This window comes from Coenobita brevimanus, chromosome 11 (assembly GCF_032717465.1).
Source record: "Coenobita brevimanus isolate Jiangsu-jjx chromosome 11, ASM3271746v2, whole genome shotgun sequence".
NCBI classification, from domain to species: domain Eukaryota; kingdom Metazoa; phylum Arthropoda; class Malacostraca; order Decapoda; family Coenobitidae; genus Coenobita; species Coenobita brevimanus.
The window spans coordinates 2,662,619-2,734,707 of NC_136964.1; the positions used below are offsets into that span (position 1 = coordinate 2,662,619).

Here is a 72,089-nt window from a genome sequence, read left to right on the forward strand (position 1 = left end):
CTTAATCTTGTTCATTCCCCTTACATCCAATTAAATATATATTCTGCCTAAAGATGAAATACGGGTATCACTACATATAGCTATAATAATAGCATAAGTGTACATGCATTATACTGTGTGTGAAGTGTAACTGTGCATTGTGGTGTCAAAGGCTAACTCTGTGTTCCTGTCTCCTGTATATCAAATATCACTCTGTGTTATATTGTAACGGTGTAGAATTAAGGCAATAGATGTGTTAAGGTATACTGCCTGTTTTTTTTTTATGTCCTGTTCCTTTGTGGGTGCTTTACTTCCGGTCCGGGAAGAGGACCCCGCTCAGTCGCTGGTGTTCTTAGGACGAGAAGTCGACCTAAAAACACTCAGCATAACACGTAATAATATTCCTCGAATATAATTTATCATCAAAATATTGTCTTGAGGCGTGAACACCGCTGCGGTGTTGGCCAGAATGGCATTTATGACTGAATACAAACCAACAGTATAGATGTGGTGGCGACCTCCCACATCTCAAATGTGCTGTGCTTTCATTATCCAGCACGAGATATGCGTGTTTTGATGTATTAGTTTATAAATTTAACGCTCTTCTATATCAAATAACAGCAAGATTGGTCATTTTAGTTTAACGGGCGACGCTGCTCCCCTTTCTCCCGCCCGTAGCGAGTTACGGGACCGCAACTGCGTTAGAGCATGGATACACTGAACATTTTTCCTTCCCTTCCAAGGAAATCTTTAAGCATATTGAAGGGAAAGAAAAATCATTCAAAGGGAAGGAAAAGTTTAGGGAAGGAATTATTTTTAAGAATATGGCTGGTGACGAAGATGCGCGGAGACGCCGGAGGCAAAACGATTTTCTCACGCGACCTCGGCCCGATTAACGCTCGGGTGTTTCCACCCGAGTGTTCTAATAATGGCCCGGTCACAGGCCTCAGAAACACCACGAAGAAAACCAAATCATTCTCGGGAACTATCACACAACCTCGGGTGTGCAGTCCGAGGCGACTGAGAGAAGGGCAACATAGACAGCATTTGTATGTCCTAAGGGGCAACATTCCTGATATGAAGCAATATTGTCGCCCTCTTTCTGAACGGATTTATTATTATAAAGTAATGGGTATCGGTTTTTTTTAAATTAAAATATTAATATATTTAATTATACGTTCAAAATTATTACCAGGGCGTTTAGGAATAAGCAGAACTTGCCAGGTACTGATATCTCATTTTTAAATTAGTGGACGGAGTAGAAAGATGGCGGAGTCAGCATCAGTGATATGTGGCTGTTGTCAGTAGTGTGGCGTCAGCTGTCTGCAAGCGTCATATCATTGGTGAGGTGTATCAAGGCCTAAAGAATAATCTTTAGGCCTTGAGGTGTACCGTGTAACTACATCAGTTCCCTGAGAGGTCGATCGTGTGGAGGGGGCGTAACGCTCATATTCAAGGAAAGACGGATACCACTAGTAAGTTACTGTTATGGATGTCAGATATGCTGAATTAGAAATATTTACAGTATTAGAATCAGGTTTGTTTTAATATTCCATTCCCTTTCAATGAGTTTTTGAGCTATTGTCAGTTATTGTGTGTGTTTTAGTAATTATCCAAAACGGCTTTTCATTGTTATGAGGAGAGCAGAAACTGTTGGAATCAATTTGGAAACTATTTTACAATGTGGATTATGAAAAGCTCATTTTTTTTTTTTTTTTACACAATCGTCATGAGTACTATCCCAGCACACAGACTTCATGAGTACCAGTACATCACTATACAAACTTCGGTAAATTTTTACAAGTTGCCAATACACCCCTTAGGTTGTTTTCTGGTTTTTTTTTTGTGGGATTTGAGTGATTTTGACTTTGTTTTGTTGGAAATGCTTCATTTTGCCTCTTTTTCCAATTATCAACTTTGACTGGATAAGGAGGTGAAGTGAAGCATTTTCGATAGGAAATCTATCTATCTATCTATTGCCAGACACCATAATCAGGCAAAAACCACTGAAATTGCATCAGAAACCACCAGAAAATTATACTGCACAACCAGGTTACCTAACCAAACAGACCTAACCTAACTGACAGAAAACAAAGGCAAATATCTCTCAAATTATATAAAAAGAAAACAAAGGCAAAAATCTCCCAAATTACATAAAAAACCACCAGAAAAATATAGTACACAACCAGTTAACCTAACCAAACATATCTAACCCAACCTAACCTAACCGACAGAAAACGAAGGCAAATATCATGCATTGCATCAAAAACCACCAGAAATATATACTGCACAACCAGTTAACGTAACCAAACAGAGGTAACCTAACCGACAGAAAATGAAGGCAAAAATCACTCAAATTGCATAAAAAACCAGTTGAAAAATATACTGCACAACTGGTTAACTTAACCAAACAGACCTAACCTACCTAACCTAACCTGCTGCAGGGGAATGCTTACGTTAGAGATACGATGGTCCAGGCTGTGCAGTATATATTTCTGGTAGTTTTTGATGAGATTTGGATGATTTTGACCTCCATTTTTGTCGGAAATGCTTAATTCTGACTTTTTTCCAATCATGAACTTTGACTGGATGAGAAGCTGAAATGAAGCATTTTTTACAGAAAACGAAGGGAAAAATCACACAAATCACTTCAAGAACCACCGTCTGGAAATGCTTAATAATGTGTAAATAATCAGTAGCACACCTGGTGCACAGATCACATCCTACTTCGTTGGAAGCCATAACGAGAAGGATTTGAATTTTCTGCCCTGAATGAATCAAAGTGCGGTTCAAATTGATTGGTAGAATACCATCACGTGACCAAAAGTATGCCTATGAGTGGCAGAAACAGACCTAGAAGACGCATGGGAAGTAGATGGAAGGAGACACACACGTATGAATGCACGCATTATTTTTACATGGACTGGCAGTCAAGATCCAAGGTATGGTGTTTTGGGACATTTTTATTAAATTCAATGTCTGCATAATTATTGATTTGTGAATGGGGTTATGGGGGTTTATTAGCATTCCGAGGTATTATACTATGCGTTTATGGTGGTAATATACCTGAATTGCATATTGGCAACTTGTAATATAATACCCAAACTTCATCAGTATATTAGTAATATGTGCAAATTCATTATAAAGCACAAAGATGAAAGTAAAGGAATCCACATATTTTCAAAATCTGGCAAATCAAGTTGGCTTTTCAGGAAGTAAAATGAAAGGAAATTGTATGTTTTATAATTATAAAGGTTATTTGTCCTCTCCAAATAGGTTTGGCTTGTATTATACCCATAAATGACAAGTTTTTTTTTTTTTTTTTTTTTTTTTTAGAAAATACTTTACCCTTGTTTCTATTTTTTGTTAATGGTTCAAATGAGATTTCCATTTCAATTTTTTTAATGGTGCTTTTAATTGGAAATACCTTGCCATTTTCAACCCCCTCCCCTCTCCCACAGCAAAAAAACAAAAATGGATTTCTGACTAAGATGACAATTTAAAAAGTGATCAAAAGGAAACTCACAAGAAAAAAAGAAAAAAAAAGAGAGAGAAAAAGAGCTTAAAAGAAGGCCATAGCAAAACCAGGTACCGGTACCTGACAGGGGGAGACAACGCCCTTCAGACTCCCTCGTGACATTAACCATCCAGTCTGCCATTAACCCTAACCTTGAAAGCCATTTAAGCTACCCACCTCCCTTAGAAAGCCACATCTATATCTGAGTATTCTTCCTATTTGTCTTCATCAGATTCGGCAGGGATAGGGACACCTGCATCCTGGCATGCACATGGTTTTGGGGATTATTGCACCACTGATATGTCCAGCCGGCATCATACCAACACATTGTATCATTCATAGAATGCTTCAGTTCACTAGTTATAGCCCTGCGATTGTGAAAAATCTTGAGTCTTGTCACATCATTTCAATAACACTGCCAGACTATGTTTCATTGCATAGGTGCACAGTCTCAACACAGCAGTGACATACAGGTACCGGTATTTTAAAAGACACGCTTGCCATCACAGGCAAAGGGAGTTGCACCCAGCTTGCCTGAGAGGTGGGGGGACAGGGTGGCTCAGTGGTAGAGTGCCTGACTCAAGACCGAAGAGAGTTCGCACCCAACCAGGGTGGCTGCTCTGCAGGGAGAGGTAGCACGTTCCTGTCACCTAGCAGGGCTATATATTTGATCTATGACGGGTCTAGCTCGGGGAATTCATTTTCCCATACAAAAAATTAAGAAAATAATTCGCCAAGGGAGAGTCAGATCATCACTGATTGGCTACAGAATTAGTCATGCTTCTCTCATTGGTTCATTCAGGAATGACTGATCTATGTTATGGTAGGAAATACCATAGCTATCTGTCTATCTGTATACCTAGGCTGCTTCCCCCGAGGAAAGGGAGGTAGCCAAGTCAGGACGACACACTCTCAATTTACTCATTCACTTAAACACGTTCATTTGCATCTTAGCCCCAAGAGGGAGAAGGGACAGATCCTCACCGCACCACACTGCACAAGGGTCAACTGCACAGTGCAATCAGTGACCTCCACAGCAGGGCCTGACAGCAGAACTGGTTTACCCCTACCACATCATAATGGACCCATCCCTGTACCCGCACCTGAACTGATCAGCTGATCAGACAAAATGCTGGAGAATATCCCCCAGGGCTGCATCATCACCTGTTCATTCACAACTTTTCTCCATTACTATCACGCACAGCCACTCTTCCTTGCTCAACAGACATCCCTCTCGCATCCAACGCTCTCTTCACATTGTCCATCCATCCTATTATTAGTCTTCCTCTCAGCCATACACCTCTTACCTCAGACCTAGTTATCTTTTTCACCAGTCGCTCATCCATTCTCTCCATATGCCCAAACCATTGCAACACCCTCTGCTCAGCTCGATCAGCCATCTCCTGAACAACTTCAGTTCTCCTTTGCACTTCATCATTTCTCATTTGATTCATATGCATCACTCCACACATACTCCTCAGACACCTCATCTCCATTACATTCAAACTTTTCCCCTGTGCTACACCCATATTCCATGTTTCAGCCCCATACAACGCAGTTGGTACCACAACACCCTCATACAGCCTTCTCTTTACATCCATTCTAAACGAATGACGTCTAAACACTTTTTCCATTCTTCCCACCACCTTTCCTACTTCGTTCATTCTAAACTTCACTTCTGCATCTATTCTTCCATCCACAGCAACATGTGACCCTAAATATTTTAAACACTCTACCTCCTCAAGCAACTCACCATTCAAAACTATATTCATCCTCCTACCATCTACCAACCTCGTACGCTTCATCACTCTATTCTTATTCTCATTTACTTTCAATTTCCTCCTTTCACACACTCTCCCAAACTCCTCTACCAACTGCCTCAGTCTCTCCTCTGAATCAGCCACCAGTGCAGTATCATCCGCAAACAGCAGCTGCTTCAGATTCCACTCTCTACTATCAACATTCACCAGACTCAGACCTCTACCTAACACTCTTGCATTCACCTCCCTTACAGCACTATCCATATAAATATTAAACAACCAAGGTGACATCACACATCCCTGCTGCAGCCCCACCATCACGGGAAACCAGTCACTCACAGTGTTTCCAGCTGTTACACATGCTCTGCTATTTACATAAAAACTTTTCACTTCTTTTATTAACTTACCATCAAGTCTATACAATCTTAAAAGAGTCCATAAAGCCTCCCTATCATTTCTATCATATGCTTTCTCAAAATCCCTGAACACCCAAAACACATCCTTACCTTTCACTAAATACTTTTCACACACCTGTCTGACAGCAAACACCTGATCTATGCATCCCCTCCCTCTCCTAAAGCCACGCTACTCATCACCAACCACTCCCTCTGTATCCTCTCTTACTCTCTTAATTAACACTCTGCCATACACCTTACAACACTCAACAAACTTATACCTCTAAAGCTAGTGCTTTCGTACCTATCACCCTTACCTTTATACATCGGAACCACACAAGCACTTGCCCAGTCAACTGGCACCATACCCTGCACAAAGCACACATTCAACAATCTTACTAATCAGTCAACAATAGTTGCTTCACCACCTTTCAGGCATTCCACAGCACATCCATCCATACCTGCAGCTTTCCCTGTTTTCATCTCCTTTACTGCCTCTTGCATTTCCTCCATCGTGATCAAAAAATCATTCAGCTCTCCCAACACATTTATTCCGTGCACCCTTCCATCTGCCACAATCTCAGCCCCCCTTTCTTCCACTACATTTAACAGTCTTTCAAAATACTCCATCCATCTCTTCCGTACTGATCCATCTCAGTTAACGTCCTTCTATCCTCTGCTTTTACTTGCTCTTCCTTCCCAGACTCTCCCTTTCGTACTCTTTTCACCACCTTCCAAAACATTCTTATTCTGTTGAAAATTCTGTGAACCGCTTACCCCACCTTTCATCTGCTGCCACTTTAGCATCACACACAGCCCTTCTCGCCCTATTCCTCTTTTCCTTATACCTCTCATATGACACCTCATCCTTCCTCTGCAGCCACACTTCATATGCACATCTCAGCCACAGCCATACTCACTTCCTCACACCATCATTCACTTCCCTTTCTTACACCACCACACACCTCTTCTGCATGCCCCACCACAGCACTCTTAACTCCTTAACCGCGGGGCATCACTTTCGTGACGCTTGGGAGCAAGGGATCATACCGCGGGGCGTCGCTTTTGTGATTCTGTGTTATTTTGAATTCACCCGGGCTTCCAAGTGGGGGCTTGTATCATCTATCAGTACTGCCAATGCCCAACACTAGTCAGCACTCCTAATCTCATCTGTACTCCCATCCATTGTTGACAATTTAGCCATTTCTCCCCGTTCTTGACTCCCCTCCCTACCCCCCCTCCATTACCCTATCCTCTCGCCTGCCTGGCCGTGCTACGCTAAGTAAATCTTCCCTGGAATTTTTCACTGATTTCATCCATTGAAATAAGCCCTATGCCCTATTGTTATACCAAATAATATAACAAGAAAGAAATAAGGTAAGTGAGAGTGCCATACACCGGGAATTGGCTAATTATCACCTGACAACACTTCACGTGCACTCGTTCGCTAATTTTCGCTATTTCCCCTTGAAATATGCCGTATAATCTATTTTCGTAATAAATATACATATAAGGAGGGAAGGGAGAAGCCTAAGTGATATTTACATTCACCTGGAACTACCTAATTTATAATGTATTGTCTAGATTTCCTGCCAATTATTTCATTGCTATAAATAGCCGTGTCAAGAGGCTAAACGTTGGCAGTGCTGATTTCCCTAGGTAGGTCTCCACCCCAGCCCACCCTTATCAGTTCACTCTCATCTTCCAGTGTGGGGGTACGTCTGTTCGCTCTTGCTAGCTTCAGGGCCTTTCCACTCCCATGCAAAGGGCCCTGTGACCTTTACCCCCTACTAAACCTCGTGTAGAAAGAGGTAAAGGGCTGACAATTGATAAAAGAGTGACTACGATCTTTCTATTGAGTAAAACAGTGCAAGTGGAATTGTAAATAATGTGTAAATAAAGTGTAAACAGCAAGTGAAAGTAATGAATGTAAATATACGTGAACAGTGGAAAATAGTTTTATAAGTTACTTCAAGTGACAGTGCATAACACAGTGTAAATAAAATAGGAATGTAAATAACGTAAATAAAATAGAGAACGTAAATAGAAATGTAAATGAGTAGTATTATAAGAATACGAGTATATACCCCAGGAGTAATGAAAGTGAAAGTTTCACGCTAGCATGTCTGAATACTATGAGTTATGAGAGGGAAATTGAAAGTGACATTCACTCTCAATGCTAGTATACAGGACGAGAAAGTGAATGCTACGTATTTTACTGAAAGAAATTGAATCCCTACAGTGACAATAAACTAATACTACTGAAGGAAACTTATGGATAAAGACTGTAGATATATATAAGTGTTATATAGTAATAGAAATATAAAGTGTGAGGGGTTTTATGAATAATAAATGACAGAGTACCAAGAGCGAACTAGCGCAAGTGCGACGGTCAGACGCGCTCATAATTTTCATTGCTTTCACAGTTGTTGTTTTTTTGGAGTATGGATCCCAAACTACTTGAAAATCATAGAGTAGTGTTTATAGTGTTAATATCTGGCTGTGGTAATCATATTACGGGTTGTTGGGAAGGGTAAAGTGGAGACTTCGTTACCTAACTTCAGAGGTCTCCACAAGTTTTACGGTAACCGACGAAGGCTCAGCAAACATTCCGGAAGAAAGCTGAAGGTATGTGCCATAAGCATATATAATTTTAATATTCTAGGACTAATAACTGATTTTTGGCAAAAATTTTTTGAGAGTGTGTCAGAGCCCGAATAACCCCGCGGCACACGCAAAACATTGGTAAACATGCCCGCGGTGTAGGGGTTAAACAACTGCCATTCCTCCTCCACAATGTCATTCTCCTGATCTTTCACTGTGTTCCACTTATCTTTCAATTTGTCCTGATACTCTATCATTTTCTCTCTTTTATCCAACTCACTCACTTTCAAAACCTCCTTGCCACACCTAACTCTCCTAGCTCTCACCGATCTCTTACCTACTCTCAACTTTCCCTCCACCAGGTAGTGGTCAGACATACCTCCACCCTCCCCTCTCATAACTCTTGCATCCAGCAATCTTCGTATTACATTCCTGGACACAACCACATAGTCCATCAATGTTCTGTCAGCAACCTTTCCACCCTCCTGTCTCACCCATGTACAGTATGCTTATAAATATCTTTCTTCTCAAACAAGGTACTCCAGTCATCATCTCTTGCTCAGCACACATCCCTGTCATTCATTCTCCTTTTTCATTTCTTCCAGGCACACCCTGCATAACAACTACACCTTCGATTGCTACATTTCCCACTCTAGCATTCAGATCTCCCATCATTACCACATTCACATTCACTCCAAAACTCTGCATACACTCATCAACATCATTCCAGGAAGACTCCCTCTCTTCTTCATCCCCTTCACTACCAGGCCTATAGGCACTCACAAATATCCACAACTCACATTCAAATTTCGCTTTCTCCCACATCACTCGCGATGACATCTCCTTCCATTAAATCACACACTGCTGTACTTCCAGGATCACTAACAAGGCCACACCTCTTGCCCTTCCCCTACCAACACCTGACAGTCTTCCATTCACAGTTCCAAACTTAGACTCACCTTTCCCTTTCATCTTTGTTTCACTCTGAGCTAACACATCCAACTTTCTTCTCACAAACTTTCTCTCAGTGTCCTCCCTTGTAGCATCAATTGTACTAGATTCATGCACATTCATAGACCCAATCATCAGGGTACTGGGATAACTCAGTCTCCCATCCCTTTCTATGGCCTTTCTTTTTTTTGGGAAAAAAAAGCCAAGAATATTGGTAGTTGGCATCATGTTCACAAATCACTCTACCTCTTGCAAGATACAGATTCCTGTGCCATAGTTGTACATGGCAAGGAATTTATTTCACTATGAGGGACTTTCAGATTGCCGTCTGCTACCTAGCTGGTGAGCCCTACCTCATTCCTTGACTTGGAAAAGTAACATAACTGTTGTGACTATTCTGTTTGCCTGGATAAACAAACGAGGGTTAGCAGAGCCATAGACCATCAACCCCTAGGCACCAGGCATGGGTAGATCTATCCACGTCCCAGAACCGGGTTATATTCAGGAAAATCGATTTTCACCCAAATATTCTTCTTTCATTACAAATCAATCACAAATGACAAAAACACATAGAAAGCACGTACTTACCCACTGTTGGTGATTTGGAGATGGTGGTGTGGTGTGAGGGAGCTGGTGTGTGTCGGCTGGGCTGAGTGTGTTCAAGGTGGCGGTGGTGGTGAAGGGATGAGGGATTATTACGCGCCAAAATAAGTGTTGAGTGTGTCTTTGTTTCTCTCACTAATTCACAATGCCGTATGAACACAACATCACAACTAAAATATCAAAAAAACACAAGAAAGTAACTAATAAATATCGGTTTATTTATGTTTTCCATGAAATTTATTTTCTAACAAACTTATGTTCAGGTATTCACAATTATTTACACACTATTTACACATTATTTCACTGTTTTTAGTACTTCTTGACAGTGTGATACTCCCTGAAGGCCCGCTATGGTCAGTACAAGTGTACTCAAGCACCCATACACTCTCCCCCACACCCCTTAGGGGCCCAGGGCCCCCTAGTAGCCCTCCCCACCACCCCACCCAACCCCACCCCACCCCTCCTGACCCCTACTCCTACCCCGAACCAATATCAGCTGGTTCCAAGGCCACACTCTCCCTATGCTGGCCTCCCACCACCCTCCACCACAGCCCTCCTCCCTGCTGGGCTGCCCTCCCACCCCTCCCCCTCCCCCGGCCAGCCAGCATGACCCTGCACACCAGTCATGCCAGGACAATACTCTAAGTCCATATGGTGTGCTGCAGAGTACAAACATGCCCGTGAAAAATTAAAACGTCATATGACATGGACTGTAGGCCCCTACTAACATGTCATATGATGTGGGGTTAATGTCACTAAAATACTCATTGAAAAAAATATATCACACCCACGAATGTAATACGTTTGACTGGTTATTTTGCATATGCATACAGTGGGCTTCCATCCGGCAGTCCCTTACGCAGAGTCATTTCATTATATGACTAATGAGTTCACTGGAATTGGCTCTCATATCTACATTCGTATTGTCTTTTTGAGTAAGAATAATGCTTTCTTGAAGCTTGTCATTGCCTTCGTTTTCTGATATTTAATATTTGCCAAGTACCACCGCTTGGCATTTGTTTCCTCACGCCATAGGCGACCGTCCCTATGTCGAGATGAAACATAACTTTCTTTTCGCTTGTTCTCGGTGCAGGCTGATTTGCTTACTGTTCAGTTACTAGACCATTGTGGCAATCAACCAAGGTTTTGAAGTCTAATATTTGTTTGATTCATATGATGCTCCATGAGTTATACAGTGAGGGGGAAAAAAAGACTTTTACAAGTAGCCTAGAGCATGTACTGCCAAATGAGCTTGATTAAACTACAGTGGAAGCTCGATTATCCAGGCTCGGATTATCCAGCTTTCGGTATATCCGGGCCGTGACCCAATGGTTCAGTGGTATAGTAATTCATAGAATTATCCGTACGATAGCTCCGGTTTAAACAGGAAGCATCCAGTTTCTGGGGAGAGAGGCATGGATAAACCAGAGAGAGTCTTGCTCACCCTGCCCCCACCCACACCTCCTGCTCACAACTCGATCACAAGGGTGGTAGGATGGAGTTTGGTGAGGCAACTGTTACTCCTGACGTAGCCTAACCTTGCTTAACTACTTAATAATTTAACCTAACCTGACCTAACCTGGGCTCCAGTTGGGAAATTGGGAAACTAAATCCACTTTTGTGTACGATGAGTTTCATCCATTATGCCCGAAGCAATCGTAGGTACGGCTTAAAGAACGTGATAAAAGAGAAAATCTTTCAGCAAGAGAAGGTAATTTACTACCCTCAAAATAGAAAAACACAGAAAACAAACTGGAGGAATATGAAGTGAATTGGTGAGGTCTTTAGGCTGTATGCTTAGACGAAAAGTAACGGGTTTCCTAGTTTTAGGGAACGAAATGAAACAAGAATGTCTGCTAATCAGAAAAAAAAAAAAATATATTTATCATGTGTTCTCGTAAGTTAGCATTGAGTTCTGCATTTTTCGTTAGGTATCGCGCCTCCCAACACATTTCGGACCAACAGAGCATTGTTATTTCTTCCTCTTACATTTACTCTTCACTCTTTTGTTCGTTCTTAAGTGTACTGTATGTGTGAAAGAGAGAATTAATACAAACAATAATGCATTCCATTAACCCCATCATAGCTGTCAGCCTCGAACAATGCTTTACTGTACCGGTGTCAGGGATGTTGGGTTAGGGAGAGCTATAAAAAACTGCGAACAATTATGGGAAGGGAACGAAGGTCACTGGTATGTTTTCACGACCCTCCTCTACCATCTCAATCAGTCAGGCGGCCTGCCACTTCATCTCAGATGTTTTCGCCGATATATTTAAATGCTAATGTAACATGCACCTTAATTATGAGTAAGTTTCTTCCAATATGCCGGAAACAAACGTAGGTAAGGCTTAAGGAACGTTATGATAATAAGAAAACAAACTAGAAAAATACAAAAACAAACTAGAGAATATGAATTGAATTGGTAAGGTTATTACGCTGTATGCTTGGACGAAAATTTAAGAGTTTCACAATTATAGGGGACGAAATGGAACAATTATGTTTACTAATAAAAAAAATACTTTCATCTCACGTGTTCTCGTAAGGTGGCATTCAGTTCCACATTCATTGTTCGATGTCGCTTCCCAACACATTTCGGACCGACAGAGCATACAGTTATTTCTGCTCCTTACAGTTAAGTGTACATTTATTGCACATTCTTTTGTTCGTTCGTGTATGTGTGAAAGAGAGAGTATTGATACAAACAATAATGTATTCCATTAACCCCTTATGGCTGTTAGCCTTGAACAATGCTTTACTGTACCGGTGTCAGTAACGTTAAGTTAGGGAGAGCCATAAAAACTGCGAACAATTATGGGAAGGGAACCAAGGTCACTGGTATGTTTTTACGACCCTACTCTACAATCCCAAACAGCTCGGCGGTCCTTTCATCCCAGATGTTTTCGCCGATATGTTTAAATGCTAAAGTAACATGCACCCTAACTTTATGTTTAAATTCTAATGTAACATGCCCCCTAATTTTCTTTCACGAATCATAACAAATCACAAGATGGGTTTAGGGAGGAGGGGAAAAAGCCAGGTGTACCAGACGAGTCTTTTCACATCTGTAAGAAAAAGAAACTGACTTCATAACTTTGAAAAAATGGTTTCAAGGTCTGCCACGGGAGTACACAAATTTCTGAACTCACGAACATTGAGTATTTGAGGGGGGTAAACATATGCTTTGCTGTAAGCAGTAAAAGCACCTTACCAAATCAGTTCATCCTGATAGTCTGTTATATTTTTCTGATTATTTCTGGGTTGGTAAATAAACATTTCTTGTTAAATCTTTCCCCGCTGTTTTTATCTGTTCTGGTGTGACGACTCTTTGATTCGTTAACGTAATGGCAGAAGACACTGTTCTAATCTAAGTGTTTAAACCTGGCCTAACCTAGCTTAACTGCACCTAATAATGTAACCTAACCTAATCTTCAGTTGGGAAGTTGGGAAACCAAGTCCACATTTGAGTACGATGAGTTTCGTCCATTGTGCTGGACACAATCGTAGGTACAGCTTTAGAACGTGACGATACTAACAGGGAGGAAATCTTTCAGTAAGAAAACGTGATTTACCGAACTGAATATAGTCTGAAAAATACTGAAACAAGCTGGAGGAATATACATTGAACTGGAAAGGTCTTTCTGGTACTTAAGTGTACATTTACCGGTAAATAAATCAGTCTAACAGTACAGTACTTGTGTTTCCGCCGGATTAATCGTGCTTTCGGATTAATCAGGCACCCCTTAACACCATATAGCCCGGATAATCGGGCTATCTCTGTACTTCCTTCACACTGAGGATGTAAGTCGTTTTATTCTTCTTTTCGACGATTTTGTTCAACTCTGAGTAGGCTGAACTGGATGATGATATAGCCTCCATTAACCTCCTTCAGTATGAGAGTGTTCTAAATGGTAAAGTCATCTGGTAGCAAAAATAAAACTAGTCATATCGTCAGACTGAAAAAGGCTTCTGGAACGAGGCTTACACAGAGGCTTACCTGATCTTCATTTGGTACATGTTTTATATTTATTTTACTGTCCCTTCCAAAAGTTCAAGGAACATACATGATTCTAAGTGGCACTGGAACTTCTTACGACTTCTGTCTATACATACATTAATATCCTCTTGTACAGTAATCCCTCCAATGTCCAATGTAATAGAGCCAAAGGTATGTCCGGATAGTGATCCTGTCCGGATATTGGGCCCCAGCCTCCTGGACTTGTACTTATGGACCCTAACTCAGAAAAACACCTATACAACTCCCTCTGGACATGCATTGCACCTATTTAAGATCCAAATCACACCAATAAGGGACATAAAAGACTTAAATAAATGCAAAAGAACCATAAAATGAGGTTTTAGAGGTGAGTTTATACAATATTAAACATTCTGGATACTTACAGTACAACAAGTCCCTGGCTCCTGGACTGGTAGTTATGGACCCTAACCTAGCCTAACTCAGAAAAACACCTCCCTACTGCACATACGGTACATAGCACCTAAGACACTATTCACACCAATAAGGGACATAAAAGAGTGAAATGAGGTGTTAGAGGTAAGTATGGAAAATACAGTACAATATGAAACATTCTGGGTACCTACAGCAAGTCCCTGGCCATATCGATGAATAACCCGCCTCCTCTCAGACTCTGACAGTAAGAAGGAGTTCCTGAAGCACTTGCAGTACACTTTTCATGAAGTCTTCCACAGAACTTAGTAATTTGCACTCAGAATCCCATTCTCTTAACACTGCGCACTCTTGTCTTACTTGTGCTTCATTATATCGTAATGAAATAAGTGTTGCACTCTGCACTTAAAGTCTTTCCACTCATAAAACCATTTTCTAAACATAACATACTCTAGTTAATTTACATTACATTGACAGTCAATTAAATCTTTGTCTTTTCACTCAGAACTCAAATTCCTTAACACTATGCACTTTTTTTTTTTCACTGCACAACACTGTAAATTCCCGTTTGGTCTAGTGGAGAAGTTCTTGGTGTCAAATCACTGTCAGAGTCTGAGAGTAGCACATGCAAGTGACCTAGGGGCGAGTCGCTGCAGACGACTCTGAAGAGAGGCGCAAACTCATGTCGAGTGGTGACTCCACTGTGCCTGATGTGCTGGGCTGTGGCTCAGAGCATGAGGACCTGTCTTGGGGAGGCAATGGAGTGGAGCCAGTGCTGGGCACAGTGGGGGTCATGGGCCTGAAAAAGCTGTCAATGGTTGATTGATGCAAGGAACGACGATTTTGACAATTAAGGATGCGCTGCCTGAAAGCGCAAACTTCCTCCACAAGTCCCAAGGGCCCCATCTCCCTGTCGCAGTTCGGGTGCTCCAGGTAGTCCAGAACGAACTCTAGGTGTTCCCGGAGTGCACTCAGCTTGGGGATGGCTGGAGTAGTGTCACGCTGAGAGGAGTCTGCATCATCGTTGCCGTCCTTGTCGGAATCTTCAAGCCGGGTACTGACACCTGCAACTGAAGATGCAATCTCGATATCAGACAATGTCTGATACCCAGGATCGCCCTCGTCGTCATCCAACCACTAACGCACTTCGTCCACATCAACATCGTCCCCATGCGCACGTAGACGTGCATGGAAGTCATCCACATCAAAACCTAGGAAATTGTGCTCCACATCCGTTCCGAGAAGCAGACGAGACCAACCATTTTCTGTAGTCTTGACAGGGATTTCCTTCCATGCACTGGCCCAGTTGTAGATGGCAGACTTGATGTTGTAGCAGCGAAGGTTTTCCAAAGTCCGCTGGCCTCTCGTGTCCCGTCCCTCCCTGCGCTCGTCCTTGTCCTCGAGAACAACCATCACCTTGTTCAAGAACTTCTGTCGGTACAGCCTCTTCGTCGCCATGATCACTCCTTGGTCCATTGGTTGGATGAGAGCAGTAGTATTAGGTGGCAGAAACATGCACCTAATGCGCCTATTCTCAGCCACCAACTCCTTGTCGCACGGGTGGGCAGGTGCATTGTCGAGGAAAAGGAGGGCCTTTACCTGGTCGCGTGGGATTCCCAGTTTCTCCGTCTGGTAATGGATGACTTCCTTGACGAAATGGCGGTGGAACCAGTCTTTGAAAATCTGGGCTGTGAACCATGCCTTCAAGGAATGGTACCAGATGACAGGAAGGACATCCATAACTCCACGAAGACACCGAGGCTGCTTTGCACGGCTAACAATAACGGGCTTGAGCCGGTGCATGCCGTTAGCATTGGCACAACACAAAGCAGATATCCGTTGCTTGCAAAGCTTTTTTTTTTTTTTTTTTTTTTTTTTTATATGTCCGACTCTGGGCAAAGGCTTCAGGGCCTATATCTTGGGGGCAGTAGCCTATCCCAAGGCCCAGCAGTCCTCCTACACCTCCACATGTCACCACTTCGGCGCTAACACCCACCGTCCATACTGAATACATGCTAGGGCTGTCTCATACAGGACTGGTGTATTGGTATTAGCGGGGGTATTTTTACGACATGTCGGCGGGTCATCTGGTAGATCAGGAAAGTCTGCTTTTTATGAAATTCAAATCCTTAAACTATCCCCTGCCCCAGCCAGGATTCGAACCTGGGTCCATCAGGACTGCAAGCCGCCTCTCTACCGATTCAGCCACCGCCTCCCCCCAGGTACATGCTTCTCTGTCTCCCCAGGTACATGCTTCTCTGTCTCCTCGGCTAGAGTGTTTGTAGACAAAGAGCCATAGAATAAGCCAGTTTTGTCAGCGTTGTAGACTTGACCGACAGTGAGGCCCTCCCTGTCGATCAAGCCCTTCACCTTGTGCCGAAACTCCACTACTCCATTCTCGTTGGTGTCCAAAGCTTCGCCATGAGACTTACAGTTGGTAAGGCCATGTCGTAACTTGAACGCAAAGAGCCAACCTTCAGATGCCTTGAAGTCTAGGGTGTCGTGAAGCCTTGCAAACTTCTCATCAGCAGCCTTCAGCTCCGTGTCACGCACCATCACACCAGCAGCATGTTGCTGTCGATACCAAATCAACGTGGAGCGGTCAACTTCTGCATACTTGGGAGTATACATCACCTTCCTCTCCACGTTGCGTTTGCTTTTCGATGAGAAGTCAGCCGTGTACTGCATGAGTTTGTCGCGGGATCTCTTGATATCAAACATAGTAGATCGGGCCAGGTTGAATTCACGGAGGATGCGTGAGGTAGACCATCCCGCATCCACCTTGTCCAATATCTCCCTCTTCTTCTCCAGAGTCAAAACCACTCTCTTCCTTTTCTCAGGCGACGGGGCCATCATCACACACACGAAGGAGAGGCATGAGAGCAGCAGGAAAGCCTGCAGCAGGTAAGGCACCACCACAAAAGCAAGCACATGGGCAGCCATGACGACGAGCATACACACACAACAAGTGACGGGCAGTAAGTGGGAAGGATGCAGGGGCGCTCTAGTGGACGTCGGCGGAACAACGCACCAGAACACAGCTGGCCCGCATTGCGCGCTAACTTCAAATTACGGGCGGGAAATGTTGGATTTTTTTTTTATTTTTTGCGGTTTTTGGCCCATTTGGGGAATATTGGATCCTGGGATGAAAATGTCCGGTTATTGGGGATGTCCGGAAAATGGGCGTCTGGATATTACAGGGATTACTGTACATTAAATGATGCAAACTGTCGAAATTAAAATGTACATACATTTTGTTCCTTCAGTTTTCATATTTTAAACATTAAGGTGGCACCTTTTTGCAAAAGTTGGCCAGGTAACGTAATTTTGTCATAAATACAAATCCAGAGGTTGTGGCGAAGTTATAGCAATAGCTAAAGAAATAACTAGGTATTTCATTTTTCTTTTTTGTGCAGCAGTGCAAGCCATTAATTATCGCATTTAATCCCTTTAACCCTCCCGTGCATGATGATGTGATTCGCGTCCCATGGGTGTTTCTTGGCAAACGCACATTGATGCAAATCGTGTGAAAAAGCAGGAAAAAATTTGCCCAAAATTAAGTTTTCGGCCAATTTACATCAAATTTTGGTGCGTTCTAGTAGGCCAGTCTCGCATCCAAAGTAGTTACTTGGCAACACTGTGACTGCTCAGATGAGACAATGCGCAGCAGTAAACCTCAGTACCTCACGACCAGACGGGCTAAAGGGTAGCGCTGTGCCAATCGTCCCTTTAAATCCTCCATTTTCCCCCTGCTGCCCGAGGCAGAAGCCATAATTGAAAAATTGTGATTGTATAGTGTTTTTGACTATACTGTGAAGTGATTGTGTCTATGGAACATATTGTTCGTAATGCATTGGGGCCTGTTATCAGCCATTAGGCCTAGAGGCAGGAGTTGGCTTTGCTATAGCAGGGTTTGCAACTCTGCTTCATCCTGCCCATAAATGATGTGAGTATTTTACCTTTATAGTGAAGCCAATACTTGTATGAAACATATAGTGCCTGGATTAGTGAAATAACTGACCTACCTTAGCAGGCATTATGCACACCATAGAGATATGCCATTGTTGCAAAGGGAACAGGCGGTCACGTATACCATAGAGTCGGGAAGGGAATAATAGAAGAGGTTGGGATGGAATCATTGTGATAGTGTTTTATATTGCGTATGGTTTATTGTGAAATATATGTATAAAATAGTGCAACGAGTGTTCGTTGAGAAATATTGTATGCATTGCCTGACTTAGTGCAAACCTAGCGCAAGGATCAGTGACAACAAATACGCCACACAACCACAGACTTCAGTGAAAAGGTATTGTACTTGTCTCAGACAGTGCTATATTGCATATGGTTTAGTGTGAAATATACGTATAAAATAGTGCAGCGAGTGTTCACCAAGAAATATTGCATGCATTGACTGACTCAGCCCAAACCTAGCGCAAGGATCAGAGGCAACAAATACGCCACACAACCACATATATATACGTATGTCGTGCAGTGAGTGTTCGTGGAGAAATCTGTTGTGTGCATCGCATGTGTTACGCAAACGTAGCGCGAGGAGGAGAGAACATATATGCCACACACACACACACACACACACACACACATACACGGCATCGTCGGAGGAAGACGTCCTTTACCGGCGCTCCATACCAGCTCAACACGGCCAGAGGCATTACCTAAATAAGTATCTTTGAATGAGTCAAGCTCTGTACCAGGTTAGACTAAATGATTTTTCATTATTAAAAGGAAAAGAAATAATAAGTTTAAATAAGACTTGTTCAAACAACAAAGAACCACGATGCGTTGAGTCAGCTGGGTTTGTTTATACTACGGCAACACGCGGAAAGTGTAAGTACATACTCTTCATTTAGTATTACAAAATGGATACATACTTCAGTAAAACAAATTTGGAAAAGAAAAGGGATAAAAGTAAAAAGCAAAATGATGATTTCTACCAAGAACTAGTTGAAGTGGAGACTCACAATAGACTGGTTGAACGTGTACACAAACTAGAAATGGCTTTCAAAAATGAAATTGATGAAATAAAGAAGCAAATGCACTTGCAAAAGGAAGAGATAGAAAAACTGGGAAGGGAGGCCAATAAGAAAGACACAACCATCAGTGAACTAACAGTGGAATTGAATTCGCTTAGGAAGAAAGTGAGTGAAATGGGAAGTACAGTAGTTAATCACAAGAGTGTTATGGAAGAGTTAAAAATGACACAGAGACAATGAGACAAGCAAGCAGTCTTATGGACCAGAGCAGTGATATTGAGGAGAAGATAACACAGGTGAATGAAGCTGTGCAAAGCTACAAAAATGATGTAGAAACCACGTATGGTGAAATGGTGAAAGTAAAGAAAGACTTAGAAACAAGGGTGGAGGAAAAAAACATTAAAAAGGAAGTGAAAAGAATAATCCAAAACAATCCAAAGTTAGTCAGAGATTCAGTAGAAATAAATAAATCAATAGTAATCACTGGTATAGAAGAGGAAGAAATTAAAAACAAAATCACTAGAGACAAAAAGGAGATGGCAAATGTAATGAGCTTACTGAAAGAAGTATCAGAGGATATCTGTAGTAAAGACATAGAGGAACACAAAAGGTCAGGGAAATACGAGAAAAGCAAGACAAGACCCCCAAAGGTGACTTTCCAGAGTGTAAACACTGTGGAAGAGATACTAAAAAATGCAAAGAATCTTATGGAAAAAGAGGAGTTCAAAAATGTATGGATAAAAAGATGCCTAACACAAGAGGAACTGGAATTACTGAAAGAGAAAAGGGAGGAAGCAAAAACAAAAAATGAGGGAAGATCAGAAGAGGACAAGAAGAAATTTTTTTTTACAAAGTAATAGGATTGCAGGTACGAAAGTGGTACACAAACAGGATGGAAGAAAAAGGAGGAAGTTAGTAGAACCATGTCATGACAAGTATATAAACAAGATGATAAAGTTGGTGTACTCAAATGTGGATGGAATAATATCTAAATTACTAGAGATGAACGATTATGTCAGAGAAAATGAACCACAAATAATATGCCTAACTGAGACAAAATTAACACCAAGGATATCCAATGACATACTAAACTTAGAGGAATACAATATATGGAGAAGAGACAGAAACTTAAAAAAGGGAGGAGGAATTATAATATTAACTAAGAAAAATCTGAAAGTCAAGGAAATAAACCTAGATATACCATCACAAGTAGAACTGATTGCAGTAGAGATCGACACATCTGAAGGTAAAGTAATTGTAGCCAATTTGTATATGCCACCCAGATCAAACACATGGGAAAGAGACGAATATGAGGACCTGGCAGAGAGTACAATTCAGAGTATAAGATCCTTGCTACATAAAATGGAAGAGAAATCGGAAAGAATTATACTAACTGGGGATTTCAATACAAATATAAATTGGAATACCCTTGATATAAATAGCCAAGAAAGCTGTTGGGACCAAAAGCTCCTGGATCTCGTACAAGAGTTTTTCTTAACGCAACATGTGAGGGAAACCACTAGAAAAAGAGGACTTGACGTACCTTCAGTGCTAGATCTAATATTTACTAGGCAAGAAAATGACATTGATAGTTTAATATATCACCCTCCACTCGGCAAAAGCGATCATGCAGTACTAAATTATAACTTCAGGATAGCATATGACATAATAAACAGCAATGACAGTTACAAAAAGAGACTAAACTATAAAAAGGGAAATTATCAAGACCTAAAGAAGTATTTCTTAGAAGTTGATTGGGAAAATGAGCTTAGAGGACAAGATTTAAATGCTGTATATAAAAAACTTTGTGAATTTTATGAAATAGGAGTCCAGAAGTACATCCCACAGCACAAAGAAGCAGATAAGAAAATACAGAAATGGTTCAATACAGAATGTAAAAAATCAAAAGAAAGAAGAGATTTGTTGTGGAATAGATACAGAAGACACAATAGTGAAAGGGCGTATAATAATTACAAACAGGCAAGAAACGACTATACAAGAATAAGGAGGGAAGCCCAAAAACAGTTTGAGGAGGATCTATCTATCTATCTATATACCTAGGCTGCTTCCCCCAAGGAAAGGGAGGTAGCCGAGACAGGACGACTCACTCTCCATTTACTCATCCATTCAAACACATTCATTCGCATCTTAGCCCCAAAGGGGAGAACGGACAGATCCTCACCGCACCACACCGCACAAGGGTCAACTGGGCAATGCAATCAGTGACATCCGCAGCAGGGCCCGACAGCAGAACTGGTTTACCCCTGCCACATCATAACAGACCCATCCCCTTACCCGCACCTGACCTGACTAGCTGATCAGACCAAATGCGGGAGAATATCCCCTCAGGGCTGCGTCATCACTTATTCATTCACAATTTCTCTCCATTTATTTCTGTCACGCACAGCCACTCTTCCTTGCTCAACAGACATCCCTCTCGCATCCAGCGCTCTCTTCACACTGTCCATCCATCCTATTCGTGGTCTTCCTCTCAGCCTTACACCTCTCACATCAGATCTAGTTATCTTTTTCACCAATCGCTCATTATCCATTCTCTCCATATGCCCAAACCATTGCAACACCCTCTGCTCAACTCTACCAGCCATCTCCCGAACAACTCCAGTTCTCCTTCGCACTTCATCATTTCGCACCCGATCCATACGCGTCACTCCACACATACTCCTCAGACATCTCATCTCCATTACATTCAAACTTTTCCTCTCTGCTACACCCATATTCCATGTTTCAGACCCATATAATGCAGTCGGTACCACAACACCCTCATACAGCCTTCTCTTTACATCCATTCTAAGCGAAACGACATTTAAACACTTTTTTCATTCCTCCCAGCACCTTTCCTACTTCATTTATTCTAAACTTCACTTCTGCATCTATTCTTCCATCCACAGCAACATGTGACCCTAGATATTTAAAACAATCTACCTCCTCAAGCAACTCACCATTCAAAACTGTATTCATCCCCCTACCATCTATCAACCTCGTACACTTCATCACTTTACTCTTATTCTCATTTTCTTTCAATTTCCTCCTTTCACACACCCTTCCAAACTCCTCTACCAACTCTCTCAATCTCTCCTCTGAATCAGTCACCAGTGCAGTATCATCTGCAAACAGCAGCTGCCTCAGATTCCACTCTCCTCCATCAACATTTACCAGACTCAGACCTTGAGGAGGATATAATAAATAAAAGTAGTGATCAACCAAAGCTGTTTTACAGCTATATCAGAAGCAAAACCAAAGTAAAAGATATAATACAATCCATCACGGACGAGGGAATCACTAATACACAAGAGAAAGATATTTGTGAAGCACTAAATAAGAATTTCCAATTAGTTTTTACAGAAGAAAAAAATTTTGAGAGGGAATATGTGGAACACGCATGTCCACACATACTACCAGATATACAAATAGCAGAAAAAGTAATACAGGAGGAGTTAAGTAGATTAGAAAGAGGAAAAGCAAGTGGTCCTGATGAAATTTCATGTTGGGTGTTACGAGAATGTGCAAAGGAGTTAAGTAAACCATTATTTTTAATTTTTAAGAAATCCTTGAGTCAAGGGAAACTACCTGATATTTGGAAAAAAGCAAATATAGTCCCCTTATTCAAGAAAGGAAATAGACAAAATCCTCTCAACTACCGACCAGTATCACTGACCAGTGTTGTAAGCAAGGTATTAGAAAAACTTATAAGAAAAGCTTGGGTAAATCATCTAGAAGAACACAGTATGATAACAGAAAGACAGTTTGGTTTCAGAAAAGGAAAATCATGTGTTACTAATCTGTTGAGCTACTATGACAGAGTAACAAACACAATACAGGAAAGGGAAGGATGGGTGGACAGTATCTATTTAGATTTCAAGAAAGCTTTTGACACAGTACCACACCAAAGACTTTTATGGAAGCTGTACCATCAAGGAGGAATTCGAGGCAAACTGTTTTGTTGGATGCAAGACTTTCTCATAAAAAGAGAAATGAGGACAGTACTAAGAGGAAACTACTCATCATGGAAAGAAGTGACTAGTGGAGTACCACAGGGTTCGGTGCTGGCACCAATCATGTTTCTAGTGTACATAAATGATATAAACAGTAACACTGGAAATGAGAGCTATCTGAATATGTTTGCAGATGATGCAAAAATACAAAGGAGAATTACTAGCACAGACTCTTGTAGGGAGCTACAAGAAGAATTAAATAAACTTCATGAATGGAGTACTACATGGCAAATGGAATTCAATGTGGACAAGTGTCATGTAATCAAGTTTGGTAAAAGTGGAAAAAGACCTGATTGGGAGTATAAGTTAGGAAATAAAACCCTATACACATCAGAAAGAGAGAAAGACCTAGGTGTGATTATCAATAACAGACTATCTCCGGCTGACCACATCAGCGAGAAGGTACGGAACATGTATACACTGCTTGCAAATATGAGAATAGCATTCACATACATAAATGAAGACATGCTAAGAAGGATAATAACATCATTCATTAGACCAACCCTGGAATATGCATCAATAGCCTGGAGTCCTCATCTCAAAAAGCATATAGACAAGATTGAAAAAGTTCAAAGGGCCGCTACAAGATGGATACCAAGCTTAAGGGACCTAAGCTACGAAGAAAGACTAAATAAACTGAATCTACCAACACTACAGGAGAGAAGGAAAAGAGGTGACATGATAATGCTATATAAGTGCATATCAGGAAAGGAGAAAATAGGCATAAATGATTACTTAACATATGGAGAAGCATTAGCAAGAGGACACTGCAAAAAACTGCATAAGAACAGAGCAATTGATCAATGGAATGCACTACCGAATGAAATAGTGTGTGCCAAAACAATTCACAAATTTAAGGATATGTACAATAAATATGGTTTAAGACACGGGACAGTACGAGCTTGACTCATTCCTGTAAAGATACAATTAGGTAAGAATAATTAGGTAAGGTAAGAACACACACACACACACACACACACACACACACACACACACACACACACACACACACAGAGGATAGTTTGTCATGTGAAAAACACATTAACAAGACAGAGACGTATAAACTCTTGACTAACATAAGAGTAGCATTTCACTACATGGATGAGGAGATGATGAAAAAATTGATAGTGGCCATGATCTGCTCCATGTTAGAATATGCAGCAGTAGTGTTGTCCCCACACAAAAAGATATAAACAAGATTGAGAGAATACAAAGAACAGCAGCCAGGATGGTCCCCAGTCTGGCAGATCTGTCATACAGAGAGAGGCTGGAAAAGCTGGATTTGCCTTCCTTAGAGGAAAGGAGGGAGAGGGGCGACATGATTGCAGTATTCAGGATCATGATTGGAGTAGATAAAATTGACAGAGAAGATCTGTTTGGGATAAGAGAGTAACAAGAGGACATTGAATGAAAATGAAGATGCCAAGCTATCTATCTGTCTGCCTATAGCCCGACACCCTAATCCTGCAAAGGGTAGCCGCAGACAGACACCTCCAAGTCGCTCTGTCACCCACCATTTGACTGCCCTTCCCCCAACCCACTCCCCCTTCCCTCATATACCTCTCAACTCCATCCCTCCACCTCATCCTCGGTCTTCACCACCCTCTCCCTCCCTCCACGTCACCTACACACATCCTCTTAGTCAGTCTTTCATTCTCCATTCTTTTCACATGTCCGGACCACCTTAGTGTATTTCTCCTAATTTTCTCAACCACATCGACATCCACCCCACAACGTTCCTTCACTTCTTCATTTGTTAACCTGTCCCTCCATGTCACTCCACATGCTCCTCTTAAGTAACTCACTATCAAAAAGCTTATAATATTTTACATTTATACTTTAATTAAAAAAATAAATTATGGCGTCTGGCAATAGATAGATAGATAGAAAAATAAAACATAGCGAGTAAAAATATGTAGGTGTGGGTGAGGCAGGGGATGACAGTGTTTTTATCTCGCTTGCGGCCAAGGAGTATTCAACCTTTGTTGTCCATTTACTCGAAAAATATTGGACATATTGATTTCCTGAAAGAACTGCAATAAAGCGCATACGGCAAAGTTCTACTTAATATCTTTGATAAAATCATTGTTTTACAGGTGGGAATATAACGGTTACTGAGTGCACTTGACGAAAGTGCAGCATGGGCATGGGTACCCAGTAATTTTTTGCAATTTACTCAGAAACTATGAGTTGCATGAAAAATTTGCAGATACCCTGACAAAGCCCATGAAATTCTACAGAAGATTATGAAATAAAAACATAACCTTTGCAAGAAAACTTTCGTGCTAGAGCTCCCTGAACAAAAAATCAGTTACCTGTAGGAAATGACTTTGAGAAGTTCAGTTTTCCTTTGGACAGACCTCGTATATTTCCTTGAGCCAACATTCTTTGGCCCTTAACTGCAGTGACACTGTCATCTCCTAACCTTGTTAACTGCAGTGACACTGTTATCTCCTAACCTTGTTAACTGCAGTGACACTGTTATCTCCTAACCTTGTCAATCCTTTACCCATAACCATGGCATTACAGTAGTATGTATTATTGGGAATCTTACAAACCAAATGTAGTGGCACAGTGAACCCTCGCTAAGTTGAACCAATTAGGGGAAGAGGCCGACAGTGTATCAAATAGTTTGATTTACAATAGACCCATGCTGTAGTGGACCTCATTAGACCAGATATCAGATTTAACAGACACTTTGAAGACCCCAGACAAATGGGAAAAATCACGTGGACATTCTGGATAACTCAAGGCCCATCAGCCACCTTTTTGTTTTTAACATACAATAGCCTATACTATCTGTTACATGGGGTGTATGATGCAGCCCTACCACATCACTTCCTGTGTGCAGCGTGACTCAGAACACAGTTACTAATGTTGGCAGTGGTTTTTTCCACATATTTGGGGTAAATTTGAGAGGGGGAGTAGATGGGAAACTGTGGCACGTCGGGTTTGGGTGGTACTACTTTCAGTAGGCCCGGGCAGGACTGGAGGCTGTGGACGTAATGTACTACTTGTGGTCAGCCTCAGTTTTGCTGTCTTTCTTTGCGTCACCATTTCCACCTGCCTGTCTTGCATTTTTTGAGTGCGGCAAGTGTTTCCCATTAGTGATTATGAAAAATGGCATCTTGTTAGGAATCTTCTAGCACTTCCTGTACTATCTTCTAGCACTTCCTCTACTGAAAAAAGAAAGAGGAGGCCTACAACGATTGTGAAGAAGATTAAATTGATTAAGGCGCACGAGAAATGTACGATCAGGGACAATCTTATTTGCAAGCATGGCCCTAAGAGGCCGACCCTGCATGACATCCTTAAGGCAAAGGACATGATAAAGGTGATAAAGCAAATGGAATGCAGAAGGAAGTGGAAGGATGTATTCAGGACCAGGAAGCTGTCCAATGAGAAACTCAGTGAAGCAGTGTGGAAGTGTTACATACAGGAGCGAGCTCAGGATGTTTGTGTGCGTGGTCTGGACATTCACATAGCACAAAGGCCTGCTACACACCTTGCAGTCAGACATTTCAGGTACCGTATAGTGATGGTTGGCTGTGGGTGTTCAGGAGTGCCATGGCATTGTTAACGAGGCCATAACTAGGGAGATACCCAGCACCGATATCAGTGCCGTGGAGCTGTTCATCCAACATCTTCAGAAGGTGATGGAGGATGAGGGCTTTCACAGCTTTCAAATTTACAGTGCTGACAAAACTAGGCTCTTCTGGTGTGCTCCCCCTTAAAATACCCAGGCTTTCAAAGATATTGGCAGCTCTCCAGTACGTAAGACAGTGAAAGAGTTTCTTTCCATTTTGGCCTGTGCCAATGCAGAGTGCTTTCTTTGCCTACACCTAGTCATAGTATGGAAGAGCAAGTGACCCAGGTCTGTCAAGGACATCATTGCCAAGATTTCTGCAGTGTACAATGGGAACAAGTCTGCCTGATTTGCTCAGGATATCATTCATGACTGGTTCTACCACAGCTTCAACCCTTCTGTGAGACAGGACCAAAAAAAAAGTATGGCATCAGTCTTGGCAGTATGAAGGCAGTGCTGCTGTTGAACAACTTACCAACATGTCCTTCCATCACCGAACTCTGCAACAAGGATGCATTAACCCATTAACCGCTTGGCGTCACTTTCGTGACGCTCGGGAGCAAGGGATCATACATTGGGGCGTCACTTTTGTGATTCTGTGTTATTTTGAATTCGCCCGGGCTTTCAAGTGGTGGTTTGTATTATGTATCAGTACTACCAGTGTCCAGCTATACTCAGTTCTGCTAATATCACCTGTACTCCCATCCACTGTTGACAATTTAGCCATTTTTCTCGTGTCCTTGACTCCCCCCCTCCTTACCTCCTCTCCACTACCCTCTCCTCCTGCCTGACCAGCTGCGCTGCGCTACACAAATCCTAGATGGATATTTCCACTCATTATATCCATTGAAATTTGCCCTTTGCCCTATTCTTATACAAAATAATATATAAAAGAAAGAGAAAAGGTAATTGATACTTCCATACATCTGGAATGAGCTAATTATCACTGGCAACACCTCACGTGCACTCGTTCGCTAATTTTCCCTGTTTATTTCCCCTTAAAATATACCGTATGACCTGTTCTCATAATAAAAATACACTCAGACCTTGAGTACCGCAGGCAATAGGGACTGGACAAGGGCCGTGGTACTCAAATCCGCGTCACTCAGACAATATGTTTACATGTATAATGGTACAATGTGTTCTGGCAACTTTCCAAAACTCTCACTTTTACCCCTTCTCACCACCTAACCCCACGTAAATTATCCCCACTTGCATCCACCATCAGGTAAAACATTGAAAGAGATATAACTGTTGTAATTAAAAACATCAATGGTATTAAAAATAGCATTAACAAAAACAGAAGTTAGGCTGGGTACCCTATTGTTGATACGTAGCTCCCCGGTATTTTCCTCCCACCCCGAACCCCAACGTTGTTGTCAAAGTTTCGCCTTCTCTCATATCATGTGGGTTTCAGGAGAGACCTTAGGCCATATGGTTAGATGAAACTTTATGGGTCTGGCAATTTTAGGGGACGAAATAAAACGAAAATTTATACTAACCAGAAAAAATTACTTTCATCCGTGTGTTCTCGTAAGCTAGCGTTCAGTTTCACATTTTTCGTTTGATATCACGTTTCCCAACACATTTCTGACAGACTAAGCATATGGCTAAACTGCTCAATTAGTCCGAAATGTGTTGGGAAGAGCGATACCGAATGAAGAATGTGAAACGCAACGCTAACTCAGAACACATGGATGAAAGAGTACCTTTTTTCTGGTTTGCAAACATTTTCCCTCCATTTCGTTCCCTAAAACTGCCAGACTCGTAAATTTTAGTCTAACTATACGGCCTAATGTCTCTCCCAAAGGCCACATGATACTTAAGGTGAAACCTTAACATTGGGGTTGGGGTGCGGGACGAAAATACCGGGGAGCTACGTATCAACAAAAGGGTACCCAGCGGAGGTGGCGTTGACACAGTCCAACTTCTGTTTTTGTTAATGCTACATTTAATACCATTGATGTTTTTAATTACAACAGTTATATCTCTTTCAGTGTTTTACCTGATGCCGTGTATAAGTGGAGGTAAAGTACGTGGGGTATGGTGGTAAGAAGGGGTAAAAGTGAGAGTTTGCTTTCTCTGACGCTCCACATAACGCCCTAAAAGCTTCTCAGTCAGTTTCAGGACAACATACAAACTTTCACAGCTGCCAGACTTGCATCACTTCCTACGCACGATCTTTATCTTCTCCCGGTCCTTCCAAATCGTTATGATGGTGCTTTCTTTATGCTATCCTTTTTTTTTTGCCATTTGGTAAATGTACGCTTTACTTAAAGCAGTGGAAGGCCCTTACCAATTCAGTTCATATTCCTCCAGTTTGTTTTCTGTATTTTTCTGACTATTTTCAGGGTGGTAAATTACCTTTTTCTGCCGAAAATTTTCCCACTTTTTATCAACACGTTCCTTGTCTTGACGTACTCAAAGGTGGTTTTCATCTCTCAACTTCCCAACTGGATGCTAGGTTAAATTAGATTAAATTATAAGATATGGTTAAGCTAGGTTAGGTCAAGTTTAAACATTTAGGTTAGGACAGGCCCTAATTTCGCCGTAACCCTGACGTGTCAAACAAGTTGACAGTGGAACACAGCTTAAAACAATGGGGGAAACAGATTTAGCAGGAAACGTTTATTTACCACCGAGAAGTAATCTGACAAACGTAAGACTATCAGGAAGAAGAAGAACGAAGAATGTGGAACTGAATGCTCATTTACAGGAGCACATGGATGGAAGTATTATTATTATTATTTTTTTTTTAATGATTAGCTAACATTTTCGTTCAGTTTCATCCCGTAAAACTCAAAACCCATATGACTGTGAGGTAGAGTCTGCGAGACGCGGCAAAGGACATGAGAGCCGTATGCTCAGTCGGTCTTAAATGTGTTGGGAAGCACGAAACCGAACGAAAAATGTGGACCTGAACACTAACAAGAACACATAGAGTCATAGACGAAAGTATTTTTTCTAATTAGCAAACATTTTCATTCCATTTCATCTCCTAAAACTGCGAAACTCATTATGAGTGTGGGGTAGAACTAGGTGAGGCATGAGAAAGGATTGATAACCGTATGCTCTGTTATTTGGAAATGTGTTGGGAAGCACGAAATCGAACGAAGAATATAGAACTGAACACTAACTTAAGAGAACTTATGGATGAAAGAGTAACTTTTCCTCTAAATAGCAAACATTTTCATTCCATTTCATCCTTTAAAACTGCAAAATCCATGATAAGTTAGGGTAAGAACTAGGTGAGGCATGAGAAAGGACTGATAACCATATGCCCAGTTGGTCCAAAATGTGGTGGGAAGCATGAAATCAAACAATGAATGTGGAACTGAACTCTAACTTACGAGAACGCATGGATTTTTATTTTTTTTCCTGATTAGCACGCATTGTCATTCCATTTTGTCACCTGCAATTGCGAAACCATAAATTTCATCAATCCGTTCAGCCTTGAGTATGCCCAGGAAGGATATTTCCATTCTGTATGCGTATTCATAAAAACCACCAGGAACCCTCAGCAAGGAACAACGCTCGCCCAGTCGTTTCAAAACTAACCATAGGTTTTTCACGAAAATATGCTCACTGTGCATCCCAGGCAAAATTTCAGTAACCTAACCTACCCTAACCTATTCCATCTCACTAGGGCTGTTTGGCTGAGGTGGCTGGCTGCGCTACTGAGATAAATACCCATACAGAATGGATATATGTGCCCAGGAAATTACCCAGAGTTTAGAGGGTGACGTCATAGCGCGCGACTTTCAGATTTTGTCCTAAGGCCAGTTGACTTCCCGCGTGAGCTCTAGTTTTTCTGCATGTTGCCATGACTTGTCTCATTATGCTGACTGTGTTAGAACAAAAACGTGTTACTCAACCACGTGTTACTCAAGGATTGAGTATAAGAATGGAAAGGAGAAGCCTAAGTGATATTTACTTTCACCTGGAACTACCTAATTTATTACGTATTGTCTAGATTTCCTGCCAATCATTTCATAGCGTACATATTAGCAGCTGTCACCACACTGACATTGGCAACCCTTCACTGCCCCTAGGCCACAGTATTCAGTTTACTGTCATCTTTCAAGATGAAACCAAGTCGGATTCGCGCCTGTCCAATTTCGCCGCTTTTTAGACCCATGCAAAGGGGCCCTGTGACCTGTACCCCTACTAAACCTCGTGTGTAAGGGTAAAGGGCTAAGTGACTCTGCTGTGGAACGTGAACTGGCTAATGTATCAGTGGTAATGATGGACAGTGACTACGATCTTTCTGATGACTCTAAAACAGTGCAAGTGGAAATGTAAATAATGTGTAAACAGCAAGTGAAAACAATGAATGTAAATATAACTGAACAGTGGAAATTAGTTTTATAAGTTACTGCAAGTGACAGTGCATAACATAGTGTAAATAAAATAGAAATGTAAATAATGCAAATAAAATACAGTAGCGAATGTAAATAGAAATGTAAATAGGTAGTAATATATAGAATATGAGTATATATACTAGGAGTAATGGAAGTGAAAGTGAAAGTTTCGCTCTAGCATGTATGAATACTGGGAGTTTGAAAGTGAAAGTGGCAGTTTCGCTCTCTACGCTAGTATAGAGAACGAGTAAGTGAATGCCTGGAGTGAAAATAAACTACTAGTACTGAAAGAAACTTATAGATAAATATTGTATATATAAATAAGCGTTATAAAGAACTAGGAACATAAAGTGTGAGTGTGTTTATAAATAATAAATGACAGTTCCACCTCAGAATACCATCGGGGAACCAGCACGGGAGGAAAGCTCGTATGCGCTCGTAATTTATATTGCTTTCTCAGTGGTTTTTTTTTTTTTTTGGAATATGGATTCCAAACTACTTGAAATTCATAGAATAGTGTTTGCAGTTATAATATCAGGCAGTGGTAATCATATTACGGGGTATCGTGAAGTGTAAAGTGGAGACTTCGTTACCCAACTTCAGAAGCCTCCACAAGTCCTACGGTTGTCGACGAAGGCTCAACAAACATCCCAGGGGAAAGCTGAAGGTATGTGCCTTATGCATATTTAATTTTAATATTCTAGGACTAATAACTGATTTTTGGCAAATATTTTTAAAAAGTCAGTCGGAGCGCGAATATCCTTGCAGGACGCGCAAGGAGTGCAAAACATCCCTGCGGTGTAGGGGTTAATGAAGGCTTTGTTCCTACCAGCCAGCACCACTACCTCTATCCAACCAATGGACCAGGGAGTTTCAGAGAGTGCAAAGAGATACTACAGAAACCTCTTCCTGCACCAGTGCCTCATTGTGACTGAGGATGGGGTAGACCAGGAAGACTATGGGGATACCAGAGACAAGAAAACCCTGCACAATTTCAATGAATACACCATCTTCTATTGGGCAGAGTCATGGAAGAAGGTTTCTCTTTTTCACTTAAGAATACGTGATGTAAACTCCTCAGACACCATGCAGAAGCTGTAATAAATCTTGCTAAATCAAACTTTCTTCAAAACCAAGTATCAAAACTACTTAACCCGAGGCATCCCATCGACGTATGAGTATGTTGCAACATTTTGCATTTGCCAGCCCCGTCGACATACTGGTACGGCGCGCAATTGCAAGGTGCATAATTTGCACAATTTTCAAAATTCGTGCCTGATTTTTGGTACATAGGGTCGCTCGACCTTCCCCTACCTGCCATCAGGCAGGGACACTCGGCGACCCAGCGCAACCCGCGCTCACCCTCAGCTCGGTCACTCACCTGTTAACAACGGTACTGCTCAAACATGGTCTCTCAGAGGAGGAAATCCAAGCCTCCCTGGATGCCTTTATAGGCGACAGTGATTCCCCACTGGACGACGAGGTTGTGGACAAGGATTATGTCCAACCAGAGGAGGTGGAAAGCAGCAGCAGTCATGAGGAAGTCCCGTCCCCCAGGAAGCGGCACTATGTGACTTATCGTGCTGCTAGAGAGGGCCAGCCTGCACAAATACAACTTGCAACATCCTCTCGGCAGCCCCAACGTGATGTGGAGCCGGATTTCGAGGAGGAGGACGAGGACGGAGCCGTGGGACGCGCTGCCACGTGGTACGGCCGAGAAATTATCACCCATCTTGGCCCCGAGTGCACACCATGTCGTACGAGCAGGTATGGGCCTAGTCTTTTGTTTGGGGAGGTCGGAAGTGGCGTGGAGGGTGTGGGGAGTGAAAGGGAAAGTGCAAGGAGGAGTATTCAAAGTGAGAGTGGCGGGAGTGAGTCATTGCTCTCCCGTGGAGGTGTGGGGCAGCAGGAGTATCACATTGGCGAGTGAGGGTGCATACTGAATCATGTGGGGTTGTGATGGAGGGGGAAGGTGGGGAGGAACCACTCCCCAGCACCTCTTATGTTCCCGAATATACCCAGACACGTGGGTGAGTGAGGGTGCGTGCTGAATCACGTCGTGTTGTCATGGAGGGGGAAGGTGGGGAGGAACCACTCCCCAGCACGTCTTATGCTCCCCAATATTCACAGACTTCATCCCCACATCCCCCTGATGTTCCACAAGGCCGTAAGGGAAAGGGAAAGGGTAAAGGTCGAGGGAAGAGGAATGCGAGTGGGGAAGCCCTCCACACTCCTCCTCCCCAACCTCCCCCACCAGCATCTCCTTCCCACCCAGATGAAGGTGACGATGGAGACTAAGGTTTTGTGAGTTGGAATTAGGAGAATGGGAGTGATTTTTCTCCCATCATTCACCCCTTCACTGAGCAGGGGCGTGCTGGCTGTACTGCTCCCGGTATTCACCCAAATTCCACCAGGCTGGATTTTTTTCCACATTTATTGCAGTGAGGCTTTTGTGGAGGAAATAGTGGACCAGACAAACTGTTTCAACGTGAGAGTGAAAGACTTGGCACAAGGAGCAGGCATTCTATCAAGTATGATTACCCAGTCTCCCTTTCAGAAATGTTTTTATTTTTTGTCCTGGTACTTTTGATGGGTATTGTATGAAAGAACAGAATTCCGGCATACTGGACAAGGGACCCTGTTATGCTAACACCAACATTTGGCTAAGTCATGAGCTGTAATAACTTTCAGCAGATTCTAAGTCGCCTCCACTTTTACGATGCTGATGATCCTGCAAATGCGAAAACACAGATAAGATGGGGCGAATTAGGTTGGTCTTTGATCGCCTGAGGCAAACATTTCGTTCCTCATTTTATCCCTATAGAGACCTCATCATAGACGAGAGTCTCGTGTTGTGGAGAGGCAATATTTCATGTCGGCAGTACATACCCAGCAAAAGGCACCGTTTTGGGTTCAAGATCTTTGTTACGTGTATGTATGACTGTAGGACTGGTTATGTGCAAGACATAGTCTTGTACACCGGTGCACAGACAGACATAATAGAAGATTGGAGTATTGGACTGTCTGGAGCAGTGGTAAAAAAAATGATAGAAGACTACCTTCATGGTGGTCATGTCCTTTACCTGGACAACTGGTACACTAGCCCTCTTCTCACTCGTTATCTACACGGGCATGACACGGGAATCTGTGGTATCTTCAAGGTGAACCGGCGTCACATGGTCAAGGTGGGGCGCAAACTTGACAGAAATGAGGTTGTCTTCTTCCAGGCCAATACTTGCAACAGTGTGGAACCACAATCTAGAAGTCAGCCTCTTGTCCACGGTTCACCGCCCCTTGATGCACCGTACAGAGTCCGTGGATTACCAGAGCGAGAACAGGGGCCACATATGGAAACCTGAGTGTGTCCTCGATTACAACATCAGCATGCGCCTGGTGGACCAGTCAGACTCCATGATATCCATGGTTGAGTGTGCCAGGACCACAATGAAGTGGTACAAGAAGCTCTTCTTTCCCTTGCCAGATGTAACTGCCCTGAATTGCCACCACCTGCACGCCATGACAACAGGAATTCAGGAAACCTTTGAAAGATTTGTGAGGGAGCTAACACGAGAGATTTTTGCCCGGTATGCGCTTGAAAGGCCCCAACACCGCACATGCACTGCCCCTACCGCCTAAACTCCCCTGAGAATATCAGCCCATCATTTCCCCACTCCTATACCTCCCCAGCCAAATAGACCTAGGCCCCAATGCAGGTGTCATGTGTGTAGTAATTCCTGGGTGAGACCCACCACTCAGAGAAAAGACACCCGCTATGAGTGCGTAAAGTGTGACGTGGGTCTCTGCATTCACCCGTGCTTTAGTGAGTATCACACCTTGATGCACTTCTGATATGGTGTGAATGCAATATGACGCTGATATTCAGGAATAAATGCGACAAACAGACGCTCAGTGTAATTATAAGGCCCGTAGATCTGTAAATAGTAGTATGTAAGTGGAAACGGGTGTAATATAAGTGGAAAATTATTATGTAAGTGTATAAATGTGATCTAAGTGGAAACATACCTAGTGAGGGTATTTTGATGTGATATTCTGATGCTCAGTGGAATAAATAAGGCCTGTAAATATGTAAATACTAGTATGAAAAATGCAAATGGGTGTAATACTAGTTGTAATTTTTGTAAGTGCTGAAATTCATTCTAAGTCAAAATATTCCTAGCAAGTGTATATAAGTGCGATTTTCTGACGCTCATTGGAATAAATAAGGCCCGTATATATGTAAATAGGAGCATACAAGTGGAAACGAGTGTAATATAAGTGGGAAATTAGTATGTAAGTGTATGAGTATTATCTTAGTCGAAACATTCATTGCGAGGGTATTTTGGTGCGATATTCTGACGCTCAGTTGAATAAATAAGGCCCGTAAATATATATTGTGCAGTATTGGGTGTAAAAGGGTGTAATGTAAGGGGGGAAGTATATTTGGAACTGAAGAAATAAAGTAGAAGTTGAAACACAAGTGTTAGAGATTGTGCTTGCTACGTGAATATGCGCTAACATTTTGCTAAATGCCCTCGTAATGAATATAAATGCTTAAAAACATTTACAGTGGTGGAGGAAAGGTTCATTGTAAAGAAAACAATACTATGAAAGTGATAAAACAATATGGTATGTTGAAATACGAGTCATAGCGAGTGCGCTGAGTAAGCAGATGTGCACTATAGTTGTGCTACATGTCATTGTAATGAATGAAAACAACTGAAAACATTTACAAACAGTACAAAATGGTAAAATGGCATTGAAACAGTTGTATACAAGTAGAAAAAATGATATGTTGACGGAAACAAGAAACTTAGCACATAGTGTTTTACCACTCTGACCCAACTCACTATTTTCACATGAAGGTACAATGCTTATTTTTCATATATATGTCAACTCTAACGTACGGAAGTGAAGCTTGGACGTTGTTGGAAGGACACAAGTCAAGAGTGAGAGCCGTGGAAATGAGTTATTTAAGAGGAGCCTGTGGAGTCACATGGAGAGACAGGCTGACGAATGAGGATATAAAGGAGCGTTGTGGTGTGGATGTGGATGTGATAGGAAGCGTTATGAGGAACACACTGAGGTGGTTTGGCCATGTGGAGAGGATGGAGGGTCAAAGACTGACGAAGAGAGTGTATGTGAGTGAGGTGGAGGGGGAAAGAGGGAGGGGGAGGCCGAGGATGAGATGGAGAGATGGGGTGGAGAGGTATATGAGAGAGGGCGGTGTGAGTTGGGAGCAGGGGAGTGAAATGGCGGGGGACAGGGCGACTTGGAGGCGATTTGTTTGTGGCCACCCCAAATGGGATTGAGGCGTCTGGCAATAGATAGATAGATAGATGTCAATGAAAACTATTATATTGTTATTCTTATCGTTTATTAGTTCAAATTCAATAAATGTAGAGATGTTGTTTGTGGTTTCTCCCAAAATTACGTACCATAGAAAACGTGAGCAACTCACACGTCAATGATAGAATACGATACCTGGCGCGGGGAACCTCACCTGTTCCGATCACTTATGGACCACAGTAAGCCATTTCTTGGTGATTTTCTTTTGTTTCTCAACAAAAGCGGAAGTTTTAGCCAAAAAAAACATTTTCCAAAATAGCTCGGGATTGGGGGGTGTCGGAGGTGTGAAAAAGCTCGTGATGTGACGGGTTAACGGCCCTAACGACAATAGAATATTCTGGTCAACTCTCAATTCTTTCAATATTAACTTTAACAAGTCATCATCCATTCCCCCACTAAAATCTCCAGATGGCAACATTAAAAATGACCCGTGTGTGAAAGTAGATATCTTTGCCAGTACATTTGCCAGAAATTCTACCTTAGAGGAACCCAACAAGAATGTCCCAGCACTAGAACTTGCCTCTCCCGACATTGTTCCACTTAAGATACAGACAAGGTACGTGAAATCCATCCTAGACAATTTACCCACCAACAAAACTCCAGGCCCAGATGGAATCCCGCCAATTGTTTTGAAAAAGTGTTCCCCAGAACTTGCCTCTGTTCTTGCAAAATTATTCAGACTGTGCATATGTACTTCTTCATTCCCTAATTCATGGAAAGAAACCAATATCCACCCAATTCCAAAGAAAGGAAGTTCCTCTGACCCCTCTGATTACAGACCAATAGCTGTCACATCTTCTCTTGGTAAGGTTTTTGAAACTGTATTTAATAAGCACATAGTTAAACATCTTGAATCCAGCAACTTAATTAGTGATAGATAATACGGTTTTCGCCAAGGAAGATCACCATTGACACAATCTCCTGACTCATACCATCCATCAATCAGTTGACCTACATGGTGAAACTCATACAGGAGCCCTAAATATTTCTAAAGCTTTCGACAGAGTGTGGCACCTTTCCCTGTTGTGCAGACTCCCTTGCTATGGACTAAACTCTTTTGTTCCTTTGATTTCCTCATATCTCAGCAATAGAAAAATAAGAGTAAAAGTAGATGATGTATATTCCCCTTTCCACTCGGTTAACGCCGGCATGCCGCAAGAATCAGTTCTGGCACCAACCCTGTTCCTCGTTTATATTAATGATCTCTTATCTGTCACCCACAATCCCATCCATTCATATGCAGATGACTCAACACTTCATAGTTCATTCACACTCAGACATCCATTTGCAAAGTCCGATATCTCTAACTCTCACCTCAGTACAGCCATCTCTTTAAATCAAGACATATCCACGATTAGTGAATGGGGACAAAACAACCTTGTCTCATTTAATGCTAGTAAAACTAAATACAGTATATACAATTTACTAATAGGCAGGTATTGCCAGAATCGTATATTACCTTCAATGTTACAAATATTCCCATTTCCAAAAGTATTGAAATTCTCGGCATCTCACTTAACAATGTCCTCGGTTGGACCTCTCATATCAGATCACTTGCTAAAACCGCCTCAAAGAAATTTGGATTATTGTACAGAGTCCGTAACTTCTTCGTTGACGAGCAGTTAGTTATAATTTATAAGAGTCTTGTGCGCCCTCAGCTTGAATACTGCTCACCCTTGTGGAGCGGATGTGGAAAGGTTGCATTAAAACAACTAGACAAATTTCAGAACAAAGTTGTTAGAATTATTAATAACCCTGCTATTACTAATAAACTACATCCCCTACAAGTAAGAAGGAATGTTGCCTCCCTTGCTTTATTTTACAAATATTTCCACAGCAAATGGAGGGTGAAGTGCTTGAAAGGGTACAGCAGGGAAGAAAGGTTGCTGGTTCTTTGAAAGTAGTGATAAGAAACAGGGAAGTGAGCATGGAGGTGAAAAGGTTACTACATGACAGTATTGTAATACCAACTCTAATGTATGGAAGTGAAGCTTGGACGTTGTTGGAAGGACACAAGTCAAGAGTGAGAGCAGTGGAAATGAGTTATTTAAGAGGAGCCTGTGGAGTCACATAGAGAGACAAGCTGACGAATGAGGATATAAAGGAGCATTGTGGTATGGATGTGGATGTGACAGGAAGTGTTATGAGGAACACACTGAGGTGGTTTGGCCATGTGGAGAGGATGGAGGGTGAGAGGCTGACGAAGAGAGTGTATGTGAGTGAGGTGGAGGGGGGAAGAGGGAAGGGGAGGCCGAGGATGAGATGGAGGGATGGGGTGGAGAGGTATATGAGAGAGGGGTGTGTGAGTTGGGAGCAGGGCAGTGAAACGGCGGGGGACAGGGCGACTTGGAGGCGATTTGTTTGTGGCCACCCCAAACGGGATTGAGGAGTCTGGCAATAGATAGATAGATAGAAATGCTCAGACGAAGTTGCGTCCATGGTGCCACCTCTCCATGCCTTCCCTTGTGCTACACAGGCAGCTGGCAGCGCTCATGACTGGAATGTCACTAAGTCATACTGCAGAACTTCTGCGTATCAGAATTCTTTCATTCCCCGAACTGCATCTCTCTGGAACTCTCTTCCCCAGAGTTGTTTCCCTCCAGACTTCAACCTACTGCTGTTCAAGTCTAACTGTTACAGATATTTTATGAACAGTGGACACCAGTAATCTGGTGCATGGATTTGTTTTTTTTTTTATTCATTTGTTTTTCCTTCCTCTGTTCTGTTTAAAAAAAAAAAAAAAAAAAAAAAAAAAAGATTCCAGCACCACTGCATTATATTGAGGGGTTTAAGCCACCGCGTATGGCAGAAATGTTGGCAGCTGCAGGGCAGAGGAACCTTGCTGATGAACTGGGAAAGTGGCTTGGTGAAGATGATAGCGTGCCTGGATACCATCATCAGATGGAAGAGTAAATTGAGGTTGAACTGCAAAAGAAGACATTGGCAAAGGAGGAAGACACAGAGGAGGAGGAGGATGCACCTGGACCATCTCTGGCTGCAGACACCTTGCTGACCGTGAACTTGTTGACAAAAATGGAGGACCTACGGCTCACAGTTGTGAGATCATGTAACACATCAGGTTCGAGCTAAGGCAGATGCAGCAGTCAAGGGAGATCCAAGCTAAGATCTACCAGTTTTTCAAGCCTGTGCCCTGTAATGTTGCGAAGAATCTACACACACAGTCAGAGACCTATAATGTGTCTGTGGCATCAACATTCTCAGCCCGCCTCCATATAGCCATGGGATCCAGCAGGAATAGCCTCCAAGATCCCAACTCACAGTACCTCTGGACTCTCCATATCAGAGGTGCTACTAGAAACCATTTTTGCTGATAATAATGATGAATGACAGTTACCATCCATCCATCCATCCATCCATCATCCAATCAGTTACCTCAGTCTCTTAACATATGAGAAGAATAGAAGTGTGAGCAGTGTGCACTTATCCCTTAATTATAGCACATAAGTGGTACTGAACATGGTGCATGATAATGGAATTGCGTGATTAAGGATCCACAGTACCTGTGGGATATAAACTAGTTGGTACCCTGCACTCCAGGTGCAAGGCCAATTTTCCCCTTTTATGACAGTTTAGACCAGTGTTTCTCAAACTTTAGAACTTCATTCCCCACTCTTGGGATCTGAACATCCTCATGGCCCCCCTTCAGTTTTTTCTCAAGCCCTTCACTAATAGTGATGAAAAAAACAGATTTGGTGCTCTCTATTTCCTTTAATGCATACAACTGTCAGTCAGAATGAATATTTTGTTACATATCAGTGGGATGGATAACATTTGTTTGCTTTTAGTCAGTCGGCTGATTCAAGGTTGTCGCTGATAATGCACATCTCATATCTGGATCCCTAACTAACCAGTTTTGGCTTTTACTTTTTGTGTGTAGAAGGGTGGAGAAACCAGATGCACATAAATATGTTGCGGAAAATGGCAAGAGGACTCAAAGTGCAATTTCACAGACACATTCTAATTTACTATTTACACTAGCCTGCCATGGCCCCCTAAAAACCTGCCATGACCTCCTTGGGGGATATAGCTCTCACTTTGAGAACGAGTGGTTTAAACCCACTAAATACATACACGTTGTTTCGGTAGGCACCAGAAACATACATAGGCAAAGTTAGGGTAACCCCTAGGATACACAGTTCGATCAACTGTACTTCCCTGAAAACCTGTACTGTATATGGAGCCGATTTTTCAACTCTTACAGAAATAAAAAGTCTTATGCCCAAGGTTTAGAGCTTGATTTACACACCTTATGCCACAAACCAGAGCATTTTAGACCAACTGGTTCATGAGCTATAGCCCGTCAAAGTTTAATACAGTTACCCTTCCAGGTGGGGCCCACCCTCATTCTTCCCCTCCCATTACCTTCCTCACCCACTTCCATCACCCTCCCTCTCTCCCTTCCCTCCCCCTCTCCCCTTTACCCCCCTACCCCACCCTTCAGAATTTTCCAGCTCATTTTTTTTTTTTTTTTTTTTTTTTTTTTTCTCCAAACAAAAGCATGCAAAATAATTATGCTGGTGTTCCTCACTCACTCCCAACACCCTTCCCCTCCAACACTTCTCCCCCCCACCTTCCCTCCCCCCATCCCCTTCCCTCATAGCTGTGTAGAGCTGTCAAAATAAAAAAGAAATTGAGCCAAAGCATGAAAAACCTTTTTCTTGGTGTTACTGACACTCCGCCATCCCCTCTTCCCTCACCCTTTCTCCCCCATCCCCTCCCCTCAGAGCTGCCAAATCAAGTATCTGTAAGAATTTCAAGGAGAAAAAAAGCTAAAGTATGCAGAATAATGATAATGGAGTAAGAGAAAGACAAACACATGAATACACAGTTTATTATTATAAAAAACAAACATTACTAACATTTACATGTTAGCAATGTTGGTTTTATGGTATATTCATGTAGGTGAATTTACCGTAAAAACATGAAAAAACACACATTCTATGTTTTATGCGTCAGTGTATGCAGTTACACAAACAATAACATGGTACTGAATGAAAACATGCAACAGGAATAGATGTGGTATTGAATGAAAACATGCAACATGAATAGCAACAATGACATATAATACTCTAGGTGGGGGAGGGGGGAGAGGTAAGCAAACAGCATACCGGTACTACAGGGGGTGGAGGGTGGGGGGTGGGGTGGGGAGAGGCCTGGAGGGGTGGTATGGGGTTATAGAGGTGGAAAACAGACACCACAAGACAGAGAGGAAAGGCAGAGAGGGAGTACAGGGGTGTGGAGGGTGGGTAGGGGGATATAACCCTCCCCAGGGGGATGGAAGGGGGGGAAAGGGGGGGGAACCACGGTGGCATGACGGAGGATGGTGGGGGAGGGGGAGGGACGGAGCAGGAGGCAGTCAGAGGCTAGGGAGGGGGAGAGGGAGCAAAGGTATTGGGGTAGAGGAAGGTGGTGAGAGAGTGATGGGGAAATCACCCCTCCCCTCACCATGGGTAGGGGCCAAGATCCTCCCCCCTCCCTACTCAGGACTTGCTTCTTATTGGTTTGCATCGATATACGTCACAATCGGGCCGAAGCCTTGTGTCCACATTTTTTTGTTTTTTTTTATATACAAAGTCTCCTCTACCGATCATATTCGGCATCTAGCGAAATTCTGGAAAAGGATCGATCGATCCTATTAGTTCTTTAGGGGTTAAGAGAAAGTGATGACAAGGACACAATAAGGGTGAATATTTAATATGTTTCTGGGTACACGTACATGAATTGAATAAGTCCAAGTTAAAATTGATCAAATAAACTAGAAAATGTCCACAAACAGGTTAGGCAGATTTCATGTACAGTAACTTGATTCATCTATGCCCTCCCAGCCAAGTGTCAGTTTCTTACACTTTGTAGAATACAATTCTGTTATTTAAAAAAAAAAAAAAAAAAAAAAAAAAAAAAAAAGTTTCCACCAGTGAGGACATGGACTTTTATCTCACTGTCATACAAAATATAGGCACAGTAAAATTTATAGACCTATAGGCTAAGTAGAAAAAGAAAGGAAAAAAAAAGCTTTTGCAATGGTACAAGACAGAGCTGCCTAACCCATAATGCTAAGACTTCCAGCAGTTCTCATTGTATAATCATACTTTATTTAATTGCATCAAATCTGAAAATATTTTCTTAAGTACCGGTACTCATAGTAATCAACACCTAGCCATTAATATTGATACTTTTACTGCACTTTCCATTACAAAACCTTAGCTATCCTAACCTAAATAATACTTATCTAACCTAATATTTTTAGAGTAGCTTACAATCGTTTTGTTTTCATTATTTTCCCATATTTTTTTATGTGAGTCTTTCAGTGTTACCATTAATTTCTGTTGCATATTACTTAACAAACCTGACTGATCTAACGAACCTAACCAAACTTAACCAAACCTGTTGGCAAAGATAGGCCTTTCCTACTAGCATCTGTTATTTTTACTTGATCTAAAAAAAAAAGAAAAATGTGGGGTGGAGGGGGCACTGAAAATATGAAATAAACCTTGACATGTAAACCATGTTTTTTTTTTACTTTTCTTTTTCTTTTTAAATAATATATATCTCACTTCACTGTGTACTCCTTTCATATACTTACGCTGATTTCAACAAGGTTAGGCAGACTTGGCCCTTAGACAATCAACAGAACTGAAGTGTGGTCCTTGGGTAAGATTGAGTTTGACATCACTGATCTAGGCTTATGTTGTACTGTCTTCCATTATTATGGGTTATCTAAGGACAAATTTATTCACTATATGCAAAAATATACTGAACTGATATGACTTGGAATCCAATGCAATTGCCATTTTTAATGTCCTATAATTCTAGAGGGTTTTGTCAGGACAGAACATTGAATAAGTCAGTGTACCAGCACTAGGCTGGTGTTGGAAGCATCCAACCGACATTAGAAAACAAACACAAGAGCGATCAATAGTTCGCCATTGTTTAGTGGTGCAGAGGTGGCGCTAGGTCGAGTAACTTGTCACCCATATTCACCACATAGGACTTACCAGATCTGTGATACATTCAGTGGCTTTTTTTTTTTTTTTTTTTTTTTTTTTTTTTAAATATCAACCCCAGCCTCTGGCTGAGCAGACCTATCAGCTACAGGCAAGCAACTGACTCTGCAGGGTTGTCCCATGCAGTGAAATGATTTTTAATAACAACAGGGGAAGGAAAAACAAATGAATAAAAAAAAATTCTTACACCAGATTACAGGCATCCTCGATTCCTAAAAAATCTGTAACAGTTGGACTTGAACAGGTGTAAGTTGAAGTTTGGAGGGAAACAACTCTGGGGAAGCGAGTTCCAGAGATAATGCAGTTCGGGGAATGAAAGAATTCTGATACGCAAAAGTTCTGCAATATGTCTGGGTGACATTCCAGTCATGTGCGTTGCCAGATGCCCATGTATCATGAGGGAAGGCATGGAGAGGTTGCACAATGGACGCAACTTCGTCTGAGCATTTTCCATAAATGTATCTGTAAAATAATAGAAGGAAGGCAACATTCATTCTTACTGGTAGGGAAGGTAGTTTATTTGTAATAGTAGGGTTATTAATAATTCCAACAGCTTTGTTCAAAATTTTGTCTAGTTGTCTTTGTTTAACCTCTCCACATCCATTCAGCAAGGGTGAGCAATATTCTAGCTGAGAGCACACATAACTCTTATAAACTGTAGCTATCTGCTCATTAGTGAAGAAGTTATGAACTCTGTACGATAATCCGGGTTTCTTTGAGGTAGTTTTAGCTAGTGATCTGACATGAGAGGTCCAGCAGAGGGCATTGTACAGTGAAACACTGAGAACTTCAGTACTTTTGGAGATGGGAATATTAGCAGCACTGAAGGTAATATACGAATCTGGCAATATCTGTGTACAGTAGAAGACCAATTATTCGGTTTCTACGGGACCGGGCCAATGCTGAGTAATCAGATTTGGCGAATAATCAAAAAACCTACCCACTCAGTACCTTATATTGGTGAACACTGTCATCACTACATATATTATTACAAATATATTCGGAGAGAGTAATGTATAGTGTATAATACTGTACAATACTGTAATCAATACAGTACTAACCTGAAAAATATAGAAATTAGTGAACATATACAAGTATAATGACACAGTAGGCCTACAAGTCACAGACAACACTTCCTGGACTGCTGAGATGATACGAAATATTACTCACCCACTCAGTACCTTATATGTATTAGTGAACACTGTCCTCATTACTTATAGTATTACAAATGTGTTTGGAGAAGGTACTGTATACGGTAGTACCCCTTAATACCTGAACTCATAAGTAACGACTTCACTAAATAGCGATTTCTTCATAAAGAAGAGTCAGAAGAATACAGAAAATAAACTGGAGGAATATGAAATGAATTGGTAAGGTCTTTCTACTGAAAGTTAACCCCTTCTCTACCGAAAATGTGTTTTGATGTACCCCCGTACATCACCTGTAAACACCCGTGAGATACCGGAACCGCTACCGTGATATGCTGGTACACCCTCTAATGAATGGCAGCTGATGGGCCTCAGGGTAGCCCGGTAAGGCTGTTTCTGAGGACCTCGTGTTACCAACAGCTCTGTGTTTTGACAACAAAGACTGTGACGAAGTTCTGACGAACTCTGACATCATAAGATACGTCATGACTGAGTTGCGGTGGCACCAGTGGCTTGCTTACTCATCTGTGATGTAACCTCTTTTAGACCAATCATTATTTTATTTATAATTTCTACTACAGATATCATACTATATTTTCTGCTGACATACGGCAAAATTTTACACCCCTTGGCCTGCCTGAGAGAGTCAGTTACCACGCACTTGACCACGAGTGAGGGTGTACAGGATATTTTTCTCTCATGGCGTCTCTGGTGGATTCAGATAGTGACAAGTTTATTCCTCACGAGGATACTTATTTAGGTGTATCAGATGATGATGCAGCAGTGTTTGATGTGTCAGTAGATGACTGTGATCCTGAAAATGATAGTGAGGTTGATGTGAGAGAGGAGGAGGAGGAAATTAGTAGCGAGCTTAGTGACGCTGCACTCTCGGCAAGAAGTGGGTCAAGGTCGCCATCACCATCACGTGTGTCCACATACTTCATGCTCAGCTTACAAGGTAAATAAATAAGCCATCCATCTGTGCAGGACATTTTTTTTCAAGTCAGTTTGTACAGTAGTTACCTGGGTAACAGCACTTCATCATAAGATATGTAAACTTATATACCGTAATGATTTATTTTATAATTTTTTTACTACCAACATTATGCTGGATTTATGTGATCATCAGTATACAAACAAATCACAAAGAGTGAATAGTTTTGACGTGGCGAAAAATATACACTACCCCTCACACTACGGGAGAGGGAGCTATCAGGTCGGTATGGGAGGTAAACGTAGTGTTTACATTGGGGGGAGGGGTCGGTAAAGAAAGGGTTAAATGTACACTTAGCGCTCATTCTTGTTTTGTTTTTTGTTTTTATGTTTTTGTGAAAGAGAGATTGATTCAAACAGTAATGCATTCCATTAACCCCTTAATGACCCCTGGCATTGAACAACCCTTTACAGTACCAGTGTCAGTGATGTCAAGTTAATGCGAGCCAACAGAACAGTTACGGGAAGGGAACAAAGGTCACTGATATGTTTACATGACTTGACGCTACCATCCCAAGCAGTCAGGCGGTCGCTTAATCTCAGATGTTTTTGCCCATGTACCATACTTTTATCAGTTCTTTGGTGAATCATAGTGATTCATAGGATGGGTTTTGGAAGCTAAAAAACATATTGCTAGGTGCACTAGATGATTCTCCTCACATCTTTAAGAAAAATACATTGATATTAGAGCCAGGGGAGCACGCATTGAGGGATTAAGTCGTAAAGCCCTACCTACGATTGTTTTTGGTGCAGTGGAAGAAACTTACTCAACATACTCGAAGATGGATTTCGTTTCCAATTTCCCACCTGTAGTTTAGGTTAGGCCTGGCTAGATTATTAGGTAGAGTTAAACTAGGTTAGGTTAGGTTTAGTTAAACACTTAGGACAGTCCCTTCCACCATTATGCTGATGAATCAAACCAGAGTTGTCACAGCCGAACAGCAAAAAACAATGGGGAATCAGATTTAACTAGAATCTTTTATTTATGGGTAATACATCACAGTAATCAGTGGTTCATATGCAGTGCAATTACTGGTAAATGTCATGTTCATGAAGGTGTCAAGAATTAGCGAATTTCAAGAATTAGCAAGGGGGTTTGGAACGTAACCCTCGCTAATTGGGGGGAGGGAGGTTACTGTACTTTAAGATACTGTACACTGCTGTAATCAATACAGTACTGTACATGAATCTGAAAAATATGAAAATTAGCGAACTTATACAAGTGCAATGACACAGTAGGCCAACAAGTCACAGATAACACTTTCTGGATTGCCAAGATGATTTGGAATATCTTCCGAACAATCAAAGACTTTCAGAAATGGGACTGTTTCTCAAAACTGCTGAAATATAGGATCTTCTGAAGAATCAGTTACCGATTAATTGGGCTTTTACTGTAGCAGTAAATTGTATACGTTTGGTTTTACTAGGATTAAATGAGACAAGGTTATTTTGTCCCCATTTAGAGGTTGTAAATAAGTCTCGATTCATGGCGACAGCTGCACTGAGCTGCAAGTTAGAGATATTAAACACTTTGTGAATGGGCGTTTGAGTGTGAATGGATGGTGAAGTGTTGGGTCATCTGCATATGAATTGATGGGGTTTTGGGTGACAGATAAGAGATCATTAATATAAACTAGGAGTAGGGTTTGCGCCAGAACTGATCCTTGTGGCACACCGTCGTAAATTAAGTGGAAGTTAGAATATACATCATCTACTTTTATTTTTCTGTCACTGAGATAGGAGGGAAAAACAGAAAAACAAAAACATTAGTCCGTAGCATGGGAGTTTGGATAGTAGGGAATGTTGCGACGCTCTGTTGAAAGCTGTAGAAACATCAATGGCTGCTGCATAAGTTTCTCCTTGCTGGTAAGTTGACTGATTGATGGTATGAGTCAGGAGATTGAGTATATCAGTGGTGGATCTTTTGTGGCAAAAACCATATTGTCTATCACTGATTAACTTGTTGGGTTCAGTATGTTCAAGGTGTTCAACTACTGTATGTGCTTATTAATTACAATTTTGAATACTTTACCAAGAGAAGACGTTATAACTATTGGTCTGTAATCTGAGGGGTCAGAGAAACTTCCTTTCTTTGGAATTGGGTGGATATTGGCTGCTTTCCATGAATTAGAGAATGAAGAAGTAAGTCTGCATAGTCTGAATAATTTAGCCAGGATGGAGGCAAGTTCTGAGGAGCACTTTTTCAAAACAGCTGGAGGAATTCCATCTGGGCCTGGAGCTTTGTTGGTTGGTAAAATGTCTAGGATGGATTTTATGTATGTAGTCTGTATTATAAGTGGACCAGTTTCGAGAGAGCCAAGTTCTAGTACAGGGATATTCTGGCTAACATCCTTTAAGATAGAATTTGTAGCATATGTACTGACAAGGATATTCTCTTTACCAAATGGATAATTTTTTATGTTACTGTCTGCAGATTTTAGTGGGGGAATGGGTGATGACTCATTTAAGTTATTATTGAAAGACTTGAGAGTTGACCAGAATATTTTATTGTCATTAGGATTGTTAAGTAGGTTGCATGCTCACTTTTGAAGAAAGTTTAATTTCGCGAGATTTATTACTGCTTTTGCATGGTTTCTAGCAATGTTGGGTGCTCACCATCCACTCACTTGATGTAGTGCTGCTCTCGTGTGTCTGCTCTTTCCTCTCCTCCATCCTTCTTTCCTGCCATCCTCTTCTGTCTTTCTTTCCTTCATTCCTTCCTCACCCTTCCACCTATGGGTGACTTTAGACTCCCTCTTCTGTCTTTCTGTCCTTCATTCTTTCCTCTTCCTTCTGCTTGTGGGTAACTCTACTTTGAGGTTCAAGCCAGATGGTTTCCTGTACACCAGGAAACCATTTACTATGCTGGGTGGTAATGATATAACCAAATTTTGGTACCTGGTGGTTTAGTGGGTTTATAATTACAGCGCTCCAGTCGGACTGAGACGGTGAAGGTTTATATCCAAGGGGTGATTGGGGTTTACTGCTCACGTAATGCCACTCAGGGATGAGTGAGGCTAGTCACTGTCATCTTAAATATCAGGACCAACTTGCCTAGTCCCGGGCTCCTACGCTTCTCTTGGGGCAGCATAGGATTGGATGATGATGATGATGATGTTTAAATTGACAGAGTGATTCAGATGTTTTTTATTTTAAGTAAGAGTTATATGCTAATGACTTCTGGGCCATTGCTGTAGCCCAATTGATTCAAACCATTTTGGAGAGTTTGATTTTTTAGCGACCTGTTAACTCGTATGAATAAATCCATACCAGATAGTATTAAGTCATTAACCCGTACAATCCCGCCGTCGGCATGGTGCCGACAGTAAAAAAAGTCTCACTTAATCCCACCGACGTGATGGTGCCGACAGCAAAATTGGAGCCCTGTAGCATCTCAAAATGCTTCAGTCTAGCTAATTTTTTGCTAAGGAGTACCTTAACTTATTGGCAACACTGTGCCCAAGCACTTGTAGCACTGAGTTTGGTTCTGGGTGGGTGGGTAACATCACTTGGCCACTGTCTGTCATAGCATCAGGATGTCACAAAAAGTGTCTGGGATTGGATGGGTATAAAATTGCAAAAATGCCTGGGATGGTACGGGTTAATGTGGGACTGGGTTGAATTTATATCACTAAAGAAGAAAGACTGCCCTGGAATGTCAGCAAGATAATTTCTTAATCCATTCCAGTTTGTCCCATCAAAGTGCCATCTGGTAACCCTGACAGGTTCAGAATGGGGAGATTTGGGGGAACCCACTAGTGAGGCTATAATGAGATTGTGGTTAGAGAATCCAAATGGTGACAGTACTTCTATCCTGTATTGATCTGGATGATTTGTCAGGAATAGATATCTGGTTGGTTGCTTTACCAACTGTGTAAGATTCAGTGAGTCTGCAAACAGCTTGCTCTCTAGACCGGTATCATCAGTCCTGGCAGAGCTAACCATTCTACATCATGTACGTTAAGATCACCCAGAATGGTATCTTTGGTGCTAAGGATAAGGTTAAGGTTACTCAACTGTGTGAATATAGAGTCAAATACACTGGATTCTGAAGAAGCATTGGGGGAACGATAGATCAAACAAATATATTTGGTAATAATTAGATAATTTAGTTTATGGAGTGAGTAATCAAAATTAGTTGAAATGAGGTTTAAAACAGTGTCAGCCGCAAATTCAGATTTGATATAACAACAGATACCACTTTTGTCACGGAAGTTTGTGAGTCGATGGTAACCAGGAAAACAAAACGGATATTTCGGTAGAGGGAGAGATTTGGGGTTTTGTGAGGAACAGGTCAGGGAATAATGTGGAGATTTGGTTCCTGGATGAATACCACAATTGCATCTCTCCACCCAGTTAACAGGGGCACCATAGCAGGCCCAACTTCACCCTGTAATTTGGTTATATTGTTACCAGTTAGAGTTGTAATGGTTCCTGGGTTATAGGGAAGTATTAGGCTTGTCACTCAGCATAGAACCACTTTATATGGAAAGAAGAGTACTAAAAAGTCTATCTATCTATCTATCTATCTATAGCCCGACGCCCTAATCCCGCAAAGGGTGGCCGCAGACAAAACGCCTCCAAGTCGCTCTGTCACCCACCATTTGACTACCCTCCCCCCAACTAACCCCCCCCTCCCTCATATACCTCTCAACTCCATCCCTTCACCTCATCCTCGGTCTACCTCTCCCTCTCCCTCCCTCCACCTCACCTACATACACCCTCTTAGTCAGTCTTTCATTCTCCATTCTCTTCACATGTCCAAACCACCTCAGTGTATTTCTCCTAATCTTCTCAACCACATCCACATCCACCCCACAGCGTTCCTTCACTTCTTCATTTGTCAACCTGTCCCTCCATGTCACTCCACATGCTCCTCTCAAGTAACTCATTTCCACTGCTCTCACTCTTGACTTGTTCCCCTCTTGCAAGGTCCATGCCTCGCTTCCATACGTCAGGGTAGGGATCACAATACTATCATGCAGTGACTTCTTACCTTCCATACTCACCTCCCTATTTCTCATCACTGCTTTCAGTGTACCAACAACCTTCCTTCCCTGCTGTACCCTTTCACACACTTCATCCCCCAAAGTTCCATCCTTACTCATCACACTACCCAAGTACTTGAATGCACTCACATTCTCCATATCCTCACCATCCAACCTCACTGCACACTCTGTGACTTCATTCCTCTCAAACACCATAACTTTACTTTTGTTTACATTAACTTTCAAATTCCTCCTCCTACACACTGTCCCAAATTCATTCACCAAACCTTGCAACTCCCACTCATCTTCACTCAACAGTACTGTATCATCAGCAAACAGCAACACCGGAAGCTTCCAAATCTCACCCTCATTCATTAGAGCCACCCCCACATCCACTGCCCTACCCTGCACCTCCTTTACAACCCCATCCATGTATATATTAAACAGCCATGGAGACATCACACAACCCTGTTTCAGTCCCACATTGAGATCAAAGAACTCACTCAGCTCACCATCCACTCGCACCGTAGCCCTAGCTCCCTCGTACATACTCTTCACAGCACTCAACAATTTCCCCTCCTCTCCATGTATTCTTAATACCTTCCACATACCTTGCCTATCTATTGTGTCATAAGCTTTCTTCAAGTCCATGAAGGCAGCATACACTTTCCTTCCCTTCTCTAGATACATCTCCACTAAACATCTTAGAACAAATATCTGATCTACACACCCTTTTCCCTTCCTAAATCCCCCTTGTTCTTCTCCAACTAGCTCCTCTATCATATGCCTAACCCTATCAATGAGTATTCTACCATATTATTTTACCAGTCACACTAAGTAGGCAAATACCCCTATGGTTACCTCTAAAAAGTGACAGGAAGAAAATGGAGAGGTAAGATGAGAAGAGGGCAGACACAGAAATAAAATGAGAAAGAGGAAGGGAGAAGTAGGCAGCATTACCATACATCATGAGTAGATTATGGTTGGCACCACATGGTACCTTCAGCCAGTGTTTAAACTGTGTAAGTACAATTGCTTTATGTATCTTTCTTTTAGGTGTACTTAAAATTTACACTTTACTGGTTTCTGTGTTTCTTCGGGAAGTACACATTAATCTGTTGATTCTAGTCCAATGACTTCTGATACTATTACATGGTTCCACTGATGTAATACTAAGTACTTTTCCACTAGATAATTTACTGTTCTGTATGTAATTAAGCGATCCGTGATTCAGGTGTGTGGTGAGAGAGCTACTGGACATGCACTAACTGCAAGTTCATCAGAGGAGCTGATGTGGACTTTGTAGACCCCAGCAAAAAGGTAATGATTATGCCAAGACCCAGATCTTCATGTTGATGTTTCTGGCTTTGCCTGTATAGGCTAAAGTGTTGTATTGTAAGCCATTGTTTTGCATGGCTAATGTATTCTTGTTATACTGTACATTGTGCAGATGGAATCTGCACAAAATGAAGCTAAAGAATACCCCTATTTTTGGTATTGGGGAAAAGCGAAGCAGAAATTTTCCCAAAGTCCCACTTTTGGCTCTGTAAAGTTTTTTTTTTTTTTTTTTTTTTTTTTTTTTTTTAACTGGAATGATACACAGTACACAATGGCTTACTGTCAGACTCTGCCACCATTGGTGTTATCTATGTCTCTGATGCACAATAATGGGATGGCAGGAAATTCTAAATATATTCCAAAAGTAATATAGCAGTTGCTTGATTATTACTCATGGAAGAAATGTCACACTTTAGGATTTAAAGATGTACTGATCACAAATGTCACGTTAAAGTGATATTAACTGTCAAATAACTTAATGTTGTACACAGATTTTTGCAAACCAGCCCTTAACAATACTGAAAAACAGCATTTTTTTCTTTAGCTGTTTTTATAGACATTTCTATATGTCTTTTATTGCTGTGCAAATTGAATAACCATAAAAATGAATATGAATATCTATCTATCTATATACTGTGTATATATATATATATATATATATATATATATATATATATATATATATATATATATATATTGTCACAGAATAATTGAGCTTCATGCAAATTTAGGGTTCACTGGACAGTGTTATTAACTTTATGGAGATGCTGGTCTAATGGCAGCTGTTGTTTCAGGTTCACAATTGACATCAGAGCTGTGAAGCAGTCATAACCAGTGTCATCATCAGGGTGCTGCCTGAGTATCAGATGATCAGTATAAAACAGGACTGTGAGCTCATCTTATTTTGTATTAGCACATCCAACAAGAGGTACCTTGGCCAACTACTTACGTGCTATACTCCATGCAGTGTCCTCTTGAAGATTTTTTTTTTTTTTTTTTCCAACATAGAAGCTGATCTTGGATGAATTACCTCCTGAGGTATCCTTTGCACTGTCTGTTGCTGTTGAGACGATACGTAACAGCTGTTGAAATAAGGAAGACGGTGGCAGTTTCAGTCCAAAATGACAGCTTGACTCAGCAGTGATGGCTTGAATGTTTAAAGTTATGGATCAAAAGCATTCACATGTGTTATTAATTGAGTGTATATTTAAAGGCATAATAGTCTGTGTTGAAATTTCATAATTTTTATGTAATTAAAATTATTATTCAGTAATAGCGATGAATTTTTGACAGTTATTGTTCATTTGTAATGGGAGCATCTTACAACTGAGCATTGGTTTAGTAAAGGTAAGTCATCATATTGGTGGTAGACAGTAAGATTAACACTAAGATAGAGTAACTGAAGTATGGTGGAAATTGAGAGAGGTGGAAGAAATGATATAATGGCAGTGGTAAAGGAAGAATCAAATTAAAGTTTGAGTGTGAGGTGAGTGAAAGAAAAATGGAGGTGATGAAGGAAAAACCAGATCTAAAGGTAGAGTGTGAGGTGAGTGATAAAATACTGGAGCTGGTAAAGGAAGAACCAGATGTAAAGTTAGAGTGTGAGGTGGGTGAAGAAGTGTTCTTAAGTGAGGATGAGATTTGTCAGGACACAGTGTCCCTCTCACCTGAAGTTAAGCAGTTCAAATGTTTAGAGTGTGGTAAAGCATTTCTATTTAAGAAGAAGCTTATCCAACATGCAGTGGTTCATTCAGAAGTGAAGAATTTCAGATGTGATATGTGTGGTACACAGTTCAGTCAGAGAAGTGATCTCACCCAACACTTATTGAGTCATTCAGGAGTGAAGAATTTGAAGTGTGATGAATGTGGTAAAATGTTCAGTCAGAAAAGTAATCTTACAAGACATCTATTAATTCATTCAGGAGTAAAGAATTTCAAGTGTGAGGAATGTGGTAAACTATTTAATCAAAAAGGTAATCTCATCAAACACGCATTAATTCATTCAGCAGTAAAGATTTTCAAGTGTGATGAATGTGGTAAACTGTTTGGTCAGAAAAATTATCTCACCCAACACCTATTAATTCATTCAGGATTGAAGAATTTCAAATGTGATGAATGTGGTAAACTGTTTCGCCACAAACGGCATCTGGACAAACATCTATTAAGTCATTTGGGATTGAAAAATTTCAAGTGTGATGAGTGTGGTAAACTATTTAATCAAAAAGGTAATCTCACCAAACACCTATTAATTCATTCAGCAGTAAAGACTTTCAAGTGTGATGAATGTGGTAAACTATTTGGTGAAAAAGGTAGCCTCACCAGACACCTATTAATACATTCAGGAGTGAAGAATTTTAAGTGTAATGAATGTGGTAAACTATGTGGTCGTAAAAGTGATCTCAGTAAACACCTATTAATTCATTCAGGAGAGAGGAATTTCAAGTGTGTTGAATGTGGTAAACTGTTTGGTAGGAAAAGTATTCTGTCCCAACACCTATTAATTCATTCAGGGGTAAAGAATTTCAGATGTGATGAATGTGGTAAACTGTTTGGGCAGAAAAGATATCTCACCAAACACCAACTGATTCATTCAGAGGTGAAGAATTTCAAGTGAGATGAATGTGGTAAACTGTTTTCTAGGAAATGTCATCTCTGCCAACCCTTTTTAACTTATTAACACTTATCCCACGGGTCATGGTACATCACATAATGATCAGGGGGTTGTAGTTCCTTTGGTTCACAAGAATTGACACAGTGCCTGCTACATCGTGGTTTGAAGAGCGCACCTGTAAATATGGTGTCAGGTGGCCTCTGGCATCTCATTAACCCCTAGGCGCTGGTCCACGTCATATTACGTGTTGGTAGAGACCCTACGGTCCACGACATATGACATTTTAATTTTTTGCGGGCATGTTTGAACTTAGTAGTGTGCCATATGGACTCAGAGTACTGTCCCGGCATGGCTGGTGCGCAGGGTAATACTGGCTGGCCGGGGGAGGGAGTGGGGGTGGTGGGGGGGTGGGAGGGCAGCCCAGCAGTGAGGAGGGCTGTGGTGGAGGGTGGTGGGAAGCCGGCATAGGGAGAGTGTGGCCTTGGAACCAGCTGATACTGGTTCAAGGTTGCGGTAGGGGTTGGGAGGGGTGGAGTGGGGTGGGATGGGGTGGTGTGGTGGGGAGGGCTACTAGGGGATCCTGAGGGGTATGTGGGAGAGTGTATGGAGAATATCATACTGTCAAGAGTTACTAAAAACAGTGAAATAATGTGTAAATAATAGTGAGTAAATAAATAGACATAAATTTGCTAGAAAATATCATGGAAAATGGAAAATAAGCCAATCTTTATTAGTTACTTTCTTGTGTTTTTTTGCTATTTTAGTTGTAATATTGTGTTCATACGGCATTATGAATTAGTCGGAGAAACAAATACATACTCAGCACTTATTTTGGTGTGAGGTAATCATCCTTCTTCCCTCCACCAATACCGCCAACACACACCTTGAACATGCTCAGCCCAGCTGGCACACACCGGCTCCCTCACACCACACCACCACCTCCAAATCGCCAACAGAGAATAAGTACGTGCATTTTGTGTTTTTTGTAATTTGTGACTAATTTGTAATGAAAAAAATATATATTTAGGGGAAAATTGATTATCCTGAAAATAACCCGGTTCTGAGACGTGGATAGGTTAACCCATGCCTGGCGCCTAGGGGTTAAAGTCATCTCTATCTATCTATAGATAGAAATCATTAAAGTCATCAGAGTGCTTATTGGGCAGCATCAGTCATGCACATGCCACTGTAGTGGGAAGTTACAGTGTCGCTTCACTTATATGCCAACGTCTGATGCACCATTATCACCCCCATCAAGCCATCACCACCACCACTGTCCCTCCCCCCCACCTCTCCAGTTCATTATCACAAGAAGAGATATATATATGGAAACATGGCACCAACTTAGCTCCCCTCTCATGTGATGCCTTGCCACTCTCTATATCCCTCTCCTGCGATACCTTTCCTGGGTAAAGATGATGTGTTTCTGTGTGCGATTTTATGTGGTTTACACTCCCACAGTGCTGTTTGTAAGTAGGACAGCGCAGTGATGTTAACCCCTTCGCCCCGGAATTGTTTTGAGACCAATGTGCTCTCTCTACAGGCATTTTCCTGAAGTTAGCCTGTTTTCAAACCTTCATCATGAAAAGTATAATATTTAGGGATACAAATTAAAAACCATATCACTCACCAACTCTTCGTCTTGTCAGTGAAACCATCCCCAGGTCTGCAGGTAGTCCCGTTGATGAGTAGGGAAAAGGAGAAGAGAGGTATCTTTTTGCGGTGAGGTGGGCTGCGTCTGTGCGGCAGCGCTCAGTTACGGCTTAGGCTGTGGAAGCCAAGGGCCTGGCTAGCATTGGCACCACTGACCGGGCTGTCAGAGTGGTGCTATTGTAACACTGGCCGGCCTTCCTTGCGAAACACTTCCACTTTCTTGCTCATTTCCTCCACTTTCCCCACGCACCTCCATAGGTATGAATCATCACTCTGTACATGTGGCTTGTCATTGGTTTTTCAGTCATAACAGAGCTACACTATGCCCCAGAGGTGTGTGGGAGAACTGATGCAGATACAATAAAAGGTGAAAAAATAAATACTTCTTTTCCCATTATTATGTCTGCCAAGGATGTTATGTTTTCACCCCCGTCCGTTTGTTTGTTTGTTGGTTGGTTGGTTGGTTTGTGAGCAAGATTACACAAAAACTACAGGATGGATTTCCACGAAACTTGGTAGAAGAATGGGCCTTGGCCCAGAATACACTTCATTAAATTTTGGTGCAGATCCGGATAAAGATGTGGATCGAGGAATTTTTTTTCACTTTAACATTGTGAGATACGACATTGGTGGAGGTATGTGCTCTACTGCATGCCATTCTGGTTGTTTACATACATTGCATTTTGTATTCACCTTGAGATAAGACTTCATCGATGATGTATTTTCCATAATAACTTTTCCACAGGTTGCACGCACTATGGTTAACTGTGAGGTATACACTTGTACTTCTGTGTATGCTTTTCTGCATTTTATTCTGGCATGGTGATAATACTTACCTTACTACTTATGTTCTACAGCACTTATAGTATTTGCACTGCCTATCACAGTTACAGTGCATATCACATAATTTTCAAACAAATTTCAAGAGCAAGGAAAATAAGCAAGTTCTACCCAAGAAACTGATTTTCTAAAGGTGCGCACCAGATTTTCTTCCATTTTTGCTGGGATGACTCAAGATATTTACAACCTTCACTTTACATATTACCTTGCAAATTCTTTAGCACCTGTTAAAAAAAAAAAAAAAAAAACATGCACATACTTGTCCACTCTGTACAATCTCCTACACACCTGTGCTTAGAGCTCGTGCCCACAGTAGTATTCAAAGAAGCACTTAACCTGTCTTATTGCTCCATATGGCCTGTGGACCTCCAAAGAAGCGTTGGTTGTAGCACTTTGGAGCTGGTGTTTGGGAGACCCTCAGGCAGTACTTCTTTGATTTTCCGTGGAATGATTATTGTTTCCAAGACCAGGAGCCATCTGAGTGTGCCATGCACATTACGGAGGTTATTCTCTCAGACATGGAAGTATACCCATTGATAATGCAAAAAAGCGTTGGTTTAATCACCCTTGTCCACAGCAAGGAGAAGACCTACAAAAGTTACCAGAGGCAACCCACCCTTGAATCACCTCTTGCCTGTGTTTCTGCTCTGAATCATGCCAAGTCTGTTCTTCGCTTTGCAAAAAAATAATTTCAACTGTATTAAATGTTTTCAATTCTCCAACACGAATTCTTCACACTCCGTCTGGCAGCTTGCCAAAAACATTTTTAACAACGTTACCTCCTCATCTTTTTCTCTTTGACTTATTAAAGTAGATCTCTCTGCTCAGACTTTCCCCTCCAATTCCACCTTAGACGATTCCAGTGCTGTTCCTCCATCACTTCCCCCCTCTGACTTCTTCATGGCTAACATTAAAATTTCTTCAACTGATGTATTTTTCTGCCATCTCTGGCCTCAGTACTAACAAGGCATATGGGCCTGATGGGGTCCCTCCTGTTGTCCTCGTGAACTATGTTTCTGTGCACATACCCCACCTAGGTAAACTCTTTCGTCTTTGTCTATCAGCCTGTACCTTTCTTTCTTGCTGGAAGTTTGCTCTCATTCAGCCAGTCCCAAAGAAGGGTGACCATTCCCAACCCTCTAACTATTGCCTTAACATCCTGTGTCTCAAAGTTTTCAAGTCTCTTGTTAACAGAAAAATTTTAAAGAATCTTTCCTATCACAACCTTCTTTCTGATCGTCAGTATGGGTTCTGTCAAGGACACTCCACTGGAGATCTCACCTACCTTTCAGACTCCTGGTCATCCTACTTTTGGGACTTTGACAAAACCTTTGCCATTGCAGTTGACATCTTAAAGGTTTTCAGTTGAGTTTGGCATAAATCTTTAATTTCCAAACTGCCCTGTTTATGGTTTCTATCCTTTCTATCTGTGCCTTCATTTATAGCTCCCTTTCTGGTCATTCTATAGCTGTTGTTGTAGATGGCCACAGTTCTTCTAGATCTATCAGCAGTGGTGTTCCTCAGGGCTCTGTCCTATCACCAACTCTCTTTCTTTTATTCATCGGTGACCTTCTAAGCTGTTCTTCTAACTCTCTCCACTCATACGCTGATGATTCCACCCTTCACCTTACCATTCGGTTCCTGCGACGTCCATCTCAGCAGTTACCTCAGTTAACATGGGATGAGGCTATGGCACACCTAATGTCTGATTTGGCTCTTATCTTTGACAGGGATAAAAGTAATCTTGTTTTTAATGCATCAAAGACTCAGTTCTTACACCTATCAACCCTACAGAATCTTCCACAGGAGTACTCACTAATGTTTAATAATATCCAGATCAATCCATGATTATCGTTAAACATACTTGGGGTTTCATTCTCTCAGGATTTATCTTGCAAAGATCATATTACATCTCTTGTAAAATCTGCTTCCAAGAGATTAGGTGTGCTAAACTGAGTCCGTACCTTTTTTACCCCTGCACAGTTGTTGACTTTATACAGGGCTTTTATTCTTCCATATGTGGAGTACTACTCTCATGTGTGGGCAGGCTCCCCACATACAGCTGTTCTCAATAGGGTGGAGTCAAAGGCTTTTCGTCTCATTAACTCTCCTCCTCTTACTGGCTCCCTTCAACTTCTGTCTCATTGCTGCACTGTTGCATCTTTATCTCTCTTCTGTTGCAACTTCAGAGGTCACTTCTCCTCTGAACTTTCTGCCTCCATCCCTCCACCTCTACAATGTCTGGCAACAAATTCTCATCCGATTTCTGTCCAACTCTCTAATGCGAGAGTTAACCATTACTCTCAGTCCTTCATTTATGCAACAGGTCAACTCTGGAACTGTCTCCCTCTGTCTGTATTTCATACTTCCAATAATCTCCAGTCTTTTAGACGAAGTGTATCCAGGCATCTCGAAACGAACGGATCTTGGATTAGACTCTCTGTTGTACTGTTTTTGTTTTTTTCTTGGAAGAAACTGTTTGCAGGCTACTTGCCTTCGGTTCCTTCTTGCTTGCATAAAAAAAAGAAAAAAAAAAAACTTAGGACCCAGTGCTGTCTTGCATTCATTACATTCATAGGGAGTTTCCCTGTCTGTTTGAGGCCGACATTTTGTTGTACAGTAATCCCTTAATTCACATGAACTTTTTTCACATGATTTCAGTTGTCCATGAATTTTTTTGTACAGTAATTAAAACATAAAATTATAGTATTCAAATAAATAATTTTAATATATGAGAAAAATAAATAAAATATAAAAATGCCTACCCACTGCCCATGCATATGTGTGTGTGTGTAATTCACCGGGTCGGTCAGGATCACTTGATGGTCATGATCGTCAGCTTTTTACCTTCCTGGAAGGGAGCTGAGAGCTCATATAGTCCGATCTAAGGGCAAGGCTGTGACCTTCACACACGCACACACCCGTCCCCTTGCTCAAGGGGGACATTAACCACCCACTTCGTCAGTGAAACTTTTCGCAACCTGAGTGAGACGCAAACTCCCGTCCACCAGTTGGCAAGCGAGAGCGTTACCACTGCACCAGCGAGCGGTGTGTGTGTGTGTGTGTGTGTGTGTGTGTGTGTGTGTGTGTGTGTGTGTGTGTGTGTGCGTGCGCGTGTGCGTGCGCGTGCGTGCGCGCACGCAGGGAGATGGGAGGTCAGTTTACCACGCACCACACAGTCAATATGAATCTGACAGTCGAACCATGCGTGACTTGCGAATCATTATTTGAGGCTTATTTTTCTGCCTTCCAGTGATTGAATGCCTTGTTTGCCAACGTGGGGCCTAAGCATAGTGCTAGTGATGCATGTGGTAACACACCAAAGCGGGCTCATAAAGTGATGTCACTGATAGGGAAAGTTAAAGTGTTGGACAAGCTTAGGGAAGGATGTCGGCGACAATTCGCTATCAGGACGAATCCCCATCATTTATTTACATACAATACCACTTTACTTAGCAAGTACACAAGTTTTTTACTTATATGAGCTATAAAATCCCCCTGAAAATTAGTTACTAAAATATTAATTATTCAATAATAATTATAGAATGATGGGGAATCGTCGAGGGTGCGAATTGTCCAGGGTGCAAATTGTCCTGACGGGGAATCGTCCATGTTTTCACGGCGAATTGTCTCCAAACCGTATTTTTGGGGTGAATGAGTCAACTGTTTGTACAATAAAGAGGGCAGAACGTAGCATACTGGAGGCAGTGAGGGCAAGTGCACCAGACTGTGCTAAAGTGTCTCCACCTATGCCTGTGCTTGTCAGTTTTCAGTAAGTGTTAAGTTTTTTACATTTTTGTTGTTTTTCATATTTTATGCTTGTTTATTAGGTGTATGTAGTGCATAAACAGTATTATTCAGATGTAATACACTTAATACACATGCATAATGACGTGCACACACACACACAGGTCGCCGACGGAGACTGAGCTCTTCCTGGATTGTGGAGAAATACTGTAATAGCTGAATCAGCGACGAAAAGGAGACCAGCCTATTTGTGATTATGTAACTGAGTCCATGAGTAGTGATCCCGTGAGACAGTAGTTGAGAAAAACCGCGGTTTCGATCATAAAAAGAACAAGACATAGTGGAAATAGAAAGTCTCCATATGGTTGAATCATGGTGGAAAAGGACGGTGCTTTGTTTACGACTGGCGAGAGAGGATTTGAAGGCTTCACTGAAGAGGATGTGGGAAATGGAAGTATTAAGCTGAACCAAACAAGAGTAGCAGAAGTAGAGAAAACAGCTGAGAGGAATGTCCAGGAGATAAAAAATGTATGGACAGTAATTAGAGAGTTAAAGGAATGGGCCATAGAGCAGGAAAGCAAGATCACAATTCTACGGAATAAACTGGAAAAAGTTTGTACACGCAGTGACGAACAAGAAAGAGAAGTTATGGAATTAAAAGTAAGCAATGAATCTGCCTCTAATGATTAAAACAGCTGAAGAGGGAGAATAAGAGGTTGGAAGAAGAAAGGAACAGGATGAAAAGCAAACTAGACGAGTACGAATCCAAATCAAGAATACAGGACGAGCACATTAAAGAAATCAAGGAGCAACATAAGGGGTGGAAGAAAATTCAGGAAGAAGGAAATGTATATTTGAAAGAGATTATAGAACAACAAAGCAAGGAAAAGGTAGAGAGGGAAGTGGTTAGGGTACTGAGAAGTAGAGAGTCTTTCGTTAGGGATGTAGAAGATAAGAAAAAATGTGTAATAATTTCAGGAGTTAAAGAAATACGTATGACAATAAGATCAGAAAGAGAAAGAGAAGAACTGAATAAGGTTGAAGAAATAATATCAGTAGTCATGGAGGAAAACAACGACACTCAAGAAGAGATTGAAGAGGTGTTTAGGTTAGGAAAGTACGAGGAAGGAGAGGCAAGGTCATTGAAGGTAAAGTTTAAGTCCCAGGCAACAGTAAGTGAAATTATCAGTAGAACATGGACATTATCAGACAAGGAAGGGTTAAAAAATGTTTGGATAAGGAGAGATGCAAATGAGGAAGAAAGAGCTAAAGTAAAGGAGTTAGTGAAGGAAGCAAAGGTAAAAAACGAACCGAGAACAGAGGAAGGGAAGACAGTGTTTTGTTGGAGAATCATGGATCAGAAATTAAGAAAGTGGTACCGATGGAGAGGAGAAAAGAAGGTATAAAAAAACATCCAAAATAATGTGGAGGGGACATATACTAATGTTGATGGTTTAATATCGGCAAGACCAGGAATCAACGATTTTTTGAGGGTACATGAACCTGATGTTATGTGCTTTGTAGAGACCAAGTTAAAGAGAAGATATTGACGTTCATAGGGAGATGGTAAATACAAACTGTGGAGAAGAGACAGAAAAAGAAAAAACGGGAGGAGGAGTGGTGATAGCAGTGAAGAACAACATAAATGTACATACTGTGGAAATGGGAGAAGGCAGGGTCGAAGTGATAAATATGAAATTAGAAACTGGAGAGAATAGCAAGAGTGATATGGCGGTAGTGTATGTTTCCCCTAAGACAAGAGCATGGAGTGATGATGAATACCAGGAAATGTTGTCAGACATGGCTAGTTATTTACAGAAAAATATTGTAAATAGGTGAACTGGGAAGAATGGGACTCAGGAGGCAGCGAAGATTTGTGGGGCGCTATATTATTAAATATAACAGTGAACAATGTGATGACGCAGTGGGTCAAAGAAGGGACACGGTTCCGAGCTGAGGACACACCCGCAAGACTAGATTTACTGTTTACCAAAGAACCTGATGTAATAGAATCCTTGAAATATCTGTGTCCTATTGGAAAAAGTGATCAAGATTGAGTTCCAGATGATAACAGGGAACGTGGAGCCAAGAGACGAGCTTTATAGGCAGGGAAGATACAACTTTGGGAAAGCAAACTTTACAGGATTGAGAAAAGTTTTTGAAAATGCAGATTGGAGAAAATTCAGAGAAACAAGTGAGATACAGAGGAAGTGGGATATTTTTCTAGGCCTCTATAATTCGGAAGTGGAAAAATTTGTGCCATGAGTAAGGGGGAAAGAAAAAAGAAGAAAGGAGTGGTTTAATAGAAGGTGTATGATAGCAAAAAAAGAGAGGGACATGGCATGGAACAAGTGGAGAAAGAGAGGTAAGAACAAAACAAAGGAAGAATATAAAAGAACTAGAAATGAATACACAAGGCCCAAACTGAAAGTAGAAGGAGAGGTCTATAAAGATGCGGCAATGCAAGCAGAAATAATAAACAAATGTTTCCAATCAGTTTTCACTAATGAAAATGAGTTTGTGGAAGGAGAGGGAGTGACTAGAAATGTAGTGATAAAAGATATAAAAGTGGAAGTACAGGAAGTATATAAATTACTGGAAACTCAAGATGTAAGGAAAGCCCAAAGACCAGATGGAATCTAATTGAGTACTGAAGGAATGCAGAGAACAACTGGCAGATAAGATTCACAGTTTAATTGTGTGTTCTCTGGAAGAGGGGAGAGTGCCTCAAGAATGGAAGAGGGCAAATGTGGTACCAATTTATAAAGGAGGAAACAGGGAAGAACCCCTGAATTATAGACCAGTGTCTCAAACCAGCATGGTCGCAAAATTGTGCAAGAGAATTCTGATTGATGGGTAAAATATCTGGAAGATATGAAAATTTTGGCTGATAGTCATTTTGGATTCATAAGTGGAAGGTCATGTGTTTCCAACTTGAGTTTTTACTCAGGAGCAATTGATGTGCTTCAGGAGAGAGATGGTTGGGTGGATTGTGTGTATTTAGATTTGGAGAAGGCCTTCAACAAGGTACCTCATAAGAGACTGATGTGGAAAATAGAGCATAGAAGAGGACTGAAGGGGAACCTCCTGGAATGAATGAGAGACTTTTTGAGAGACAGACAAATGAGGACAGTAATAAAGGATAGGATGTCTGGATGGAGGGAAGTAACAAGTGGAGTCCCACAGGGCTCAGTGTTGATGCCAGTAATGTTCCTGATTTACATAAATTATATGTCAAATGGAGTGAACAGTTATTCAAGTCCGTTTGCTGATGATGCAAAGAGGTTGAGGAGGATTTTAAAATGCTGCAGGAGGATCTGGATAGGATACACGAATGGAGCCAGTTGTGGGAAGTGAAATTCAGTGCAAAAAAAATGTAAAATTTTGGAAATGGGAAAAAGTACCAAGAGGGCATCACCGAATTATTTGATGGGTAATGAACAACCAGTCACAAAAGCGAGGGAATAGAAAGATTTGGGAGTGCTGGTCCAGGACAGTTTGTCACCTGAAAAACACATTAACAAGACAGTTAGAGAGACGTTTAAACTCCTGACTAATATAACAGTAGCTTTTCATTGTATGGGTGAGGAGATGATGAAGATATTGATAGTGGCCATGATTTGCCCCAGGTTAGAGTATGCAGCAGTAGTATGGTCCCCACACAAAAAGAAAGATATAAACAAGATTGAGAGAATACAAAGAACAGCAACCACAATGGTCCCCAGTCTGGCAGATCTGTCGTAGAGAGAGAGAGAGACTGGAAAAGCTGGATTTGTCTTCCTTAGAAGAAAGGAGAAAGAGAGGCGACATGATTGCAGTGTTCAGGACCATGGTGGGAGTAGATAAAATTGGCAAAGAAGATCTGTTTTTATGGGATAAGAGAGTAACAAGAGGACATGGAATGAAATTGAAGAAGCCAAGCTGCTTGAAGGATATCAAGAAATATAGTTTTCCTTATATATGTACAGACCTGTGGAACAGCCTGGACAAAGAGATTGTCCAGTCTAAAAGCTTAAACGAGTTTAAAGCTAAATTTGACCTATTGAGAAACAGAGACGGGACCCCACGAACGTAGCTCATATCCTGTATATCAAAATTAGGTCAATTCATGTGCAGAACGTATACGTGAATTTACCACAAACGCTAAGGGTCTGGTAACGTAACCCTCGTGTAAATTTAGGGATTACTGTGCTGTATTGCACACATGGCAGTGCCTCCAGGTGTTTGGCCAAGGACCACAAGATGGTGACGTAAGAGGTACTGTGTAGTACTCAACCTGTCAGCTGTAGGCATCTGATTCATTCCCCACTTTGCATCTGTTCCCTGATTAGTTCCATACTTTGCAAGGAGCTCGCGTGCCAGTTCTCTCTCAAACTCCTGTAGAGAGGGACTCTTACCCCAAACCTCTTTGAAAAGTATGTTGGTGTTCAGGATCGCGATATCAAGAAGGTGTAAGAATATCTTCTTAAATGAAAGACAAAATTTACGGAGGCAATCTACCTCGCTTATCTGCATGTCAGACTTATCAACAAGCTGCATATTGATATTGTAGTCATTGACTGCATTTGGCTTGAACACAGATTCCTTGGTCCTGAAGCCTGTCTTGTCTGTGTCCTGCATTACTCTCTGAAGAACTGTGGCCAACATGTTCACCTTCCACTTATTATGCCAGTGAATGGCCAGCATCTGACCACATTTCTGGGTCATGAGGTCACCTTTCATGTTTTTTCAGGAAAGGAGGGAAAATTCTTCCTACTGGCATAGACAGTGCCACAGAACCCAGTACTATGTTCAAGTAAATACTTCATCAACGTGGGACTTGTGTAACAATTGTCTGTGTACAGTATGTGGTGCTTGTTGAAATGCCTGTTCATGAGCACTTTCACTACCACTGCAGAAAAGCTGTGTGGCTCATCACTAGGCATGTCAACATCTGTAGCAGAATAAATATTAGGTCTGGCACATATCCAGTCTGGTAGTCACATAGAATGAAGAATTTCAGTCCCAAACGATGATGTTTTGATGGCACATACTGAATAAATGCTAAACGACCTCAGAACATAACAAGTGACTCATCGATCACAACTTTCTGAAACAGTTGGAAAAGCCTCACAAAAGACTCTGAGCATGGTAAGGATGGGCCTTATCTTTCATAACCTGTCATTGGGTGCTAGGCTGTAGTTCCTCTTGAAATGCAAGAACTGTAATGGCCAGGTACCTATCATAGGCCATATACTTCCCAAAGACAAGTGTATGCACAATCTCGTCCACTAACTGCTGGATTTTTTGCCTGGAAAACTGATTGCCAAAATACTTTTGGGTCTACACTTCCTGAAACACTGGAACTCATAGACAGCTGCCTCCATTCTAGATCTGTTTGCTGGACATCAACAACATCCATTAGGTATGGTAGCCATTCAAACAAAGGGAAGAATTAGAGTTTGGGCTATTTCAGGTGATACGCATGACAGAAAATAAAAGTGTCCAATGCTATCACACCTAGAATGAATCTGCCTCACACATACCCTTAGAAAGTCTCTGCAGTGGGTATAAAACATCATTACATCAGGGTGATCATTTCCAAGGTCTCTGGCTATGCTCTGTATGGTACTGGTTGCTGCTAGCCCAATATATACCTTATTAACTCTTTGACACAAACGTCCTGTGTTACTCCACTTAACACATACGTTGGGTGTGACAGACCAATTTTTTGAAAAGTCAAAAACCACATTTGTAATCAGAATTTAACCCCTCAAGTGCTAATCTCATCGATCGGGCTTTTTGCGCACCTTCTTAAGAGGACGAGCAACACCGATCGTACAATGTCCACAAAAAACTGACAGCAGCTGGCTCCACCCCAGCAGTGACGTAGATGGCTTCTAACCAATCAGAACTATGTGTTGGACACACCGGAGGGGGGACCCAGGCCCGTAACCAGGCGGTGGGGGGTGTACCCCCCACCTCCCTCTCGCCACGACCCTTTACTCCACTACCTTGTCACTACCCTACCTCCCACCATTCTTACCACCACAACAACCCCTCCCACTCCCTCCTCACACATCCCCCCCTCCCATGTGGATCCTCCCAATGTCCCCCCCCCACCCAGTCAACTGGGTGGAGGTTATTTCCCCCCTACCCTCCCTCCAAGTCCCTGTACTCCACTTTGGCCCTTCCTTTGTGTCTTGTGGTGGTCTCCTTCCATCCCTCCATCCCCATCCACCCCCTCCTGGCCTTACCAGCTTCCCCCACCCCCCACCCACACCCCCTAGCACCTCCCCGGCCTCGAATATTTTGTGTATATTTTACACTTTATGGCACGTGTTTTTGAATCATTACCTGTAATTTATTGGTGTCTGCATACAGATATGTACACCACAATTATTTTAGCTGTCTTTAGTCGAAACCCACTTGAAAAAGACATTTTATTTTATGCCGAGGCATGGAAGCATGTTGGAGCCTTCAAAACGAAAACTAGATTTGACAGCTCGGAGGGGAGGGGAGGGGGGAGGGTAGGTTAGGTGAGGGGAGGGGAGGGAAGGAGAGGAGAGAGGAGGGGAGGGAAGGGAAGGGAAGGGGAGGGAGGGGATTGGAGGTTTGAAGAGGGGAGAGACGGGGAGGATAATTTTTACTATTTATCATATTTTTATTGGGGGGTTCATGACCAATTTCCCTTGCTAGATTTGACAGCTCGGCGGGGAGGGAAGGGGGGAGGGGAAAAGGGAGGGGAGGTTAGGTGAAGGGAAGGGAAGGGGAGGGAGGGGACCGGAAGTATGAGGAGAGGAGGGAAGGATAATTTTTATTTATCATTTATTTGGGGGGTTTGTCACCATTTTACTTTTTTCTAAGCACATTACAATGGTTTATAGCATCTATACACACCAAAAAAAAATTGATTTTGGTGATTTTTGTACGTATTGTTGCGAAGAAAACAGGTGCAAGCGGCGTATTTTCTTTCTCGCCGGGGCCATGACGGGTAACTATTATAAACTTTGACGGGCCATAGCTCGGTAACTATTGGGTCTAGGAGGGTGGGGTTTGCTTTTTCAGGTGTGTAAATTCAAGCTCTATAAATCGGGCATAAAACTTTTAACCTTTGAGGAAGTCAAAAAATTGTCCTGTTTTTGCATCCTGGGGGGCAGTCGAGGCTGGGGAATTGCGTACCCAAGGGGTTAATAAATCCAAAAATAGACACGGAAAATATACCCTTTCTACTTTATTTTCATCACCCAGATACCATAATAAAAAGAAAACTTAACACTTCTGGGGTGACAAAAAAAAAAAAAAAATAATATTACATGTTCAAAGATTACTAAACGATCTATCTATCTATCTATCTATTGCCAGACGCCTCAATTCCATTTGGGGTGGCCACAAACAAATCGCCTCCAAGTCGCCCTGTCCCCCGCCATTTCACTGTCCTGCTCCCAACTCACACCCCCCTCTCTCATATACCTCTCCACCCCATCCCTCCATCTCATCCTCGGCCTCCCCCTCCCTCTTCCCCCCTCCACCTCACTCACATACACTCTCTTTGTCAGTCTTTCACCCTCCATCCTCTCCACATGGCCAAACCACCTCAGTGTGTTCCTCATAACGCTTCCTATCACATCCACATCAACACCACAACGCTCCTTTATATCCGCATTTGTCAGCCTGTCTCTCCATGTGACTCCACAGGCTCCTCTTAAATAACTTGTTAAATGAAAGCTGAGGACTTGTCCTTATGCTCACACTCTCCCAGGTCCCTGGACCATCAGCTGGCGCAGGCACAACCTTCTGGCACAACAGCTTATTGTAATGGAGATTGACAAAAAAAAAGGGGTATTTTTTTTTAGAGTAAAAAAATAATGTACATGAAATAATAATTTATTTTATAGTTATGTACCCCTGTAAATTTGCACTACATGATTTTTATTCCTCCTTAAGGCTATACCCCATGATTTCCAACCCATTTTTTTTTTTTTTTTTTTATAAATTACTGACTACTTTCCAAAGCATCATTACTTAGTTTTTTCAGAGTCATAAATGGACATCCATGGAATGATTAATATTGTTTAATGATTATTTACACCTGTAAATGCACGATAAATGATGTTTATTCCTCCATAAGGCTGTACCTCTGGAAAAGATTATTCAATACCTGCAAAGAAAAACACATTAGTTCATCACCCTCACCACTCACAAAAGTCATCAGTAAAACTTATCATCTCTAGATTTCATAATTTCACTATAACAGTCACTCTGCAGAGCAATATTCACTAAAATCACGTACACGTATATATACCGTATATACTCAAATACAAATGTCGGGTCTGTGAGACCCAAAATAGGCCTATCAAAAATACATGTGGAGAGAGTGGACCGACATGACCTTCCCCTACAAGAGCAACGCAAGGGTGGAAGGTACTGGAGAGGAGCAGCCGGCCCTCACCCATACCACGGAGTGATCACGTGATCAACATGGGATTGGTGTCTCTGACCCGACGTTTGCGTTCTAGGGTTAAGGGGCATATAATGTACTTTGTTATCTACATCAGTATTTTCTACAGATCTGCCCTTGATGTACCGGTATTCAGCATTTATAAAATCAGAGCACATACCACATACAAGAGTAGTTATTTCCTTCTTAAGTGGATGATAACATGGCAGAGAGCTTTGATACAGTGTATTGAAAGCTGCAAGTCTGCCCAGGTTGAAGGCCAAGAACTCTAAATATGCACTAGTGAATTGGTTGTTAAAACTCCTCGTAATACTATCATGCACATTTGTAGGATCCTCAAGACCAACTTGAGTGAAATAAAGCTTCAATGGCTCATATTGCTCTAACACCCTGTCTACACACATTTTCATGGGAAGCCATTGTGTGTGCCCTGCCTTAAGAATTTTCTATTTTTGAACACTGAGGAAGTCTTGAAACTCATGGAAGGCATCAGTTCTCTGTGAAGAAAGATTAAAGTGGGAATATATGTTTTTGCACAGATCTTCCAGGAATTTTTGTAGTTTTAATGATGCTTAAGAAGCACATAAGTGAATTAGATGGCAGGAACATTTATTTGAAAGAACCCAAGGGTAATCTTTGATTAATAGTTGTGAAACTGAGTGATGCTTCCCATTCATAACATTAAAAGTATCAGTGCAAAAGCCAATAATTCTTCATCAGAAACTCATTTCATTTAGGCATTCCTTAACACTATGGCAGGCAGTTCAACAAGACCAGTGAAGACACACACCAATTTAATCTTGTTCATATAAAAAAACATGCCTAATAAAGCCAGCTGTGACTTAGATTATTGGTCAGTGGTCTCACCTATGATGAGCAAAAACTTGTGTTCCTGGAATATTTCCACGCTTTCTTTCAAAAAGTGAAATCCAAGTACTTGCCTAATAGTGTTAGTTGCCTTCTGTTTTCCTAATGACACATTTTTTAGAACAGGATCTGAGGGAAATATACTTCTTAGAAAAGGCAGCATTTCTTCACACAGACTTATAGGTAGATTGTTTTCTGCAAGAAAGCTATAAATCTTTATTTCCATTTTTGCAACTGGACTGGATGAGGTGCTTAACCCTCTGGTGCCAGGAACAACGATCGTCGATTTTTCAGGAGTACTTAAAATTGTTGGGATCAATGATCGTAAACGTGCTGTGAAAAACTGGCAGCCAAATGCTCTGCCCTGATTGTGACATAGGTCTCTTCCAACCTATCAGAACTAAGTGCTGGATAAGCAGGAGGGAGGATCCCGGCCTGTACCCAGACAGTGGGGCTGAACTCCCAACCTCCCTCTAACTGCATCCCTCTACTCCACTGTCTTGTTGCTACCCTACCTCATTCGCTTCTAACCGCCACCACCACCACCACTCCCACAACCTCCACATCCATTCTCCATCACTCTGCTGTGGACCCCCCCCTCCCAGTCATCTGGAGGAGGGTTATTTCCTCCTATCCTCCCTCCTCATCCTTATACTCCCTATGAGCTTCTCCTTTGTGCATACATGAACAAGGGGCACATATTGTACCTAGATAACTGGTACACGAGCCCCAAACAGTGCCAACACTTACACCAGCAACATACAGGCACTGTTGGGACTGTAAGGGAGCACAGAAAACATAGGCCTAACTTGCCACAAAAACAGAGAACTTGTGACATTACAAAGCTGGAAACCAACACTGGAATGTGTAAAGTGGAAAGACAAATGCAGTGTTACAACTCTCTCCACCTTATACAGGGGGGATATGGTGCCTACTGGAAAGAAGGACAGGCAGGGAAATGACATCTGTAAGCCCGATGTCATTCTTGACTACAACATAAACATGTGTCTTGTAGACAAGAGTGACACGATGCTCAGCCAGGTAGAGTGTGTACAGAAGACGGTGAAGTGGTACAAGAAACTTTTCTTTCACCAGGTCGATGTTACTGTCCTAAATACGCACATCTGCTATAAACAGCATACAGGGATCAGCATACCACTTCGTAAGTTTGTCCATACTATTGCATACCAAATCTTGGAAAAGCATGGGACAATGGCACGAACAGTAACTGGCCGTGCAGGTTCCATCCCCACTCTACCTGACCGACTTGTGGCAGCAGATGCAATCAAGAGGCATCACCTTGAAAGTATCCCTCTCAGCACAGAGATCATTACAACAAAGAGCCCATGCACATTGTCACATATGCAGTAACTCGGAGAGAAAGCAATGAGCAAGGAAATCCACCTCATACCAGTGTCACAAGTGTGGCGTTCCTGTGTGCCTAAAAGATTTTGTTGAATACCACTCGCTCCAGACCTATTGAAAAGGAGCTACATGCAACTGTAAATAGTCAAAATAGTTGTAAGAACTGTATATGATAAGCATAGAAAAGTAAGCAGAAAATTGTAGTAAGCACTGTATATGATAAGCATAGAAAAGTAATAATTAAAGTGTAAGTGGCCAGTTATTTAGGTATACTAACTTTATTTGCCCTAATTTTATAATCATGTGCGCCCGAGATGCCCTGCAAGATTCCTCATTGTCACCTATCCTGAAAAAACATCCATCGTCTTGTCAATTACCAAGGCAGGCACCGTTACCCCTAGTCTCATGAGGGCAGGAGGTGTGAACAACCCAGTTTATACCTCTGTGGAAACTACATAATGATTGCTGTTTACAAATAATAAACTTTGTGTATGTGTACTCGTCTTCTTTTTTTCCACCAACATAATTATTTTGCATGCTTTAGCTCAAAAAAAAAAAAAAAA

At 41.7% G+C, this 72,089-nt stretch overlaps 1 long non-coding RNA gene across 1 annotated transcript; it reads left to right on the plus strand.

The window, feature by feature from the left end:
• The first annotated feature begins 1,309 nt into the window (after positions 1-1,309).
• On the plus strand, positions 1,310-53,676 carry LOC145411759 (uncharacterized). Its single transcript, XR_013899466.1, has 3 exons — positions 1,310-1,454; positions 51,900-51,985; positions 52,798-53,676. It is a non-coding gene; the product is annotated as an uncharacterized LOC145411759 (long non-coding RNA).
• Positions 53,677-72,089: the final 18,413 nt, after the last annotated feature.